The 72,089-nt window shown below is 44.8% G+C and overlaps 1 protein-coding gene, 1 non-coding gene and 1 pseudogene across 2 annotated transcripts; 1 reads left to right on the forward strand and 2 right to left on the reverse strand.

Moving 5' to 3' along the window:
* Positions 1 to 13,444: 13,444 nt before the first annotated feature.
* On the reverse strand, positions 13,445 to 13,553 carry LOC138998682 (U6 spliceosomal RNA). Its single transcript, XR_011469196.1, has one exon. It is a non-coding gene; the product is annotated as a U6 spliceosomal RNA (small nuclear RNA).
* Positions 13,554 to 17,960: 4,407 nt separating this feature from the next.
* LOC138998356 (glutaredoxin-1-like) lies at positions 17,961 to 18,547 on the reverse strand. Its single transcript, XM_070400433.1, has one exon. The coding sequence runs from the start codon at positions 18,530 to 18,532 to the stop codon at positions 18,194 to 18,196; it is 339 nt and encodes a 112-aa protein (XP_070256534.1). The 5' UTR covers positions 18,533 to 18,547; the 3' UTR covers positions 17,961 to 18,193.
* Positions 18,548 to 30,215: 11,668 nt separating this feature from the next.
* On the forward strand, positions 30,216 to 48,090 carry LOC138998461 (alpha-ketoglutarate-dependent dioxygenase alkB homolog 3 pseudogene; annotated as a pseudogene).
* Positions 48,091 to 72,089: the final 23,999 nt, after the last annotated feature.

Below are 72,089 nucleotides of genomic sequence, written 5' to 3' on the forward strand. Positions count from 1 at the left end.
TATTCGTTATCTGGGTCCCTATCTGGGCTGGACATGGGAAGCGAGAAGCAGCCATGGGGGCAGGAGACCTTCCTCAGAAGGGGCGAGTGTTCAAGCCCCTGCACAATTGGGGGGCGTGGTGAGGGTCTGTGCCCCACCTCTGTTGAACCCCAAGTTCTCTTCTGCTGGCCCCTCTGTGACTGTGCCTGTCTTAGGTTGTTCCTCCCTGAGGAATCTTACCCGTCTTTGACTAACCAGCCATGCTCCGGGGCCAAGCAGGGTGATGTGAGGTTCAGTTCTGTCTCCTTGGTAGCCTATGCCCTTGTGGCCTCCATGCCCAGCAACTGCCTTTGGATCCCCTCACCTGCTGGCGGGGTCCCGGCATTGATCACATATCTTGGGGAACCCAGGTTTCTTCTGCAGAGAGGGCCCAGCTCACTCCATTGGGTGAGAGACAGATCCATGGTACCAGCCACCGTGACCTCAGCATTAACAGAGAACTCAGGCAACAGCTGTGGGCAATTGGATTGTGAGAAGAGGGTCCCTCTTGACACAAGGGCAAGAGGGGCCAATATAGGACAAAGGAGAGTCCCGGGACAGGGCTTTCTCAGCCCAGGATGTCAGGCTCTTGGCACAAGACAACTCCATGTATGGGCATATACCAAACACCCCCAGTCATGGCAGAAAGGGAGGTGCCCTTTCCTGGAACAGTAGGGTAGGGAGATTCTAGAAAAGGCTGTGTTCAGGAGAGAAGGAGAAAGGCCAAAGAACCAGCAAATAGTAGTCAGATTAAGAAAAAAAGAAAAAGGACAGGAGATGTGGGGCAAAGCTGGAACATAAGGACAGACAAAAAGGAGGCACATATGATACTTCCAATGGACAGGTGGTTCCAGCTCAGGGCTGCACATCTGCTGCAGACGGGCACTGGTCAGGTGTGCTAACATGGCGTGACGGTCCCCAGGAGGGAGGCAGAGGCTGCTCCTTCTGGAAAGATATAAAACACAACCTCTTCCCCACATCATTACTAGATCTGGTAAAACTCTTGTCTGATTTGTGTATCCTTCTACCAGGCTGAGTCGGCAGAGGCTATTGTACAGGAGGCCCGATGCTTTTTGGCTGCTGTACAACCCTCTGCATCGTATTTTTAAAAATTTTAACATATAACATTCTTCTCCCCCTTTTTTGTTTTTATAGAAAAGGTTTACATTGATGGAATTCTGACCATATATAAACATACATACTCCTCTGTATTCACAACTTCCCACTTCAACCCCAAAAGCCACAGCTTCACATTTCTACCGTGAATTGGCTCCACCCCCGAGCCTCAGCACCTCAAAACAAAACCCCAATTTCGAGCCAAATTGTTAGTTTTACCTTTTGTGTCAAGAGCTAACTTTGATATGTTAAAAACTAAGTAAAATCCACTTACTCAATCCAAAACAGGCATTAAAAAGAAAAACCTCAAATGCTCTCTTGTATCCATTTTAAGAGTAGGATTGGTGCTTTCCACTATTACCTGAGTCCTGATCTATCACTCCAGGGAGAGCTTGCCAATCCTGCACTTTCCCAGGGTGGAAAGGCTGCAGTGGGGTTAAGGATAAGGCTCCTTGGGCCTACCTTCTCCCATGCCTTTACATTTACCTTTCCGGCACCTTTCCTTCCTCAGAAAAGCATGGACATGTTAAAAGATCAATACGGAGTCTTTTTTCTTCTAGACTCAGTATGGCACATCTTCTCAATCTAAGTTCTGTACTATCCACCTTCTTACCCTACTTATCCTCTATAGGGGGGTCTGCAGCACCCTACGGTGGAGTCCTATCCGTCCCGAGTGCGGGGGGGCTTACTAGGGGAATCCTGTTCGGCGCCAAATGCTGGGGTCCAGCCCCAGCGGTCCAGGGGTTCCCAAAGCGAAGAATGTTTTACACGGAGACAGCGTTCAGAACTCTCTAGCTTTCCTCAGTCTCTGTGGATCTTCCCTGTGCCTGGCTGAGGCCACAGAGAGAGAATCCCAAGGCAAGCTGAGCCTTTATTTTATAGTGAGCGGTAAACAAGGTAGTGGTTTCCATAGTTACACAGTAAGTTACACTGTTGTAAGTTTTACTTATTTTTGTTCTTGTAAGTTTCACTTGTTTTTGTTCTTGTTGCACTTCCCTCAGCCCATTAGCTTCCCGAGTAAGATCTAGGGAGCTTTATACAAGGTCAAGCCTAATTATGCTAAGAGGACTGTGCTCTCTAAGCTGGGAATTGTTTATGACTTTGCCCACAGGTCGGTCCGAGGCTTAACCCTATATCAGTTCCCCACAGGACCCTTTATATGAATGTAAATCCCTTTTATGGGAACTTACACCCTGCTAGATTCCTCATAAATTTGAGGTACCAGTGAGACTTGAAGGAACTGCATTGTACTTGCTCACATGCCCAGACCTATGACCCAAATGATGTCACCCTCTGTTTGTCGCTGAAGAGATTTCACCTCTAACACCTGGCTCACCTGAGGAGTGTACATCGGTCATCATCCCTGGCTGCTCAGGGGACTGTATTCTGTGTTCTTGCTTCTGCTTGAAGTAATTATGGTTCCTCCAAGCTCTTGGCAGTGTCTTCATTCATTTCTCTATGACTAGAAAATGGACCTGACCCAGGATTCATCCAGAGCACTCCTTTTCAGCTAAGAAGTGCTACCTCTTTCAGGATCATAGTGGTACTCACATTATGCTTTGATAAATTTGGGGGGATTCTTAGTCACCAACCCGCAAACCCCTTGCTCTCCTGTGCTTTGGTTTATGATCTTTTTTAAAAGGTGTTTTTACATTTGTACCTTTAATTTTGGTTTGATTCACGGCCACAGATGATTTGCAAACACAAATGTGATCTGTCAGCATGCAGAGATGAATAGATGTTGTGTTTATCCCAAAATTTATGGGGTTTGGAAGGGAGAGCATAATGGCAAGAAATCACTTTTTTTCCCAATATTGGCTTATTATTTACTGCAGCCCATGGCCTTGAAATAAAGAACACATGACTGTGCATTTAATCTGCAGCCTAGTGCCTTGATTATTGGTGAGGGCAAAGGTCACTCTGAAGGTCACTCTGCTTCTGTGACCAATATGAATCATGTTCTGTGTTCACAGTATGTATTGCATAAGATTCAGCAATGTTTAGAGAGCCTGCTCTCCATGTACTGCAAAGGAGCCATGTGCTAGGTAGGACGTATGGAATTTCATAGGCTGGTGTCATTTTTTGTAAGACTCTGAGGTGGAACCACAATTATGACAGAAACACTGTTTCAATAGTGAGTGGGAAAGCCTGCAGTAAATTAAATGATAGGCGCCTCTTCTGAACATAAAGCCACCAAGGTCTAGGGTCTGTGGTTTGTGTGACCTTTATGTTCAGACAGTCTCAGGACCTCCAGAACTGTTTCGTGTAGCTGACGTCATTGGCACATAAAATAACCTAATGCTATTGGGTATTCCCTGGCCCCTCTAGAGTGTTTATATAAGGTAGATGCTCAACAGGCAAGAAGTCAAAGCTAGAGGAAGAATAATCCTGCAATCTGTCCCAGGATGTATCTTTTGTAAGCAGTCAGCATTCCTGCTGAATTTCATGGCAATAGTTTTTTTTTAATATATACTTTTATGATTTTGGAGAGAAAGAGAGAGAGAGCAAAATATCAATGATGAGAGAGAATCATTGATCACTTGCCTACTGCACGCCCTGCTCTGGTGATCAAGCTGACAACCTGGGCATGTGACTTGATCAAGAATTGAACCTTGACTTCTTGGTTCATAGGTCAATGCTCGACCACTGGGCCACACCGGCTGGGCTGATGGCAATAGTCTTCACTGCTTGCCAATATTTGCTGTCACTGAGGCAAGGCTGGTCCTTCCAAGAAATGAGGAGAGGGATGGTCCTGTGTATATAGGGTTGCCATCTTAATTTTCTAACAACAGAGGGATATCTAGGATTTACATGAAACCACCTTTTAAGACTTTACTTAGGTATATGTATAACTGACGAGCAAGGGAATGCAGTTTTCTAATGTGTAGTATTTGGTAAGGTTGAACATGCAGATAAAGCTGAGAAACCATCACAGGTAAAATAGGCTTCTCTGTTACCCACATCCATGTTGGGGAAAAAGTAGGCTTACTGATGTGAGTATGCCAAAAGACACGGTTAATTCTCTTTTTCAAGTAACTATTTTATGTATTTTAAAATGTATTTTCTATTAAATTTTGAAGGGAAGGGAGAGGGAGAGAACAGCAATCATCTGCCTCCCGTGTGACCAATTATTGGGGATTCGGGAAGGCATGTGCCCTGACCTGGAAGCAAGCCACTGGCTTTCAGTGCACATGATCACAGCCAACAACATGAGGCACAAAAGGCCATGCAGAGTTTATATTTGTGTTGTTATTTATTAATCATTGTATTATTTCCATACCAACAACTCTAAACCTACTTTTGCCACACCCTGTATTTACCTCCAGTCCTTTAGTCATCTTTCTGCCTCCCAGCCCTCCATGCAGGCATCGATTTAACTTCCTGTACAGTAGAGTATTTTATATTTTTCATAATTGTATTGGCACTATAAGGTGCATTCTCTTTAACAAACACTGGTTTCCTTCATGCTACACAGATATTTTGAGATTCGACACTATTGTTTATGTAAATAGTTAATTTTTTTATTTCTAGGAAATAATGTATTCTGTGGATAACCACTTTAACTACTGAGCTGTGTATGGTTTCAGTTATTTGTGCGTTTGGGATTTTATAAATAAAACACCTGGGCCCTAACCGGTTTGCCTCAGTGGGTAGAGCGTTGGCCTGTGCAGGAGGCAGCTCATCAATGTTTCTTTCTCATCGATGTTTCTAACTCTATCCCTCTACTTTCCTTTCTGTGAAAAATCAATAAAATATACTAAAAACAAAAATTTTAAAAATAAATAAAAATAAATCGCTGGGAATGTTGTATTCCGTTCTTTCTACAGATGTATGTCTTAGGGATCAAACTGTTCCAGTGTCAGTGAATGTGTTACATTTTAACATATGGAGAACTGTGATCTAAAATGGTCAATCACTTGGCCTTCCCACCCACAGTAATGAAAATTCCATTTTTCTGAAACCCTGCCAGCACATGTGAAGGTTAATCTTTTTAAATATTAGCCCCATCAATGAGTATACTGTTAACTTGCTTTTGTTTTAATTCCATTTCCGTAAAAATGTTTGATGGCGATCATTTCTTCATGCATTTCTTTACACTGTCTTTATCTCCTTTGTTCAAATGTCTGCTCAGGATTTTTGTTTATTTTTAAAGTTAATTTATGAATCTAACCAATAGGAGGTCAGTGCAGCCTCTAAGACATATGTTTGAGTTTCACTCATTCCTCAATGACTCCACTGACTTCTTTGCCATGTGGAATTCTTGGTTTGGAATTCTATATACAAAATATTTTTTTCTCAATTTTTACTTTACATGTGATTTATATCCCACTTGTACCTTACACTTATAAGTTTAACCTGCATTGTTCACATTCTCTACTGGTGGTCTTTAAGTCTAAGCATTTAACAACACATTAAGTAAAGTCTAGGTTGTAGTATTTTACAAATTTGCTGGTATAAATACTCTCATCAACACCATAGTTTGGCACGTCAAACTGCCAGAATGATGCCATTGAGCATGGACATAAGATATTTCAGTATACCTCATTACAGTTTATTTTCAGCATACTGATACAGTAGCAATGAATATACTCAAAAACATTCATGAGATATTGGAAAGTGACAAGTTTTAAACATTTTTAAAAGTTTGATATAAGTATAATTGACTTAAAACAAATTTAAACTAAATAAGTATATACTTAAAATATGTTTTTATTAGAGGAAGGGAAAGAGATTGAGAATCATCAGTGATGTGAGAGAATCATTGATCAGCTGCCTCCTGAAGACCTACACTGGGTATCATGCCTGCAACCTGGATATTTGCCCTGACAGTAATCCAACTGTAACCTCCTGGTTCATAGCTTGATCCTGAACCACTGAGGAACACCAGCCAGATAAAACACATTTCTTTTTTTTTTTTCTTTTTTTTTTTTTAATTAAATCTTTATTGTTCAGATTATTACATTTGTTCCTCTTTTTTCCCCCCATAACTCCCCTCCTTCCAGCTCCCACCCCACCCTCCACCCTCACTCCCCACCCACTGTGTTCATCCATAGGTGCATGATTTTTGTCCAGTCACTTCCCGCATCTCCCACACCCCTTTTTCCCCCAAGAATAGTCAGTCTATTCCCTTTCTATGTCCCTGATTCTATTATAATCACCAGTTCATTCTGTACATCAGGTTATTTATTCACTTGATTCTTAGATTCATTTGTTGATAGATGCATGTTTGTTGTTCATAATTTGTATCTTTACCTTTTTCTTCTTCTTCCTCTTCTTAAAGGATACCTTTCAGCATTTCATATAATACTGGTTTGGCGGTGATGAACTCCTTTAGCTTTTCCTTATCTGTGAAGCTCTTTATCTGACCTTCAATTCTGAATGATAGCTTTGCTGGATAAAGTAATCTTGGTTGTAGGTTCTTGGTATTCAGCACTTTGAATATTTCTTGCCATTCCCTTCTGGCCTGCAAAGTTTCTGTTGAGAAATCAGCTGACAGTCGTATGGGTATTCCCTTGTAGGTAATTGAGCCTCTTTCTCTTGCTGCTTTTAAGATTTTCTCTTTGTCTTTTGCTCTTGGCATTTTAATGATGATGTGTCTTGGTGTGGTCCTCTTTGGATTCCTTTTGTTTGGGGTTCTCTGCGCTTCTTGGACCTGTAAGTCCATTTCTTTCACCAGGTGGGGGAAGTTTTCTGCCATTATTTCTTGAAATAGGTTTTCAATATCTTGCTGTCTCTCATCTTCTGGGACTCCAATGACTCTGATATTAGACCGCTTAAAGCTGTCCCAGAGGCTCCTTACACTATCTTCACACTTTCGGATTCTTTTTTCATTTTGCTTTTCCAATTGGGTGTTTTTTGTCGAATCTTTGGTTTGATTCTTGTACTCCTCTGGTCTGCTATTGGGTATAATATTCTTTATTTCAGTCCGTGTATGCTTACTTTCTAATTTCTTTATCGTAGCATTGAGGGTCTCATTAGTTTTCGTGAGGCTCTGTACAAATTTATGGCAAGCCCTCAAAATTGCGATTCTTAGCTCCATATCCTCCATTTCTGTCATGTTTTTTTGTCTCCGCATCTTTTATGCTTTCTTGGTGCACCCCCTTGTGGTCTCTGTGCGCAGTCTTGTTCTAGCCAAGCCTTAATTGTTGTAGTTAACACTAGAGGGATTTGACCCCCAGGCCGACTGGCTATAGGAATCAGCTGTAAAGAAAACGTCTGCCTTCTGGGGAGGCGCTAATCCAGCCTTTGCCTGAGGCAATCAGCAAATGGCTGTGCGCAGGCTTTGGGCGGGGCGGGATCAACAGGGCGGGCGGAGGGAGCAGTTATGGCCACGCTCAGTCCCGTTCCCAGAGGCTCTGCTTCTCAGAACCCCGGCAGCCGCTGCAAACCTCGGAGAGAAAGCTGCCCTCAGGTTCCAACTGATGCCGGATAATCCCGCTTCTCCCGTTTGAGTCTGGGTCCCTAGAGACTCGCCCGGATCTGGAGCCCAGAGTCTGAGACTCACTCCCGACCGAAAACGACAACCGCGCCCTCAGCCACCAGCCCGCTTTGCGCGCGCACCTCGGTACCTTTGTATTTTCCACACTGCGCCGCCTCTGAGCCTCGATTTGCTGTTCTCTTTCCTTCTAGTTGTAGAGTCTCTCTTCAGCCAGCCTTCCTGTGGTTCTGGGTGATGTCCGTTCAGTCTTTTAGTTGTATTTTTGAAATGGTTGTTTGCGGCAGCGGTCTCCGGTGTTTACCTACGCCGCCATCTTGGTCTCTCCTAAAACACATTTCTTAACATGCACTTTTATGTTTCCATACATGTCTGCATCCCTGAAACCAAATCCTCCTCCCCTTTTCAGTGCTTCCTAATTGGCACATGAAATTACTGATGCAAGGACATAATCTACCTTTGTAACAGCTTATTTCAAATATATCCATATAAAGAGAACACGAGACATACTGAATTTTAGTCACTATCTCTCATCACAGTGGTTATAGTATCTACCTATTCATAGATACATTAGTTATTTTACTTAAAACCCCTGGTAAGTATTTCCCTGGCCAGATAGTTCAGTTGACTCAATAATTCCAAGGTTGCAGATTCCATCCTCAGGGACGATGCAAGAATCAAACAATGAATATAAAGTTAGTGGAACAACAAATGGATGTCTCTCCCTATTCTTTCTCTAATCAATGTATTTGTGGGTTTTCCGCCCCGCCAAATGAGTCAACTAATGTGAACACCATCACAGACCAGGAACCCTGTGGTGAACCAGCCATAAGGGTTCTCATGAGGGCAGAGTTATGGGGGCGGGGAAAGAGGAACAAATGTAATAATCTGAACAATAAAGATTTAATTATTTAAAAAAAAGAGCTTCACAGATAAGAAAAAGCTAAAGGAGTTCATCACCACCAAACCAGCATTATATGAAATGCTGAAAGGTATTCTTTAAGAAGAGGAAGGAGAAAAAGGAACTCTTACCATTTTCCACAGCATGGATGGAACTAGAGAGTATTATGCTAAGTGAAATAAGCCAGTCAGAGAAGGATAAATACCACATGATCTCACTCATTTGTGGAATATAATGAACAACATAAACTGATGAACAAGGACTGATCCAGAGACGGAGAGGCATTGATTGGACTGTCAGGCCTTGGAGGGAAGGTAGGGGAGGGTGGGGGTGAGGGGGAAAGATCAACCAAAGGACTTACATGCAAGCATATAGGTCTAACCAATGGACACGGACAACAGGGAGCTGAGGGCATGAGCTGGGGGTGGGGGGTTAGGGGGTAACGTGGTTATAAGGACACATATGTAATATCTTAATCAATAAAAAATATATTAATAATTTTAAAAAATATATGTTGTATTGACTTCAGAGAGGAAGGGAGAGGGAGAGAGAGATATTAACATCAATGATGAGATAGAATTATTCATCATCTGCATCCTACATTCCCCCTACTGGGAATGGAGCCCACAACCAGGGCATGAGCCCTGACGGGGACTCCATGCATGACTTCCTCATGCATGATCAATGCTCAACCACTGAGCACACCTTTCAGGCAAGATGATATTATTTATTACATGTGCACCCTGATTTGTTTTCATTTATGGTGTATGCATTTCACTATATCTATAATCACTTTTCCCCCCATTTATTAAGATACTGTTTATTTCTCCCAGCTTTATTGAGAAATAATTGATATACACCACTGTAAAAGTTTAAGGCAGAGAGCACAATGGTTTGATTTGCATACATTGTGAAATGATTACCACATTGGGTTCAGATAACATCTCAGCTTTATTGAGAAATAATTGATATACACCACTGTAAAAGTTTAAGGCAAATCAAACAATGGTTTGATTTGCATACATTGTGAAATGATTACCACATTGGGTTCAGATAACATCCATCGAAGATGTGACAAACAAAAATTGAAATCTCTAATGTAATTTGAGGTGTTTTTTTTTTCTTCAAAGTCAAACCTACAATTGTTACTATTGCAAAAAAAGAGCTTGTACTTGGAACTAAGTGCAGGATGTGGTGTGTCTGCAGGCTGGGGCACTACTGCCCTGGCCTCTTGCACTTGACCCTTGTGCCTGTTCACATGCAGTTCCTTTCTCCCTCCAGAGTTCACATGAGGCTGGGGATGGATGTGCTGCCCCTACTGGACAAGCTCCCCAGTCCGTCTTCCCACCACTGAGTGGCAGGGCCCAGAGCCCACTGTATAAGGCTGTGGGGCCTATAAAGTTCGGACCTCACTTTTGTCTCGGCGGGTCTGGTGGTGACCTCAGCATCAGCGTGTGCAGAGCCTATCCTGGCCTCTCCGGTGTGCTCTGAGTCACTGTGTGGAGAGGATGAGCTTTGATGGACCCGTGGCCCACATCATGGACCAAAAAGAGCAAGATTTTATGGGGTACAGACAATGAAAAGACCTTCATGGCAGCCCTACGTCATTACCCTAATGATACAGGTTTTGATGGACAATTAGAAACTCCCTACTTGACCACAGAGTAAAGTATCAAACCTTTAGTGAGTGACACTCTGTCTCTCATCTTCGTTTAACCCCTTAAAAATGGGATGTGTTGATTTCACTCACCAGCATTACTTCTTCCATCTGGCAATCAGGTTGACAGGAAAATTGGAGCCATCTCTGAAAGGAGAGAGCATATGAAGACAGGGTATTATTTTTACCTAAATTTTAAGCACCACTCTGTCGAGTACAAAGAGAAAAATTATTTATTTTCCTGACCTTTAGCAGAGCATAGGTGTCTTTTCTGCAGTTGAGATCTGTAGATGATTAAAAGGCACGTGCTTCCAACGACAATGCTGCCTTTCTTGATCCTTGTCCTTGGGTGGCGTCACTCCTGGGCCCTGGGCCCAGGTCACAAACAAGACACCGAGAAGTGAATCTGCTCTGTCGACAAGACCCGGGCCCAGCGTTCCTGAAATGGCACTAAAGGCACATCCTTGTCACTTGGTGAATGTGGTTTAATGAAGCAGAGGGTCACTGTGGGAGGATTGCGCTGCCCATTTTGTGTTTTGTGAGATGCTTAAAAAGTTTGAAGCTCCTTTAAGAAACCAGGTGGTACAGTGAAGGAGCTGTTCCCCCGAGTGATCGCCTTAGAAGTGGCTGAGACACAGCAGCTGTACTAAAGGCTGTGGAAGCTCCGTGATGGGAGGAAAACTTAGCTGTGTAGGTCACTGGTCTGGATGGTGGCCCTCAATCCCACTGACCACCAGTTCCTGTGGGTAATTCCTTATACTCAGCCCTGACCCCAACTGGACCTGCTGGACCAGATTCTGTGGGGCAAAACAACCAAATCTGGGTCGCCCCTTTTGTTTTTTAACCTTTAAAAAATATAATTGTAGATTCACATTATTTGTAAGAGATAATGCAGAGGTGGCCCATGGAATCTGACCCGGTTTCCCTCAATAATATCTTATAAAAATCTCACAACCAGGATATTGACAGTGGCCCAACCACCCATGTAGGGCGAATAGACAACAGCTCTACCCGATTCTCCTGCACTCAGGACAGTGCCTTCTATTTTTTGTATACTTTTATCACAGTAATTTATACACAATGAAATTTACCATTTTAACTATTTCAGGGCGCAGTCCAATGGTGGTAAGTACATTCATATTGTTGTGCTGCCCTCACCACCATCATCTCCATCACTGTTCTCATCTTCTCCAACTGAAGCTCTGTCCCCACTAAACAACAACTCTGCATCCACTCCCCCAATAATGATACCCTCCATCTTACCTCTGTCTCTATGACTCTGATGGCTCTAGAGACATCATGTGAGTGGGATCTCACAGCATTTGTCCTTTTGTGATTGGCTTATTTCATTGAGCCACTCAGGGTCCATCCAGGTTGTAGCATGTGTCACAATGGCCTATTTTTCTAAATTGAATATATTGGGGTGAGATTGTTAATGAAATCATGTAGCTTTCAGGTACACAGTTCTATAATACATCATCTGAATGTTTAATTATGTCTCACCGCCCTCCCCCCTCCCCCCAGGTCAGGTCTCCTTCCATCACTATTTATCATTTCTAAACCCTCTTCTACCCACACCTCTCTCTCTCTGTAATCACCAAAATGCTGTCTGTGTCTATAAGTCTTTTCTTTGCTTAATCCCTTCGCCTTTTTCCCCTAGTCCCCCAACCTCCCTCCCCTCTGACAGTTGTCAGTCATTTTCTATATCTATGAGCCTGTGTCTATTTTGATTTTAGTTTATTTTGTTCATTAGGTTCCACATATAAGTGAAACCATAAGGAACTTGTATTTCTCTGACTGGCTTACTTCACTTCACTTAGCATAATACTCACCAGCTCCGTCCACACTGTTGTAAAAAGTAAGATTTTCTTCATTTTCTTTCTCTGTGTGTGGGTGAGTAGTATTCTGTTGTGATAATGTACCACAGCTCTTTCTCCACTCATCTGCTGCTGGGCCCTTGGGCTCCTGTGGAATCTTCACTATTGTAAGTAATGCTGCAGTGAACATAGCATTGCATATATCCTTTCCGATCAGTGTTTCAGGTTTCTGCAGATATATTCTCAGAAGTGGAAATGTTAGGTCATAAAGCAGTTCTATTTTTAATTTTTGAGGGAACTTCATACTGCTTTCCACAGTGGTTGCACCAATCTGCATTCTTATCAAGAGTATAAGAGAGTTCCCTTTTCTCCACATATTCACCAACACTTGATGTTTATTGATTTATTGATGATAACCATTCTGACAGTTGTGAGGTGATACCTCACTGTGATTTTAATTTCTATTTCTGTAATGATTAGTGGTGCTCAGCATCTTTTTATTCATGTAATAGTTATCTGCAGATCCTCTTCGGAAAAGTGTCTATTTAGGTTCTTTGCTCATTTTTAAATTGGATTGTTTAATTTTTTATGATGTTGAGTTTTGAAGTTCTTCATGAATTTTGGATATTTAGCCCTTATCAGATGGATCCTTGGCAAATATGTTCGCCCATTCAGTGGGCTGTCTTTTCATTTTGTTGATGGTTTCCTTTGCTGTGCAGCAATGTTATAGATTGATGTAGTCCCATTTGTTAAGTTTTTCTATGAAAATTTGTTGCCTTTATTTTCTTCTAGAATTTGTACATTTTCTATTCTCATTTTAAGTCTTTAATCCATTCTGAGTTTATTCTTCAATATGGTGTAAGAAGGTATTCTGCGTTCATTTATTTTTGTACATTTCTGTCTAATTTTCCCAACCACATTTATTGAGTGGCCTATCCTACAACATTGTATGTTCTTGTGTCCTTGGTCAAATATTAATTGACCATAAATTTATGGGTTTATTTTGGGGCTTTTTTTTTCCCCAGAAGGCCCAGGTCACCTGCACATGGATGACACAGAGGTCTCCCAAACCCTAGTCTCCCCTCAGCCAGCCCATGTCCCAACACCACAGCGCAAGTCCCGCCCATCTCCCCCCCACCCCCCCACCCCCGCCCCGCAGCCCGAGTCCCAACGTCGCCCTCACCCCCAGCCAAGTCCCGCCCATCTCCCTGTACCCCAGCCAAAGTCCCAGCCCAGTCCCGCCCGTCTTTCTCCCGGCCAGCCCAAGTCCAGCCTGTCTCCCTCCCCCACAGCCCAAGTCCAGCCTGTCTCCCTCCCCCCCAGCCCAATTCCCATGCGTCTCCCTCCCCCCAGTCCAAGTCCCGCCCATCTCCCTCCCCCCAGCCAAGTCCCGCCCATCTCCCTCCCCCCCAGCCCAAGTCCCGCCTGTCACCCTCCCCCCCAGCCCGAGTCCCACTGGTCTCCCTCCCCCTCCAGCCCATGTCCCGCCCCCCAGCCCAGGAAATATGGAATGCTTCATGAATTTGTGTGTCACCCTGCGCAGGGGCCATGCCTATCTCGTCTGTATCATTCCAACTTTAGTATATGTGCTGCTGCCGAGTCGAGCACTGGGCTTTTTATTCTGTTCCAAAGATCTTTATTTCTGTTTTATGCCAGTACCATACTGTATTTCTTACTATTGCCTTGTAGTATAGTTTGATATCAGGTAGCATGATTCCTCCAACTTTGTTCTTCTTTCTCATGATTACTGTGGCTATTGCTTTGGTTTTCTTTTATTTGTTTTTGGTGTGTGTGTGTGTGTGTGTGTGTGTGTGTGTGTGTGTATGTGTTTGTGTGTTGAGTTTTTTTTTTTGCTTCCATATAAATATTTCTGATATTTGTTGTCGCTCTCTGAAGTATGTCTTTGGACATTTTAAGGTTGTTAATTCTTCCTATCTTAGAACATCATATATGCTCTGACATATTTGTATCTCTTTCAACATCTTCCTTCCATCCTTCTTTCATTTTCTTCTTTCTTTCTTTCTCTTTCTTTCTTCCTTCCTTCCTTCCTTCCTTTCTTTCTTTCTTTCTTTCTTTCTTTCTTTCTTTCTTTCTTTCTTTCTTTCTTTCTTTCTTTCTTTCTTTCTTTCATTTTCTTTCTTTCTTTCTTTCTTTCTTTCTTTCTTTCTTTCTTTCTTTCTGCCTTCTTTTTTCTTTCTTTCTTTCTACATGATATTTATTATGTTGACATGTATTCACTCCATTCACCCTTTGCTGAGAGTTGTTACAATGAATAGGTGCTGTGTTTTGTTGACTGCTCTTTCTGCATCTATTGTTATAACCATGTGATTTTTATTCTTTATTTTGTTTATGCTGTATCATTTTGTTTATGTGCAGATACTGTACCAAAGTTGCATCCCTGGAATAAATCCCACTTCATCATGGTTGCGTAATCTTTTGAATATATTACTGGATCCAGTTTGCCAATATTTTGTTGAGGATTTTAGCATCTACATTCATCAGGGATATTGGCCTATCATTTTCTTTCTTTGTAAAGTCTTATTCTGATTTGGGAATTAGGATAATGCTGGACTCATAAAATGAGCTTGGGAGTCTTCCCTTGTCTTGAGTGTTTTGGATGAGTTTGAAGAGAACAGGTACTAGTTCTTCTCTGACTGTTTGATGAAATGCACTGTGAAACTATCCAGTCCATCACCTGCATTGGTTGAGAAGTTATTTTTTCTTTTAATCCTCACCAAGGATATATTTTCCAATGAATTTTATTTTTTAGAGAAGAGGGAGTAAGGGAGGGAATGGGGGAGGGAGGGGAAATAGAGAGAGAAACATCAATGTGAGACACACACATCAAATGGTTGTCTCACACACACACCCCTCAACAGAGGTCTGGGGTGAACCTGAAATCCAGGTATGTGCCCTTGACTGGGAATTATTCCCATGATGCTTTGGTGCATGGACCATAGCTCTAACCACTGACTCACAATCGCTGGTGCTTCATTGATCTCTTGTTTGTTTTTTACCGTTTTGTTTATTTCTCCTCTGATATTTATTATTTCCTTTATTCTTCTCACTTTGTGGTGTCTTTGTTTTTCTTTTGTACTAGTTTCTCTAAGTGTAAAGTTAGATGATGTATTTCAGATTTTTCTTGTTTCTTGAGGTAGGCCTGTAATGTTATGAATTTCCCTCTTGGGATTGCTTATGCTGTCCTCCATAGAGTTAGGATTGTTGTGCTCTCATTTCCATGTGTTTCAAGGTATTATTTCACTATTTCCTTGATCTCATTGTTAACCACTCATTGTTTAGTAACATGTTAATTAGCCTCCAAGACTTTCTCTGTTTTACAGTTTTTTCTTTCTTTTAAATCCTATAATTACTCATTTTTATTGTGGTCAAATAAATATGAGATTTAGAGTTTTAACCACAGTTAAGTATACATTAAGTATATTGACAGCAATTCTCACCACCATGTATCTCCAGATATATATATATATATTGCTTTTCATTGCTTTTATTTCTCTGTTAATAAATTTATCAGGGCAGGATGGTTTTAGGTGTGTACAATTCAGTAATAGATCACTTGTAGATCAGTTTTTTCTAATTCTAGTTTTATATAGTTATTATCAGAAAAGTTCCTTGATATGATTTCAATCTTCTTAAATTTACTGAGACTGTTTTTGTGCCCTAACATGTGGTCTATCTGGATAATGTTGAACGTCCACTTAAAAAGAATGTATATTCTATTGCTTCAGGGTGAAATGCTCTGAAGATACCAATTAAATCCATTTGATCTAGTGTGCTATTTAAGGCCACTCTTTCCTTCTTCATTTTCTGTGTGGAAGATCCAGCCATTGATGCCAAGGGCATGTTAAAATCCCCTACTATGACTCTCTTATTGTTGACCTCTCCATTTATGTACATCAGGATTTGATTTACACATTTACTTGCTCTTATGTTGTGGAAACACATATTTGCAAGGGTTAAATCCTCTTGTTGGATTGCTCTCTTTATCATTATGTGGTATCCTTCCTTATCGATCAATATAGCCTTTGTTGTTGTTTTTAAACAATTTCCATTGGTTTTTTACAGAGAGGAAGGGAGAGGGCCAGAGAGATAGAAACATCAGATCAGTTACCTTCTGCACAGCCCCCACTGGGATGTGCCTGCAACCAAGGTACATGCCCTTGACGGGAACCGAACCTGGGATCCTTCAGTCCACAGGCTGACGTTCTATCCAATGAGCCAAACCGGTTAGGGCTATAGCCTTTGTTTTAAAGTCTATTTTGTCAGTTATAGGTATTACCTCCCCAGCTTTTTTTTTTTCATTTGTATTTGCATGAAATATCTTTTGCCATCTCCTTGCTTTTTGTCTGTATATCTTTCATTCTGAGGTAGGTCTCTTGTTGACTGCATATATATGGTTCTTGTTTTCATATCGATTCAGCTGCCATGTCTTTTAATTGCAGCAGTTAAGCCACTTACATTTAAAGTGATTATTCATAGATATGTTTTATTCTTTTAACTCTGTTTCCCTTTGATTCCTTCTTGATAGTTCTTGTAATAATGGTTTGGTGGTAATACACCTCTTTTTCTGTTTCTTGTCTGGGAAGCTCTTTATTTCTCCATCAATTTTAAATGATAGCCTTGCTGAGTAAAGTAGTCTTGGTTGAAGGTCCGAGGCTTTTCATTACTTTGAATATTTTGTGCCAATCCCTACTGGCACGGTATGTTTCTGTAGAGAAACAAGCTGACAATCTTATGGGACCTCCCTTTTAGGTAACTGACCATCTTTATTTTGTTGCTTTTAAAATGTCCTGTCTTTTATCTTTGTCATTTTATTTATGATGTGTCTTGGTGTCGGGCCTTTTTGGGTTCATCTTGTTTGGGACTCTGGGCTTAGTGGACTTGTGTGTCTCTTCCTTCACCAGGTTAGGGAAGTGTTCGGTCATTATTTCTTTTAATAGACTGTAGTCCCTTAATCTTTCTTTTCTCCTTGTACTCCTATAAAGTGGATGTTGTTAATGTTTCCTGTTGTCCCAAAAGTCCCTTAAACAGTCCTCATTTTTAAAAGTTTTCTTTTTGATGCTTTTGTCTTCTCTGACCTTGTCTTCCAAGTCACTAATTTGATTCTCTGCTTCATCCAACTATTTATTTTCTGTAGTGTATTCTTCATTTCAGAGATTGTACTCTTTATTTCTGACGGGATCTTTTATATAGCTTAAATGTTCTTTTTCATGCCTACTACCAGTTTTCAAGTCCCACTGATTTCATCCATTCATCGCCTAACTTCTATTAACATCCTTACAAACATTTTTTTAAAACATGCTGTATCTGGAATATTGCTTGCCTTCACTTTGTTTAGCATTTTTTCTGGATGTTTCTCCTGTTCTTAAATTTGGGGCATATTTCTTTGCATTTTGGCTGCCTCTGTGTGTTTGTTTCTTTGTATTAGGATCCAGGTCTTGGTAGTGTGGCTTTGTGTAGTCGGTGTCCTATGGAACCCAGTGGCAAGGTCTTCTTGATCACCTGAGTTGAGTGCTCCAGGGATGTCCCGTGTGTTTTATGTGAACCTTCCTGTGGTAGTTGATTCTTGATGGCTATTGGCCCATGCATGTATTGAGTCGATGCTCAGGCTAGTTGGCTGGGACTACAGTGTACCCGCCTACAGTGTAGTCTATGAGCTGCTGACAGGTGTTGACCAGGTGGAGTGCAATTCATCTCAGCATGTTCTGGTGCCTGCCTAGATATCTCTTTGGATATGCCGCTTGTGAGGCTAATTGTATCCTGCTCTGATGTGCTCTGAAGCTGGCCACTGGGCGTGTTGGTCCTCTGGGACTCTGGTGCTGAGCGATGTCAGATGCTTTATGTGACTGGCCCAGGGTAGGAGTCCTGGCACACGAACGATAGTAAGAACCACGTGCAAAAGAGAAATAACTTTTTTGGGTCAATGAGGGAATCCTGAGCTATAACTTGTCATGGTCTATTCCATGGGCCAATCCGGAAGAAACCCGAGAAGTCCATCCACCATCTCAGACCTGTGGTTTGTGGCAAGTGGGTTCACTTTCAATAGAGTTGAAAGAAGAAAAGCCTGTTTTTGCTGAGAACTCTCCCATTTTTTGGTTTAGATATTTCAGAAGATTAAGTAATCAGTTGCTGGGTAAAGGTTGCCCCAGATCCATCCACCAGAAGTGCTGCCACCATTCACAATGCCATCCAACTCTCAAGGGAGACATCAGCCTGGGTCTGCTCTGTAATTACGGCGTTAGAGCTCCCATTTCTTTTAGCCGCACCATCAGTTCCCCACTTCTATCCATCTCTTGTAGTTCACTGCATCCACCTATACACTCTTTACCAATAAAGATTCGAGGTACCGTTCTGGCTCCTGTGAGCTGTTGGAAATAATCTTGAATCCTCTCTGTGTTCCTGGTGACGGTGATATCCACAATTACCAATGAATCTCTTTTGAAGGGGTACTGGCAGAGGAGCTCCTCGGCCCGATTGCAGAAGGGGCAGGTGGGCTTCATGAACAGCACCATCCTCCCAGGCTTGATGTGGCTGTCCACAAACTCCTCGGCCGTGCAGGTGGGCTGCATCCTGGCGGGGAGCCTCCTGGGCAGGTACCGCTCCGGAGTAAGAACGGAGGCCCAGTCAGCTAGCTGGCCCTCATTTAAAGGAACCTCCCTGGAGGAAGAGTTTTCATATTTTATTTTCAACATACTGATGCAGTAGCAACAAATAACCTTCAATAACATTCACAATAAAATATTAAAATAATTGGGAAATGGCAAGTTTTAAACATTCCTTTAAACTTTGATTTACATATAATTGATTTAAAATACATTAAAAATATTTTTATTGATTTCAGAGAGTCTAGGACAGTGGTCAGCAAACTCGTTAGTCATTAGTCAGACTCAGAGGTAAACAGACAGACAATTGAAGCAGGGAAACACTCAGGTACAGAGTACTCACAACCTATAGTGGGCACTCAGGTGCAGAGCTTATGGCCAGGCTCACAGGGACCCACACTGTAGACACCAGTAAAACCTTGATGGGAACACACACAGCAACACACAGTTAAGAAAACACAGGTGTGCTGAGCCACCTCAGTCAAGGGTTTGAAAGCCTGAGTGAGGGTGGCGAAAGGATGGAGAAATGACAAAGAGAATAAGCTGGGTCTAGGTCAGGGGTGGGCAAAGTTTTTGACTCGAGGTCCACAATGGGTTCTTAAACTGGACCGGAGGGCCAGAACAAAAGCATGGATGGAATGTTTGTGTGAACTAATATAAATTCAAAGTAAACATCATTATATAAAAGGGTACGGTCTTTTTTTTTTTCTTAGTTTTATTCATTTCAAACGGGCCAGATCTGGCCCGTGGGCCGTAGTTTGCCCACGGCTGGTCTAGGTGGGTCTTCCTGTGCCGGGCTGAGGCCACAGAGAGAGATCCAGAGGCATGCTGAGACTTTATTTTAAAGCCAGAGGTAAACAAGGTAGTGGTCACCATAGTTACAATGTTCTTGTGAGTTTCACTTGTTTTGGCAGCACTTGCTGCACCTCCCACAACCCATTAGCTTCCCAGATAACATCTAGGGAGGGCCATAACGTCAAGCCAAATTTTGCTAAGAGGACTGTGCCCTCTAAGTTGGGACTGTGCCCTCTAAGTTGGGGCTTTGCCAACAGGTCAGTCCAAGGCTTAACCCTATAGCCATGCCCTAATTCTCCCTCTTTTTTTATTTTTATTTTTTGTAAACAATTCTCATTTGATTTATTTTTTAGTATAGTTTTTATTGATTAAGATATTACATATGTGTTCTTATCCCCACGTCACCCCCTTCCCCACCCCACCCCCCCGCTCATGCCCTCACCCCTCTGTTGTCCGTGTCCATTGATTAGACCTATATGCCTGCATGTAAGTCCTTTGGTTGATCTTTCCCCCCTACCGCCACCCTCCCCTACCTTCCCTCTAAGGCCCAACAGTCCAATCAATGCCTCTCTGTCTCTGGATCAGTCCTTGTTCATCAGTTTATGTTGTTCACCATATTCCACCAATGAGTGAGATCATGTGGTATTTATCCTCCTCTGACTGGCTTATTTCACTTAGCATAATGCTCTCTAGTTCCATCCATGCTGTGGCAAATGGTAAGAGTTCCTTTTTCTTCTTCCTCTTCTTAAAGAATACCTTTCAGCATTTCATATAATGCTGGTTTGGTGGTGATGAACTCCTTTAGCTTTTTCTTATCTGTGAAGCTCTTTATCTGACCTTCAATTCTGAATGATAGCTTTGCTGGATAAAGTAATCTTGGTTGTAGGTTCTTGCTATTCATCACTTTGAATATTTCTTGCCACTCTCTTCTGGCCTGCATGGTTTCTGTTGAGAAATCAGCTGACAGTCATATGGGTACTTCCTTGTAGGTAACTGACTTTTTTTCTCTTACTGCTTTTAAGATTCTCTCTTTGTCTTTTGCTCTTGGCATTTTAATTATGATGTGTCTTGGTGTGGTCCTCTTTGGATTCCTTTTGTTTGGGGTTCTCTGCGCTTCCTGGACCTGTAAGTCTATTTCTTTCACCAGGGCTGCCCTAAGGGGCCGCGAGTCTCAGTGTCCCAGTAATTGCTGCAAGCATCTCTGAGGGAAAGCCACCCTCACGTTCCGAGTTCTGCCTACTGCCAGACAGTCCAGTTTCTCCCCGTATGAGCCCTGGGTCTCCAGAGACTTCCCGGTACCGGAGTTCAGAGCAGTCGGGAGCTTGTGACTCCCTCCTGATGCAAAAAGACAGCCAAATCCTCAGGTGCCCGCCCCTTTCCGAGCACGCCAGAGCCTCCCTACCTCTGCACATTACTTTTGCAGCTCCTCTAAGTCTCAGTGTGCTTTTCTCTTTCCTTCTAGTTGTAGAATTTCCACTGAGCCAGCCTTCCTGTTGTTCTGGATGATGTTCGTTCTGTCTTTTAGTTGTATTTTTGAAGTTGTTGTGGGAGGCAGCAATTTCCGGTGTTTACCTGTGCCACCATCTTGGTTTCCCCTCTTTTTTATTTTTAAGCTACTATGATGAAAATAAAACTTAAGCACCAAGAACAAAACTCTGGCTATTAAAACAATAACAAAACAATGCCAATGCAAAACCCAAACTACAGACATGTTAACATTTTAAAACTTAAACATAAAGCTCTGGCTATTAACAAAACAATGCTAATGTGTTAACATTTTTAAAACTAGTAAGAATAATGAAACAATGCCGGTGCAAAAGAGCAATAAGTGAGTTTCTGCTAAATGAAAGTTTCTTTTGCTGATTCACTCACAGTCCTTGGACTTGGCTGCACAAGACTTTGCAGAAGACTGGCAGCTAACCTATGCTAGCATAGCCAGAAACATGATTGAGGGAGTAGCTCCCACATCTTGTTTTCCTACCATCTGCTGGGCCTCAGTTGTTAACTTCTTCAGCTGACCCCATGTTGGCACCTCAGTCCCTTGTGTAGCCTTCGTCATCTTCCTTTTGTGTATTGCTGTCATTGGGGCAACTTTCAGTCTTGTGAGCGATGGGACAAGGAGCTTCTCTGGGTCCTTTGTGGTGACGAACTTAATGCTCTGGTACCCAAATTGGCTGTGCTGCTCCTCTGGAAAGATACAAACACAACCTCTTCCCCACATCATTACTAGATCTGATAAAACTCTTGTCTGGTTTTTGCATCCTTCCACCGGGCTACCCAGCAGAGCTATTTTACAGGAGGCCTGATGCCTTTCAGGCACTGTACAAACCTCTGCATTATAAAATATAGAACATTCTTCTCCCCCGTTCCCCCCTTTTATAAAAAAGGTTTATATTGATGGAATTCTGACCATTCATAAAGAATGTTATAGTTGATGGAATTCTGACCATTTATAAAAGGGTATACATTTTAGAGCTTGCTACTGCAATCTTCCTCATCCCTGGTAATGCTGTCAGGTGCTCCAAAATGTTAAATCAGAAGATATCACATGAAGACTCAATAAGACAGCTTATTTTAACTCAGTTAAATGGGGTAAGAACTCATTAGAAGAATAGGCTACTAAACAAGGTATGATGAAACCTGAAGAAATAGCTCTGGATTCCTAGATACATATAAACATACATACTCCTCTGTGTTTTCCTACTTTAACTTAAAAAGTTGCAAATTATGCAGCTTTACATTTTTATGGTGAATTGGTTCTACTTTTGAGCTTTAGCACTTCAAAATAAAACCTTAACTGAGTCAAACTGTTAGTTTTTCTTTTTGTGTCAAGACTTAACTTTGTTGTTTTAAAATTAAGTAAAATCCATTTACTCATTCCAAAACAGGCATTAAAAAGAAAAACCCCAAATGCTTTCTCATATCCATTTTAAGAGTAGGATTGCCCTAACCGGTTTTGCTCAGTGGATAGAGTATCGGCCTGCGGACTCAAGAGTCCCGGGTTCGATTCCAGTCAAGGGCATGTACCTTGGTTGCGAGCACATCTCCAGTGGAGAGTGTGCAGGAGGCAGCTGATCGATGTTTCTCTCTCATTGATGTTTCTAACTCTCTATTCTTCTTCCCTTCCTCTCTGTAAAAAAATCAATAAAACATATTTTTTAAAAAAGAGTAGGATAGGTGCTTTCTGCTATTACCTGAGTCCTGATCTAGCACCCCAGGGAGAACTTGCTAATCCTCCAATTCCAGGGGTGGCATGAGAAAGGTTTTCTGAGCTGGCTGGTAAAGGCTGCAGCGGGGTTAAGGATAAGACTTCTTGGGCCTACCTCTTCCCATGCCTCTACATTTACCTTTCCTTCCTCAGACAACCATGTGCAGGTTTTACTTAAAAATAGAAGAGCTGTTGATACCTCACAGAACAGCCCGTGTTTGGAGCATAGCCTTAAGCATGGATTCGTATAAATTCTTTTGCTAAGATCCTGAATTTCCCATGTTTTACACCTAGTTATATCACTAAACTTCGCTCCTTAGCTTCCTTCTTGTTTTCTGCATGTGCTTCGCTTCACTGGAGCATCCTTTCACCTGACAACTGCAGTTCCCCCGAACTCAGGCCCTGCATTGGGCGCCACATGAGCCGAGCCAGCCTAGCCAAGGGTTCGAGAGCCTGAGTGAGGGCGGTGAGGAATGAAGAGATGACAGACAGAGAGAGTAAGCTGGGTCTAGGTGAATCTTCCTGTGCTTGGCTGAGGCCACAAAGAGAGATCCAGAGGCAAGCTGAGCCTTTACTTTACAGCCAGAGGTAAACAAGGTAGTGGTCACCATAGTTACAATGTTCTTGTGAGTTTCACTTGTTTTGGAAGCACTTGCTGCACCTCCCACAACCCATTAGCTACCCAGGTAAGATCTAGGGAGCGTGGTAAGGTCAAGCCTAATTATGTGAAGAGGACTTTGCCCTCTAAGCTGGGACTTGTTTGTGGCTTTGCCAACAGGTTAGTCTGAGGCTTAACCCTATAGCTGCACCCTACAACCCTGTGAAAGGGTCGTTCGACCCTCAAAGGGGTCACGACCCACAGGTTGAGAACCACTGCTTTTAAAAAATATATATTTTATTGATTTTTTACATAGAGGAAAGTAGAGGAATAGAGAGAAACATCAATGGGAGAGAAACATTGATCAGCTGCCTCCTGCACACCCCCCACTGGGGATGGGCCTGTAACCAAGGTACATGCCCTTGACGGGAATCGAACCTGGGACTCTTGAGTCCACAGGCCAACACTCTATCCACTGAGCCAAACTGGTCAGGGCTGAGAACTGCTGCTTTAAGGGATCTCGCTCAACCTGCAACTGGGGCAGCAATGAGCAGCGATAGCTCATCCCAGGCTAACCCCCTGAACTGATGCTCAAGGCCTTCTTTTCTCTGATTTCCCAGTGAGCTAACAGCAGGCCCCTTATGCTCATTTATTTCCCACAATGTTTCTAGGAGCCAAAGGAGCCCAACCTCATCTCTCTGCTGTTCCTTGTTCTATCCTAAGCCCCAGTTTTTTCTTCATTATGCCCAGCTTTAATAAATATTCCCTCAAAATCTCTGAACTCGTGTTGTAAAATATTTTGTGCATGAAGTCAAGAACTCAAACACTATAATGCCAAGCTGAAGCAGGCCAGTTCCAGGCTGGTTCCTATTTCCTAAAAGTTATGCCTGGGACATCCTGTATAAAGACAGAACAAGGCATGATTTTGCTCACAAGACTTGGAAGAAAACCTGATGACCCACACTCACTTTGCCTCTGTTGAGTCAACTCAATCTTAACACTATCCATTTTTTAAATGTCTTTATTGACTTTTTGAGAGAAAGAGAGAGGAAGAAATATCAATGATGAGAGAGAGTCATTGACCAGCTGCCTCCAGCACTCCCTCTACTGGGATGGAACCCCCAACCTGGGCATGTGTGTTGACCTGGAATCAAACCAACGATATCTTGGTTCATGGGTCTACACCCAAACATGGAGACACACTTACTGTGCACACTAATCTTTTTTATTGTTCACTCTATTACAGATGTTCCCAATTTCCCCCTTTTTCTCCCTCTACCCTGCCCCCACTGCTTCTAGGCCCACACCACATTATTGTATATGTCCATGGGCTGTGCATATATGTATATACATTTAAAATATTTTTTATTGATTTTAGAGAGTGGAAGGGAAAGGGAGAGATGAAAAAATCAATGTGAGAGAAAATCACTGATTAGTTGCCTCCTGCACGACTCTAACCCCACACTGGGAATTAAGCCTGCAACACATGTATGTGCCCTGACTAGGAAAAGAACCAGCATCACATGACCTCATCATTTGTGGAATATAATGAACAGCATAAATTGATGAAAAAAATAGATTCGGAGACATAGAAGCCTCGAACAGATCAACACACTTCAGAGGGAAGGCAGGGAGTTGGAGGGGTGGGTTAGAGATCAACCAAAGGACTTGTGTGCATGCATATAAGCAGTACCAATGTACACAGACTCTAGGGAGGTTAGGGCATGTGCTTGGGAGTGGGAGTGGCCAGGGAGAAGCCAATGGAAGATGAAGGAGACAAATGTAGTAATATATGTAATATTTCAAACAATAAAGAATTTTTAAAAAGCTTCTACACTAATAAAAGAGAAACATGGTAATTGGCGTACAACCGCTACCCTTCCCATTGGCTAATTAGATAGATATGCAAATTAACCACCAGCCAAGATGGCGGCTAATTTGCATACTGGGGGCGGGCAGACAGTGCCAACCGCCAGCTCCCCTCCATCCAGGGCTGGCGGCAGAAGTCCCTGCCCTCACCCGGGCCTCCCCCAGGGAACCCGGGGCTGGCGGGTGGGACCGAACCCGCTCCACCCTCATCCGGGCCTCCCTCGGGGGACCCGGGGCTGGCGGGTGGGACCGAACCCGCTCCACCCTCATCCGGGCCTCCCGCGGGGGACCCGGGGCTGGCGGGTGGGACCGAACCCGCTCCGACCTCATCCGGGCCTCCCGCGGGGGACCTGGGGATGGCGGGTGGGACTGAACCCGCTCCACCCTCATTCGGGCCTCCCGCGGGGGACCTGGGGCTGGCGGGTGGGACCGAACCCGCTCCGCCCTCATGCGGACCTCCCGAGGGGGTCCCGGGGCTGGCGGGTGGGACCGAACCGGCTCTACCCTCATCCGGGCCTCCTGCGGGGGACCCGGGGCTGGCGGGTGGGACCGAACCTGCTCTACCCTCATCCGGGCCTCCCGCGGGGGACCTGGGGCTGGCAGGTGGGACCAGGGTGTTCCGCACCTGCTCCGCCCTCATCCGGGCCTCCTGCCGGGTCCTGGGGCTGGCGGTGGGGCCGCAGCTATCGGGTACCCACCCGGGTATCCGCTGTGCTACCGGCCAGGCGGCAGCAGTGATCTGCCCGCTGGCGCATCCCATGTGCTACCCAACTGGGGCGGGCAGGTCAGGGGCATGCCTGGCAGCCTCAGTCAGTGCCTCAAGCCCCAGCAGCAGCAGTGGCAGTGGCAATAGCAGTGGTGGCAGTGCCCCCGACCTGCCCGTTCAGGTTTGAGCGGCCCCAAGCGGGCAGTGCTTTCCATCAGCTGATGGTTGGCGAACACTCATGCAGGTGAAATCACCAGCGCCTGCTTTCCCACAGGCCTGAGCCCCTGAGGCCTGTGGGAAAGCAGGCGCCCTGAGCTGGTGATCCCAAAGGCCTGATAGCCGGGCAGTGGAGGCCATGTTGGGACTGGGGAGTGGTGAGCAGGCAGAACATGGCCCTGATTGGGCCAGTCGCTATGATGCCCACTGTAGCAGCACACTGCCTGATCAGGGGGCCAGCAGCCAACCTTGCAGCCCCTCCCCCCTGCAGGCCTTCCCCTGATCAGACTCTCCCATCCACATGGAGAGCAGGGTGCTCAGAGCCTGGACCCTTCCTGGCAGCCCCGAGTCCCTGGGGTTAAGAATTCTGATGGCCCTGCCCAGAGAGTAGAGGTGCCTGAGGGGCAGGGACAGGGACCACAGGCCTCCAGGGAGCACCGCAGAGTTGGCAATGAGAGGAGAGGGCCTGTGAAGGGTGAGAAGGTGAAGCCAGTGGACATCAGCCCAGAATCCAGCTCTTCCCCTCCAGAGGCAGCAGGACCTAAACCCCAAACCCCAGCCAAAATTGGAAGAGCCTGGGGGAGCTTCAGGAAACTCTACGAAAAGCTGCACATTGAGAATGAGAGATTTCGTGAGGCCCTGACCCAGACCATGCTGCGGCTGGAGCAGCTCAAGGTGGAGCTGGAATGCACCATGCAGAGGCAAGAGCACTTTGCAGAGAGGCGGGCCAGTGCAGGCGAGATTTGAGTGCAGGGCCCTGGAGTGCAAGGCCGCTGAGCTGGAAGAGGAGCTGAAGGGCCTGTCCAATCTCCGAGCTGACAACCAGCGCCTCAAGGATGAAAATGTGGCCCTGATCTGCGTCATCAGCAAATTGTCCAAGTGACCCCGGAGGACTTGCTCCTGCACCCGCATTTATACAGCTGCTTTTGCCACATGCACCCCTTCCCTGTGTGAACATGAGTGATAGGGCTGTCGAGGAGTCTCTGAGAAGCCATAACCTTCCTTGAGATCTCCAGGTTAGGAGGGGAGGACAGAGCTCCCAGGAGCCAAGGGGGCCATCTGAGGCCAGGTAGGGGGACCAAGGCTGCAGGCAGGACCAGAAAGGAACTGGGGACCAGGAAGTGCCAAGACCAGTAGCCAGGACCAGAGTGGTCACCCAGAGGTCCCCTCTCACGTGTGCTGCCACCAGTCACCCCTCCAGGCCCTGAGCAGGGATCCTAGAATGTGCCAAGCATCCCGCCGGCCTGGGCCAGGTGAGCATGTATATAGGGTCTGTGTGCAATAGGGAGGGATGTCTTCTATTTTTTGCTGCCCCCTCCCCATCGCTCTCCTGGGCAGGGGAAGAAGGTCTTTTTCAGACATAGCATAGGCACCACAAATTAAAATTGTGGAGTTGCCAAAAAAAAAAAAAAAGAGCAGGCCGGCTGGCCAAATACCCCCTCTCTTCCCACCCCCCCAACCCCCCCCGCCAGCCACATTCTTGACCAACCTGCCCCACCACAATAGGCCCACAGCCCCTCCCCGTGGCTATCTTCCCCTGATTGCACCCCCCCACCTCAAGAGGGGGCAGGGCTGGGCGGCCAATGTCCTGCAGCCCCTCCCCAGGTTGGCCCCACCCTTGATCCCCCCACTCCAATAGGGGGCAGGGCTGGCCAGCCAATCTCCTGCAGCCTCTCCCCTTGCCCAGCCCCACCCCAGATTGCCCCCCTACCCCCACCACAATCAGGGGCAGGGCTGGCTGCCCAACCACCCATGGCTCTTCCCCCAGGCCACTGGCCCTGATTGCCACCCCCCAACCCATTTGGGGGGGTGGTTGCCCAACCCACCAACCACAGCCCCTCCCCATGGCCAGCCCCACCCCCAATCGGCCCCCCAACCCCAATCAGGCTGGTGAGGGAGGGGCAGTTGGGAGCAATCAGGCTGGTGGCAGGGGGTAGTTGGGGGCAAACAGGCTGGCAGGGGAGGCAGTTGGGGGTGATCAGGCCAGCAGTTGGGGGTGATCAGGCTGGCAAACAGAGTGGTTAGGGGAAATTAGGCAGGCACGCAGGCAGGTAAGTGGTTAAGAGCCAGCGGTCCTGAGTTGCGAGAGGGATGTCCGGCTGCTGGTAAAGGATCGGGCCTAAACAGGCAGTCTGACATCCCCTAAGGAGTCCCAGATTGGAGAGGGTGCAGGCCAGGCTGAGGGGCCCCCTCCCCCCAGTGCACGAATTTCGTGCACCGGGCCTCTAGTATCTAATAAAAGAGAAACATGAAAATTGACCATACCTCCACTACACTCAGAAGCCACGCCAATCAGGAGTGAGTATGCAAATAAACCCAACCAAGATGGTGGTGTCCATAGAGCTGGAGTGAACAGGAGACTTGGGTTACCTCTGACAATGGAGGAAGCCAAGCTTCCCACCTGCCCTGGATGGCTGTGGGCTCCCCTCAAGGCTACAAAGTTTCAATTATAGAAGATAAATAAATCCCAGATACCTGCTTCCAGCCGCTGTGGCCTCCACTCAAGGAAGGTCTGGGAGCCTGGGTTGCCCGGGGCCATGGCCAGCCTGCAAACAGCCATCAGCCCCTTGCTCAGGCTGGCCAGGCATCCCAGTGGGGACCCTCAACCTCAAGGGGGTGTGGCCAACCTGCAAACAGCCATCAGCCCCTCCTCAATGCTGGCCAGGCACCCCAGTGGGACCCCCCATCCTGAATGGGGTATTGCCAGCCTGAAAAGAGCCCTCATCCCCTCACCCAGGCTGGCCAGGCACCCCAGTGGTCCCCCACCCCTGAAGGGGGTGTGGCCAGCCTGCAAACAGCCATCAGCCCATCAACAAGGCTGGCCACACCCTCATGGGGTAACGGTCCCGACTGGGAGACTTGGCCAGACTGCAAACAGACATCAGCCCCTTACCCAGGCTGGCCACAGTCCCTCCAGTGGGGACCCTCACCCTATGGGGGCATGGCCAGCCTGAAAACCACCACAGGCCCCTCGCAAAGGCTGCCCTACGCCCCAAGGGAATCCCCACCTTGATCTAGAACACCCTTCAGGGCAAACCAGCAGGACCCCGCCCATGCACCAGGCCTCTATCTGTACTAATAAAAAAGTAATATGCTAATTAGACTGGGAGACCTTCCAGGAAACCTTCCGGACATTCTTCTGGACAAAGCCCTGGTGGCAGGGCTGAGGTAGAGGCGGTTAGAGGCCAAGAGGGGAGGACACTTGTGGGTGATCAGGCTGGTAGGGGGGGCTTGGCCATTAGGGGGTAAGCAGACCAGTAGGGGGCCCAGTTGGGGGCAAGCAGACCATCAGTGGGGGTCAGTTGGAGGTGATCAGGACAGCGGTGGGGGGCAGTTTGAAGTGAGCAGGCCAGCAGGGGTGCAGTTGAGGGTGAGCAGGCCAGTGGCGAGGGAAAGTGGGGGCAAGCAAGCCAGCAGGGGGGCAGTTGGGGGTGATCAGGCTGGCGTGGGGGAATTTGGGGGCAAGCAGGCTAGTGGCGGGGGCAGTTGGGGGCAAGCAGACCGGCAAGCAGAGTGGTTAGGGGCAATCAGGCAGGCAGGCAGGAAGGTGAGCGGTTAGGAGCCAGCAGTCCTGGATTGCGAGAGGGATGTCCACCTGCCGGTTTAGGCATGATCCCTGTAAACTGGCAGTAGGACATCCTTCGAGGGTTCCAGATTAGAGAGGGTGTAGGCCGGGTTAAGGAACACCCCCTCCCCCTGCACAAATTTCATGCACCGGGCCACCAGCAAATAAACACACACACACACACACACACACACACACACACACAAAAGAACCATGGCCTCTTGATTCATAGCTTGAGGCTCAACCATTGAGGCCCACCAGCTGGGATATATTATTTCAATTTTTTTTAAGTACATGTATTTTTTATTGTTTTTAGTATGACAGATGTCTCCCAATTAGACCCTGTGTATACATTCTTTGTTAAATCCCTTGCATTCCTCCCCACCCTCTTCACCTTGGAGATGCCTCAGTCTATTCCAGTTAGCCAGGTCTCTGGTCTCATCTTGTCCCTCCCCAGATGTCACTTGCTCTGCCACAACACCTTTATTCCCCAAGTTATTGACGGGGATGCTAGTAGTCGCCTGGGCGGTGGAGAAAACTATATTACCCAGGAGGAAATGCGCCGGTGTAGGCGGAGCTAAAGCGCATTTTGGTGTCTGTACATCCGGTTAGGGCGGGACTTCCGCCTTCCTCCTCGCGGTGGCCATTTTACTTTTAGGTCTTTTTTCACAGACTCCCAGGCTTCAGGGCGCTGGTCGTGAGGAGGAGGAGACCTGGGAGGCAGCGCGCCTGCTGTGCGGGGTGTGTCTGAGGCTCCTTGAGCCCAACAGCCCGAGATGGGCGTCCGTGTGCCTCCCGGACTCCTCTCTGCGCGCAGCGTCCCCGCAGCCTGACCCCATTTCATTCTCCAGCCTTGGGGACCGGCCTCTCAGGTCCTGCCGCCCAGGTCCCAGCGCTCAGAATGGTGAGTCCCTCGTGGGTGACACATGGCTGATGGGGGAAGAGGGTGAAAGGCTGCAGGGCCGCCTTGTAAGGACGTGATGGTGCGACTGAGCAGGGAGGACTCGGGAACCCGGGCCTTTTGTGGGTGTAAAGACAACACAGAGAGGAGGGGAGGTTTTGCAGGAGGAGCTTTACTTTCACTCTCAGGACGCCGGGGCCATAGATGGTTGTGAAAACAGAGGGACATTTTCTGAGGCAGGATTCTAACTTTTCCTAACATTGCTCAGAGGAAGGACAGACTAGAAGACAGAGGAGAGCAGCTGTGGACATACTTTAAAGGTTAATGCACCTGAGCATGTGTCCTGACCAGGAATCCATCAGTGACCCGCAGGGTCATAGGTTAGCACTCAACCACTGATCCACACCAGCTGGGCTCTCCTAAGATTTTCAGGGATCCCACTCACCTGTAACCGGGGTAGCAACTAGCAGTGGCAGCTCATCCTGGGCTAACCCCCTGAATCTGCACTCAAGACCTCCTTTCTCTGAATGCCCAGTGAGCTAACAGCATCCTCAGTTTGGCTCATTTATTTCCCACAATGTTTCTAGAGAGTCAAAGGAGCCACACCTAATCTCTCTGCTGTGGCTTGTTCTATCATAAGGCCTAATTTTTCTTTCATGATCCCCAGCTTTAATTAATGTACCCTCAAAATCTTCTGAACTCATGTTGTGAAATCTTTTCTAACATGAAGTAATGAACTCAAAAACTGTAGACCAAGCTGAGGCAGACCCACTGCAGGCTGCTTCCTGTTCCCAAACACAGTTATGCCTGGGACATCTTCTATAAAGACAGATGAAGGCATGATTTTGCTCAGAGGACTGGGAACAAAATATGATGCCCTCATTCACCTCAGTGTTGTTGAGTCAAATCAATCTTAACACTCTTCTTTTTTTTATTGATTTTTTTTTTAGAGAGAGAGGGAGAAACATCAATGATGAGAGAGAATCATTGATCCGCTGCCTCATGTGTGCCTCCTGCAGGGATGGAGCCCCCAACCTGGTCATGTGCCGTGTCCTGGAATCGAACTAGAGATACCTTGGTTCATGGGTCCACACCCAACTACTAAGCCATGCCATGTGGGCAAACTATCTTTATTTTTATTGATTCTATTACAAATAGTCCCAATTTCCTCCATCCTCATCCCCCTTTGCTTACCTCTATGCTGCCCCCACCATTTCTTGGCCCTCACCACATTATTATCTATGTCCATGGACTATGCATATATGTATATACTTTTTTTAAAAATATATTTTATTGACTTTTTTACAGAGAGGAAGGGAGAGAGATAGAGAGTTAGAAACATCGAACAGCTGCCTCCTGCACATCTCCCACTGTGGATGTGCCGGCAATCAAGGCACATGCCCTTGACCAGAATCGAAACCGGGACCTTTCAGTCTGCAGGATGACGCTCTATCCACTGAGCCAAACCAGTTTTGGCTATATGTATATACTTTTAAAAATATATATTTTTTAATATTAGAAGAAAGGAGAGGGAGAGATAAATACATCAATGATGAGAGAGAATCACTGATTTGCTGCCTCCTACATGTCCTCATCCCCACCGAACTGAGAATTGAACCTACAACCCATGTATGTTCCCAGACGAGGAATAGATCCATGACCTCATGGATCATAGGTCAATGCTCAACCATTGAGTAACACCAGCTGGGCTATATTATTTAAAATAAAATATATTTTTGTGTCATTGATAGTATTACAGATGTCTCCCATTTTTGCCTGTGCCTATATTCCTTGGGGGATCTCTCCCAGTTCTCCCCAAAACCCTCTCCCTAGGAGATCTGCCCCTCTGTTCCAGCCACCAGGCCTCTAGTCCCATCTTGTCCTTCCCCAGGGCCACTTATTGAACCACATTACCTTTATTCACCAATATCATTGGCTGGGATGCTAGCCCTCCTCTTGGCTTTTGGGAAAACAACATTACCCAGGTGGAGTGTGCCAACATGGGTGGAGCTAAGGGGCAATTTTGGTGTCAGTGCATTTGCTTAGGGCAGGACTTAACCTTCCTCCTCCTGGCAGGCATTTTGACCCCTTCAATTTCTTCAAGGACTCACAGGCTTCAGCCCACTGGTCGTCAGTAGGAAGAGGCCTAGGAGGCAGCGTCCTTGCTGTACAGTGGTGTGTCTGAGACTTTCTGTGTACCAACAGGCTGGGATTGGAGCCTCCGTGTCTCCCAGACTCCTCTCTGCTCACAGCTTTATCTCAGCCTGACCCCATTTGACCCTCCAGCCTTGGGTACTGGCACCTCTCAGTTACTGCAGCCCAGGAAGCCACATCCAGAACAGTGAGTCTTTCCTGGGTGACACAGGGTGTGATGGGGGAAAGAGGGCCAGAGGCTACAGTACCAACTTCTAAGGACAAGGTGATGGGGCTGAGCTGGGAAGATCAGGAAAACCCAGGCCTGTTTTCAGTGTAAAGGGAACAAACAAAGAGATGAGGTGTGGTTTTGCACAAGTTTTACTTTCATTCTCAGAATGCTGGGGCCATAGAGGGTTTGAAAAAAGGAGGGACATTTTCTGAGGTAGGGTTCTAACTTTTCCTAAAATTGCTCAGAGGAAGAACAGACTAGAAGACAGAGGACAGCAGCTGTGGACAGGAAGGGGAAGTCCTGTAAATGATAAGGCAACTGGTAAGAGTGTGCACTGAGGACTGAGCTGAGAGATAATAGAGGCATCTGGAGGGCACCTGGCCTCTGGGCTGGGCAAGGGTACTGAGCATCCTGGGCCCATAGTTCCTGGGGGTGATTGCCAGGCTCTCAACAGACGATTTTCTTTCCAAGGATTCCTGCAGATGCAGAATGAATTAGGTGTACTGATTCGTGAAGATTATTTCAGGGCTTCACACTCTTGTGCTTTCTGCGAGAGCAGTGTCCTGGGACTGTCAGCTGCTCTTATAGCCCATGGACCTGGGTATAACAGACACTAATCCCATACTCCTAAGGCCACAACTAGGACTTCGTGAAGTGAACCTTCTTCCTGGAAACCAGTGTAATGAGTTGGAGGTCGTCCAGGGCAGTGGTCGTCAATGATTTGTCCGTGGACCACTGGTGGTCTATGAGGTCGGGAAACTTTGCTGACGGCTGGTTTATGGAAACTTTTGGAGCAGTGGTCCCCAACTGGTGGTACATGCACCATTGGTGCTCTGTGAGATCCAAAAGGTTGGTGGCTGCTTCTCCAGGGCATAGGTTCCAGCATGTGAAAAGGCTTTTTGTGCGAGTGAGCTGATTCAGGAACCAGTAGGTATCTTTATTAAATATATACAACCCAGGCATGTGACCTCACCAGTGCATGGGTCTCTACTCAACCAACTGACACACATGAGCCAGGGCTGTAGATTACTTTAATACAGTAAATCATGGTCAAGTTGGTAATGGTAGTAGTAGCTCAGAAGGGACAGTGTGAGCCTGAGAACTGGCTTTCCTGCTGGGGCCACTGTTTGTGGGAGGTGGGTGTCACAACACAGCAGAGGGAGAGAAGTTGTCACATAGAGTTTGGGTATAGGTAATCATTTTGCAGTGGTCAAGGCCTTTAAAAGATGAGTGGACCTGAGATTACCTGGAGGCTAAAGAATTATTCAACCACTAGAGGCCCGGTGCACAAAAATTTGTGCACTCAGGGGGCGGGGGGAAGGGGGTCCCCCAGCCCAGCCTGTGCCCTCTCGTAGTCTGGGACCCCTCGGGAGGTAACGACCTGCTGGCTTAGGCCTGCTCCCGGGTGGCAGAGGGCAGGCCCAATCCCTAGGTGCAGCCCCTGATCAGGCTCAGAGCAGGGCCGATTGGGGAGTTGGGGTGCCGCCCCATCATGCACAGAGCAGGGCAGATCAGGAGGTTGCGATGCCACCCTCAGTCACGCTCAGGGTAGGGCCGATTTGGGGGTTGGAGCACCGCCCCCTGTCACTCTCAAGGCAGGGTCGATGGGGAGGTTGCGGCGCCACCCCCTGTCACGCAGAGAGTAGGGCCGATCAGGGGGTTGGGGCGCTGTCCCCTGTCACTCACAGAGCAGGGCCCATCAGGGGGGTTGGGGCTCCGTACCCTGTCACACACACAGCTGGGCTGATCAGGGGTTGAGGAGCTCCCTCCTGTCACTCACAGAGTAGGGCCGATAGGGGAGTTGGGGCACCGCCCCCTGTCACACACAGAGCAGGGCGGATCAGGGGGTTGGGGCGCTGCACCCTGTCACACTCAGGGCAGGGCCAATGGGGAGGTTATGGCTCTACCCTGTCACACACAGAGCAAGGCCCGTGGGGGGGGCGCGGGGAGTTGGGGCGCCACACCCTGTCACACACAGAGCAGGGCCAATCAGGGGGTTGGTGCACTGCACCCTGTCAAACACAGAGCCACAGGGCAATCAGGGGTTTGGGGAGCTCCCCCCTATCAGGCACAGAGCAGGGCTGATCAGGGGGTTGGGGCTCCTTCCCCTGTCAGGAACAGAGCAGGGCAGATAGGGAGGTTGTGGCCCCGCCCCCTGTCACACACAGAGCCGCAGGGTGATCAGGGGGTTTGGGCGCTGCCCCCTGTCACGCTGATCCCAGTGCCGGGAGTCATATTACCCTTTTACTATATAGAGTAGAGGCCTAGTGCATGGGTGGGGGCTGGCTGGTTTGCCCTGAAGGGTGTCCTGGATCAGGGTGGGGGTCCCCACTGGGGTGCCTGGCCAGTCTGGGTGAGGGGCTGGGGGCTGTTTTCCCACTGGCGAGTGACTAAAGCTTCCAACCACTCCTTGTTTTCTTTTTTTTTTTTTTTATTCTGGGCCAGCTTTAGCACTGAGGCCTCGTTGCTGAAAACATGGATACAATGTTTCGGTCCAGCTGGCTTTCAGTCCGGCTGGTTTCTGGGGTTTTGTTTAGCTTCTTATTTGCAACATAGCACATAGTTGCTTAGAGTTGCAGCTGAGAGGCCAGCAAGTTAGGCGGGGAACGTTGGAATCCGCAGTCACTGGAGCAAGCAAGCCTCCCTGCTCGCTTCAGTGCATGGCTGCCGGCCGCCATCTTGGTTGTCAGTTAATTTGCATATACTCATTGATTAGCCAATGAAAAGGGTAGCAGTCGTACGCTAATTACCATGTTTCTCTTTTATTAGTGTAGATGATGAGTTCGAGCTGATACATATTAACTTCTCTAAACACTCACCAGGATTAACTGTGACCTTTGGTGTGACCTGGTGGTGGGAAATTGCAGTGAGTATTGTGGATTAGCTTAGAGCAGCGGTTCTCAACCTGTGGATCATGACCCCTTTGTTGGTCAAACAACCCTTTCACAGGGGTCGTCTAACTCCATCCTGCATATCAGATATTTACATTACGATTCATAACAGTAGCAACATTACAGTTACGAAGTAGCAACAAAAATAATTTTATGGCTGGGTCACAACCTGAGGATCTGTATTTAAAGGTCCAGAAGGTTGAGAACCATTGGCTTAGAGGCTTGAGTGTTCATCTGTGAAACTCACTGAGCATAATGCAGAGGGCCATCGGGGCTGGGACTTGAGTGAAGGTTCAGTGAGACATGTTGGCAAGCATTCTCTGGTCAACACATGCTGAGTAATAACAAAGAGGCCAAGGAGAGGACTATGGGGATGGGGGTGAGGGAATGCAGGTGTGAGCCAGTTTGATAAAGAGTGATGTGCACTTGAAAGGGGAATGTGAATTGATGGCCACAGGACCCTGATACTGACATAAGAGTGAATGAGGGAAGAGTCCATTTCTGGTGTTGTCTGGATGATCCAATAAGGTGAATTTTATGGTAATTGCCTGTCAAGTGGGATGTTTTGGAGCTCCACTTTAGTTACAGAGCTTAGGTGCCATTTCACTAACCACCTGCCTTTTGTTGTTGGGGATGACACCCTGGTTAATACAACCCAGTCTTCAAAATCTCCACTGGCATGGGTAAGGGGTAAGAGATTATGAAGATGGTGAATTATAATTTGGGGGAAAAAGGTGATAGGAAACAATGTTTCCTTGCCACAGCAAATTTGCCTTACCTTTGCAGTTGTGCTTCTGGGAATGAAGCTGTGTGAGAGAAGTGTTGTTTCAAAGAACTCTGTGCAACAGGTTGTGCAAAGTTATGGCCTCAGCACCTTGTGATTGGGTTTAAGAGGGTGAAGTGTGATGCAATGTTTTTGGTGTCTTTCAGAAACAATCTGGGGATATTGCCTGACAAGACCAGTATCAAATCACTCACACTATCTTTATCGCCAGCATCTCTCTTTAACATGTGGTTTCGACACTCAGTCTGTTGATAAAAGTCAGTGAGGTGTACACGGGAGGTCCGGAGCTCAGGTATCTTTTATCTGCTCAAATGCTTTTATTATAGTGGGAAGATAAAATGTCAGTAGGAATATAAGAAAACAGTGGCTTTCATGGAATTAAGGCCTGGTATTTTCTCTTATGTGTAGAGTGGACAGAGCAGATGGATGTGGAGGGTGTTCAATATGACAGACTTAGAATCTTAGGAGTGAATCTGATCTTGGGCTGTACTGTCCCCATGATAACAGGATATGAACTTTGAGGACGTTGCCATTGTCTTCTCTCAGGAGGAGTGGGAGCTCCTTGATGAGGCTCAGGGACTTCTCTACTGTGATGTGATGCTGGAAGTGTTTGCACTTGTGTCATCTGTAGGTAAGATTTCCACTTACTCCCAGTGTCATGAGGTGATGACCTCTGTTCCTTTATTCCTCAGGCATAGTTTTCTCTCTCCTGCAGCGACAAAATGGCCTCTGCTAATTTTCCCCACTGCCTTGTCAAATGTGCTGTGGCTGCCAGGAATGAGCTGGGTGGAGAGTCCTGAGTAAAGGACTCCACGAACATCCCTAACACCTGTTACATCAAAAAGTATAGGAAACAGAAAGTCAGGAATCTTCTAGTGAGTTTAATCGGTCCCAGCTTGCACTTACTCTTCATGGGAGGCTGACAGTGTCCATACGCATGGCTTCAACTTCTGCCCGCTTTCTCTACGTAAAGGTCCATTATGCCATGTTATGGTCTTTACTTACATGAACCATGGCCTGCTCTTGTGAGACATTCAGTCAGTTGTTTCTTATATACTCTTCCCTGAATATGATAGCAAGCTGTGTTGCTCTGGCCCAGAGCTGACTGCTCACCTCTTCATCACCTGTTCCTTTGCACTGGTGCCTCTGCAGTATTTTGCAACATTAACTTGCACCTGTGTTATGAGGTGCACATACGTGCTAATTAGTCCTTGAAACCAGCTACTCCTTTATTGAATTTTACGTGGAGTAAGACCTAACCAATCTCTTTACAGCTCATCCCCGTCCCCAGCAGACAAGCCATGCTGAATGCTGTTAGTTGAAGTATTAGCTGGAGATCCATATTCTCACCCATGTGGTGCTTGCCATGTTTGTGTCTTATTTCTGCTGAGGCCTCCCTATTTTGTGATCTTCATTAGCCCAGGAAGTTACAAGAGCCTCTTATTAACCCTTCCTGCACATCTCTTATTTTCTGACAATTGCATGGATCCAAAGTGTGATGTGTAATACACTTTTGTAATGGGACTTCCCCTGTCACCACTGTCAACATTCATTTCCTCACCATTTCTCACTTTTCAGGTTGTTGGCATAAAATCTACGGTGATGAGGCCTGTTCTGATCAGAGTGTAGGAGAGTCACAGGTCAGAGCTGAGACAGCTCCAGCCACCCAGAAGATCCCTCTGTGTAAATGGTGTTTCTTTGTGTTAAAAGGTATTTTGGACCTGACTGGGTTACATGCAGCAGACTTTGAGCAGAAGGCCTTTTTTAGTGACACATGTGTTGGAGACTCCTGTTCCTGTGCAAACCCTCACCAGCAACAGAGGAATGAATGTGGTCAGGGGCCCTGGAAACAAGCTATGGAGAAGGCCTCCTTTGTGAGTAGGTCCAACTTCTTATCGTTGGTGCCTTCCACCAGCAGGGAGGTTGGGGAAGACTTGCAGTACAACTCAGAGCTTCTCCGGCACCAGGCCACTCTCAACACTGAGGACCTACACTGTGACATTGCGGTTTCACAGCAATTTCTTGATGGAAATAGTCTTCACCAATGGGGTGAATGTGAAAACGCTGCCAAACACAACCTGAAAGTTGTTCAACATCAGGGTGTGTGTTCTGGGGAACTGATTTATGAGTGTAACAAATGTAGGAAAGTGTTTAGACAACACTTAAACGTCATTCAAAATAAGAAAGTCCACACTGGAGAAAAGCGGTATGAGTGTAGTGAATGCAGGAAGTTCTTCAGAGAAAGACCTGCACTCATTAAACACCTGAGAGTTCACACTGGAGAGAAGCCATATGAGTATAGACGTTATGAGAAATCCTTCAGTAATAAGTCTGCCCTCGAACTACACAACAGAGTTCACATAGAAGAAAAGCCATATAAATGCAGAGAATGTGGGATATCTTTTCATCAATGGACTCACCTCAATCTACATCTTAGAATTCACACTGGAGAGAACATGTATGAGTGTACTGAATGTGGGAAAACTTTTACTTTAAAATCTCGTTTTATTAAACATCTGGGAGTTCACACTGGAGAGAAGCCATATAAGTGTACTGAATGTGGGAAATCTTTTAGCCGAAAATCTCACCTTATTAGACACCTACGAGTTCACACTGGAGAGAAGCCATATAAGTGTACTGAATGTGGGAAGTTTTTTAGCCGAAAATATCACCTTATTAGACACCTACGAGTTCACAGTGGCAACAAGCCATATGAATGCTCTGATTGTGGAAAGTCCTTCAATGGTAACTCCACCCTCAAACAACACCAGAGAGTTCACACTGGAGAAAAGCCCTATAAGTGTACAGAATGTGGGATGTCATTTCGAAAAAGGGCTCACCTCATTGTACACCAGAGAGTTCACACTGGAGAAAAACCATATGAGTGTAGACAATGTGGGGTGTCCTTTCGTCAAAGGACTAACCTCACTGTACACCTCAGAGTTCACACTGGAGAGAAGCCATATGGATGTACTGAATGTGGGAAGTCTTTTAGCCATAAATCCAACCTTACAAGGCACCTGAGAGTTAACAGTGGCAACAGCCATATAAGTGCTGTGAGTGTGGGAAGTCCCTCAGTGATAAGTCTATCCTCAAACAACACCAGATTATTCACACTGGAGAAAAGCTGTATGAGTGTAGTGAATGCAGGAATTTCTTCAGAGAAAGGTCTGCACTCATTAAACACCTGAGACTTCACACTGGAGAGAAGCCATATGAGTATAGACATTGTGAAAAATCCTTCAGCAATAAGTCTGCCCTCAAACTACACAACAGAGTTCACACAGGAGTAAAGCCATATAAATGCAGAGAATGTGGGATATCTTTTCATCAATGGACTCACCTCAATCTACATCTTAGAATTCACACTGGAGAGAACATGTATGAGTGTACCGAATGTGGGAAAACTTTTACTTTAAAATCTCGTTTTTTTAAACATCTGGGAGTTCACACTGGAGAGAAGCCATATGAGTGTACTGAATGTGGGAAGTCTTTTAGCCGAAAATCTCACCTTATTAGACACCTACGAGTTCACACTGGAGAGAAGCCATATAAGTGTACTGAATGTGGGAAGTCTTTTAGCCGAAAATATCACTTTATTAGACACCTACGCGTTCACAGTGGCAACAAGCCAATATGAATGCTCTGACTGTGGAAAGTCCTTCAATGGTAACTCCACCCTCAAACAACACCAGAGAGTTCACACTGGAGAAAAGCCCTATAAGTGTACAGGATGTGGGGTGTCATTTCGAAAAAGGGCTCACCTCATTGTACACCAGAGAGTTCACACTGGAGAAAAACCATATGAGTGTAGACAATGTGGGGTGTCCTTTTGTCAAAGGGCTGACCTCACTGTACACCTCAGAGTTCACACTAGAGAGAAGCCATATGGATGTACTGAATGTGGGAAGTCTTTTAGCCATAAATCCAACCTTACAAGGCACCTGAAAGTTCACAGTGGCGACAAGCCATATGAGTACTGGGAGTGTGGGAAGTCCTTCAGTGATAAATCTATCCTCAAACAACACCAGGGTGTTCACACTGGAGAAAAGCTGTATAAGTCTAGGGAATGTGGGATGTCCTTCCCTTGAAGGGCTCAGCTCACTAGACAGCACAGAGTTCACACTGGAGAAAAGTATTAAATGTGCAGGGAATTTTTTTTTCTCACTTAGTATAACAACACTGAAGGCGAGTCTTTGAGACCTATTTTTCTGAATTTAAACCCCTTTTAATGGAACATGCACTCTGATATATTTCTCATCGGTTTCAAGTACAAGTGAGGCTTTAAGGAGCTGCACTATACTTGCTAACATGCCCAGACCTACTACCTGATTGGTGCCACAGTGAGCATGTGTGGCTGAAGATATTTCACCTCTACCACCTGGCTCACCTGAAGAGTGTGCATCAGTCCCAGCCTCTGTGTGCTCAGGGGAAATGTATTCTGTGTTTTCACTTGTGCTTGAGAACATTATGATTACTTCAAGCTCTTGACAGGATCTTCCTTCCTTTCTGACTAGGGAATGCATTTGACTCAGGGTTTGTCCAGACCACCCATCCTCAGCTAAGCAGTGCTACCACTTTCAGGGACATTGTGGGTCTCACATTATGCTTTTATGAATTGTTTTACTTTATAATTCACAAACCTGCAAATTGCTTACTGTCCTCTGTTCTGGTTTATGATCTTTAGTAAAGATGTTTTTTCTTTCATAACTTTATTTTTTTAATTTCACTGTCTGGATGATTTGATACAAAAGTTGTGATCTATTATCATGGCAAGATGAACAAATATGGTGGGCTCCCAAACTTTCTGTGCTTTGGAAAGCTATAATAATGTCAGAAAAGTCATTCTTTGTCCAAAAATGGCTTATTTTATACCACTGACCAAGGCAAAGAAATAAAGTTTGCATAACTCTGTGGTTCTAGTTTGCAGCCTGGTGCCTCTAATGTTGGTGAGGTCAGTGTTCCCCCAGAGGAAGAGTCCTTTTTTGTGCTTCTGTCATTGTTCTCACATTATCCTATGATGAGTTGTTTTATGTCCTAATTCACCACCCTACAAACTGCTTGTTGTCCTCTTTTCTGGCTTATGATCTTTTAGTAAAGGTGTTTTTTGCTTTTGTACCTTTAATTTTGAGGGTTATATTCACTGCCTGGGATGATTTGAAAGGATAGTTGTCATCTGTGAGCATGGAGAGGGGAACAATATGGTGGGGTCCCAAACTCTATGCACGTTGGAAGGCACATAATAATGGCAAAAATCCCTCTTTGGCCAATATTGCTTTATTTTTTATTGCTGACCAAGGCCTTTAAGGAAAATCTGCATGACTTTTTGGTTCTAATTTTGTAGCCTGGTGCCGGTATTATTGGTGAGGTCAGTGATCACCGAGAAGAAGAGTCTTCGGTTGTGCTCCTGTGAACAATATGAATTATATTCTCTGTTCATAGTATGTCTTATGTACTGCAAAGGAGCCCTGAGCCATGTTGTGTGAAATATCACAGGCTGGTTTCATTTGTTTTAACACTGTGAAGTGCAACTAATATTGGGATAAACACTGTTTTCATAGTGAGTGGAGGAGACATCAGTATATAGGATGAAAATTGCCTCTTCTGAACATTATTCACAAATGACCCAGTCCTGTAGCTTCTTTGTTCTTTTTGTAGCTGAAGTGATTGGTTGCGAAAAGAATCTCATGTTTTTGGGGATTCCCTGGGCCCCTCTATGGTGTTCACCTCAAGGTTATCACAACAGGCAAAAACTCAAAGCTAAAGGAAGGGTAATCGTATAATTAGTCCCAGGTTGTGTGTCTTGTGACAGTTCAGCATTTCTGATCATTGTGATGGCAATAGCCTTCCCTTCTGGACAGTATTTTCTGCCACAGAGGCAACAATGATTCTCTCAAGAAATGAGGAGAGAGATGGTCGTGTCTATATAGAGTTGCCATCTTAATTTTCTAACAACAAAGGGATGGCTATGTTTTTATTTGGAACCACAATTAAGGCTTTACTTGCTAGGTGTACAGGGTAATAATGGTGGATTTTGTAATCAAAGAAAAGATGATAATTTCAAGAGAAATATCAAAAATGCTTTATTCAAAGTAATGTTCATCACTAGCTGCACATTTCCTCCATCTTTCAGGTAATTTGTGTATACTGTCCCAATAGAACTTTTTCTGTTTTGAGGCAAACCATTCAGAGACCCAATTTTCCATTTCTTCCTACGTGTTGAAGTGCTGCTCAGAAAGTGCGAGTGCCAGCGAGCGCAACAAGTGGTCATCTGAAGGAGCAAGGTCTGGTGTATATGGTGGTTGGGTTAATACTTTCCAGGCAAGATCTTTTAATGTGTCTTTAACTGGTTTTAAAGTGTGTGATGATTCATTATCATAAAGCAAAATTACATTGTCGTGTTTTCTGGCACAGTCTGATCATTTTGTAATCAAAGCGTGGTTCATATTATTTGTTGTTGGTAGCAATCAGTATTAACGGTTTCACCTGGTTTTAGAGGCTTATAATATACCCCATCTTCCTGATCCCACCAATTCTTTCCAAAGTGATTTAGTCTTGCAGTCGATGTTGATGGTTGACTTAGATCAACCCATGATTTTGTGCATTTGGGATTCTCAAAATGAATCCACTTTTCATCGCCAGTCACAATTCGATGCAAAAAAAATACTTTCTTTTGTGCTGTTGAAGCAACATTTTACTGATGACTTTTCGGGATTCCATTTGTCTTTCTTTCAGTTAATGTGGCACACATTTTCCTTCCCTTAAAATCTTTCCCATTGGTTGTAAACAATCAGAAATTGTTTGCTGAGCAATGTTTAATCTTTCTGCAAGTTGTTTGTGTTTGACACACATCTTCATCCAATAATGCTCGTCATTTTTGGTCTTCAAACTTTTTCGGTTGACCTGGACGTTCTTTGTCTTTCACATTGAAATCATCACTTTTGCCAAAACCGGTTTGGCTCAGTGGATAGAGCGTCGGCCTGCGGACTCAAGGGTCCCAGGTTCGATTCTGGTCAAGAGCATGTACCTGGGTTGCGGGCACATCCCCATTGGGGGATGTGCAGGAGGCAGTTGATCAATGTTTCTGACTCTCTATCTCTCTCCCTTCTTCTCTGTAAAAAATCAATAAAATATATTTTTTAAAAAAAAGAAATCATCACTTTTAAAGCATGTACACCAGCATTCACAAATATCTTGAGGTGGAGCATGTTCACCATAAGCTTCCTGAAGTATACAATAACTTTTTCTTCAAAATAAAGTAATGAATTAAAACTTTCCGCAAATGCTCTTTTTTTTGCACAAAATTCGACATTTTTAAGTGTGAAAATATCTATGATGTTATCACCTTCAACAGATTTGACATGAAAGTTTGAAGTTTGTTGTCAATACAACAAAATGGCATGCATATATATCAACATATATGCAACTCCATCTATTGAAAAAAAATTGCATTATGAAGTGGTACACCTAGTATGTATATGTATAATGGCCATGCAACCAAAAGGAAGTTTCTAATGTGTACTATTTAGTGAGGCTGAACATATGGATAAAGCTCAGAAACTGTCAAATGTAAAATATGCTTCTCTGGTACCCATACCCATGGTGGGGCAAAAGTATGCTTCCAGTTGTGCGTATGCAAACCCCAAAATTTATTTTCTCATTTTAACTGACTATATATATATATATATATATATATCCTATATAATAATAGACAAACATGGTAATTAGCCGTACCTCCACTACCCTTCTCATTGGCTAATCAGGGCAATATGCAAATTAACTCCCAACCAAGATGGCGGCCGGCAGCCAGGCAGCTTGAAGTGAACGGGAGGCTTGCTTGCTTCAGTGACGGAGGAAGCCAACGTTCCCCACCTGCCACTGCCTGCCTCTGAGCTTGCTCTCTAAGAAACAATGTTACAAATATAGAAGCTAAACAAAACCCCAGTAACCTGCTTTCAGCCATTGGGGCCTCAGAGCTGGAGTTGAAATAGTGTAGAACTGAAACAAACCAGATGCCTGCTTTCAGCCAGCAGGACCGCAACAGTGTTACAATTATAGAACCCAAACAAACCCAGTACGTGCTTTCAGCAGCGGAAGCCTCAGAGCTGGAGCCAAGCCTCAGAGCTAAAGCTGGCCAAGAATTGAAAAAAAAGAAAAAAGGGAGAGGTTGGGAGCTTCAGTCACCTGCCAGCCTGAAAACGGCCCTCAGCCAAACTGGCCGGGCACCCCAGTGGGGACCCCCACTCCAAAGGGGGTGTGACCAGATGCAAACAGCCATCATCCCCTCACCCAGGCTAGCCAGGCACCCAAGCGGGACCCCCACGCTGATCCAGGACACCCTTCAGAGCAAACCAACCAGCCCACATCCGTGCACCAGGCCTCTATCCTATATAGTAAAAGGGTAACATACCTCCCAGCACCGGGATCATTGGAGCCGTAAGGCCTCCTGGCCCCTGGAGCAGCGTGACAGGGGGCAGCGCCCAAACCCCCTGATCACCCTGCGGCTTTGTGTGTGACGGTGCGGGGCCACAACCTCCCTATTCCCCCTGCTCTGTTCGTGATGGGAAGGCGCCCAACCCCCTGATCAGCCCTGCTCTGTGCCTGATAGGGGGGAGCTCCCCGTCCCCCTGATCACCCTGTGGCTCTGTGTGTGACTGGGTGCGGCACCCCAACCCCCTGATCAGCCCTGCTCTGTGTGTGACAGGGTGTGGCGCCCCAACTCCCCCACCACACACTGGCCCTGCTCCGTGTGTGATGGGGTAGAGCCATAACCTCCCCATCAGACCTGCCCTGAGTGTGACAATGGCAGCGCCCCAACCCCCTGATTGGCCTTGCTCTGTGGGAGATAGAGGGCGGTGCCCCAACCCCCTGATCTGCCCTGCTCTGTGTGTGACGGGGCGGTGCCCCAACTCCCCTATCGGCCCTATTCTGAGTGTGACTAGGGGTGGCATTGCCACCTCCCGATTCACCCTGTTCTGTGCATGACAGGGGGTAGTGCCCCAACTCCCCAATCGGCCCTGCTCTGAGCCCGACCAGGGGCTGCACTTAGGGATTGGGCCTGCCCTCTGCCACCCGGGAGCAGGCCTAAGCCAGCAGGTCGTTATCTCCTGAGGGGTCCCAGACTGCGAGAGGGCACAGGCCGGGCTGAGGGGCCCCCTCTCCCTCCTGAGTGCACAAATTTTTGTGCACCGGGCCTCTAGTTTGCGTGTGTGTGTGTGTGTGTGTGTGTGTGTGTGTGTGTGTGTGTATACACACACACACATATATGGCTAATATGCAAAGTATCCTTTTGGGAGTTTGATCGATCCCTATGACATGTGCTGGCCATCAGAGGGTGGTGCAGAATGAAGGGAGACCCTGGCCAATAGTTGGCAGCTGAGGAAGGAAGGCCCAGATTGGCCCTGATCACAGGCCAGGCCTAGGGACCCTTCTCGTGCATGAATTTCATCAACCAGGCCTTTAGTTTTATATATTTTAAAATGTATTTTTATTGATTTTTAGAGAGAAGGGCAGAGAGAGAGAAACATCAATCTCCTGCCTCCTGCACACCCACTAATGCAGATCCAAGCAGGCATGTGCCCTGAACTGGAATCAAACCAATGACCTTTCAGTGAGCGTGATCATGCCCAATAATATAAGACACAGTAGCCATAAGAGTTTATACTTTAATTAATTGTTAACTGTTGTATTATTTTCAATAATAACAATTCTAAAACTAGTTTTACACACCCTGTATTTACCTCTTGCCCTTTTATACTCTTCTGGATTCTCTAGCCTCCATACAGCCATTGATTTACTTCCTTTTATAATAGATTAGTTTATATTTTTCATAATTTTATAGGCACTATAAGTTGTATAATTTTTAACAAACTATGACTTCTTGCTACACAGGTATTTTTAGATTCAACAGTAATGTTGATGTAAATAGTTAATTTTTATTGCTAATAATGTATTCTATGGAAAACCACTTTATCAATTGATCTGTCAATTGTCTCAGTTATTTCCAAATTTGGGGTTTTATAAATAAAACTGCTGGGAATATTGCATTCAGTTCTTCCTACAGGTATATGTTTTATTTATGTAACTGTTGCAGTGTCGGTGAATGTGTTATATTTTAAGATATGCAGATCTGTGGTCCGAGAAGCAGGTCCGGACTGAGCGTTGTTTCCAGGGCGGAGCGCGCCCGGAGCCGGCAGGTGCAGCCTGTGGGTTCACCGGTGGGCGCCTGGGCCGGTGGGGCGGGGACCGCCTCTGAGGCCCTTTCCCCGGCGGCCTCCGGGACCTCGCCGAGCCTCCTGGAAGAGAAGGGTCTATCAGACAAAGTTGCTAACCCTTGTTGAGGGCCGGGTGTTCACCCGCGAAGACGTTTAATCTGCATCTCAGTCGTGAGGGAGAGATTGGCGTCCTGTTCACAGAGGAGGAAACAGGCCCCCAAAGGTAACCATTGTGCGGTTCATCAGCAATGAAATCTTCTGAAAGCTAAGAGCAGAAGCCTTTTTGGTCAACATGGAGGACAAGAGACGGCGAGCCCGCGTGCAGGGAGCCTGGGCTGGCTCAGCCAAGAGCCAGGCCATTGCTCAGCCAGCTACCACTGCTAAGAGCCATCTCCGCCAGAGCCCTGGTCAGACCTGGACGAACAAGGAGCATCATTTGTCAGACAAACAATTTGTATTTAAAGAACCCCAGCAGGTGGTGCGCACAGCCCCTGAGCCGCGAGTGATTGACAAAGAGGGTGTATATGAAATTAGCCAGTCACCCACAGGCATATCTCGGGTGTGTTTGTATCCTGGCTTTGTTGACTTAAGAGAAGCCGACTGGGTATTGGAGCAGCTTTGTCGGGAAGTTCCCTGGAAACAGAGGACCGGCATCAGAGAGGATGTAACTTACCAGCAACCAAGACTCACAGCATGGTATGGAGAACTTCCTTACACTTACTCCAGAATCACTATGGAACCAATTCCTCACTGGCACCCTGTGCTGCGCACACTTAAGAACCAAATTGAGGAGAACACGGGCCACACCTTCAACTCCTTGCTCTGCAACCTTTACCGCAACGAGAAGGACAGTGTGGACTGGCACAGCGATGATGAACCCTCACGAGGGAGGTGCCCGGTCATTGCTTCTCTCAGTTTTGGTGCCACGCGCACTTTTGAGATGAGAAAGAAGCCCCCGCCAGAAGAGAATGGAGACTACACATATGTGGAAAGAGTGAAGATACCCTTGGATCACGGGACCTTGCTAATCATGGAAGGAGCTACGCAAGCTGACTGGCAGCATCGGGTGCCCAAAGAGTACCACTCTAGAGCACAGAGAATAAACCTGACCTTTCGGACAGTCTATCCAGACACGAGAGGGGCGCACCAGTCATGTGAAATCTTTGAGAGAGAAGCCGTGCTGAAACTGAGCAACCCTTCCACCATGAAGAAACTTCTAGAGGCTGGTCCAGCTGATCTCCCCGGATGGCTGTTTGGAAGACAAGGGGTGGACTGACTTCCCAGCTCAGAGCCCTGTTAACTACCAGCCAGCAGTTCACATCCATAAAATGTTTACTATGGGAAGAGTAATCCCTAATCACATCTTGAAAGCACATATTTTGTTTAGGCAAATTAAAAACCCCTACGGCTGTGCTCACGGATGATTCTGTCTATAAACAGTTTTTCTGCTGCCCTCTCTTGCTCCATTTGAAAAAAATGTGAATGGCCTTTGCGCTGGTGTAAATGCAAAAAATAAAATAAAATAAAATAAATAAAATGGTCATTCCCTTTGCCTTCCCAGACACACAGAGTAATGAAATTTCCAGGTTTTACATTAGCTGTCAGCACATGTGATGGTTATTTTTTTTAAATAGTAGGCCAGGCAATGAATATATTGTTAACTTTTTTTTGTTCTAATAACATTTCCCTAAGAATTTTTGATGGTGAGCATTTCTTCTTGCATAGTTTACACTGTCTTTATCTCCTTTGTTAAAATGTCTGCTCAGGATCCTTTGCCTACTTTTTAAGTTAATTTATTATTCTCACCAATAGGAGGACAGTGCAGCATCTAAGACATGTGTTTGAGTTTCAGTCCTTCCTCAAGTACTCAAGTGACTTCTTTGCCTTATGGAAACATTAGATTTCAAATCTAGAAAAAAAAATTGTTTTTCTCAACTTTTTTTTTTTTAATATATTTTATTGATTTTCACAGAGAGGAAGGAAGAGAGATAGAGAGTTAGAAACATCGATGAGAGAGACATCGATCAGCTGCCTCCTGCACATCTCCCACTGGGGATGTGCCCGCAACCCAGGTACATGCCCTTGACCGGAATCGAACCTGGGACCTTTCAGTCCGAAGGCCGACGCTCTATCCACTGAGCCAAACCGGTTTCGGCTTTTCTCAACTTTTATCCTATGGACAATTAAAAGCCACTCATACCATACACTTAAAAGTTTAATCTGCATTATTAACATTCTCCACCAGTGTTCTTTAAGTCTAAACATATAATAACACATTAAGTGAAGTCTAGGTGTGTAGTATTTCTCAATTTCCCTGGTGTAAATACTCTCATCATCACCAGGTTCAAACTGCCAAAAATGATGACATGGAACATAGACATGATAAGATATTTCAGTAATACATCGTTATATTTTATTTTCAGCATACTGATACAGTAGCAATATGTGTGCTCAAGAAAATTTATAATGAAACAATTGAATTATTGGAAAGTGGCAAGTATTAAATATTTTTAAAAGTTTGATATAAGTGTAGTTGATTTAAAGCACACATTTTAACAATGTATATATTAAAAATATGTTTTTACTGATTTCAGAGAAGAAGGGAGAGAGATAGAAAAATCAATGATGAGAGATAATCATTGACCAGCTGCCTCCTGCATGCTCCTACACTGTGTATCAAGCCTGCAATCCTGGCTTATGCTCTGATCAGAATCTAACCTTGACTTCTTGGTGCATAGGTTGTACTCAACCACTAAATAATATTGGCCAGGCGAAAACACACTTTTTCACAAACTTATGTTTCCATTCATGCCTTCATCCCTGAAACCAAATCCTCCCCTTTTCAGTGCTTCCTAATTGGCATATGACATTACTGCTGCAAGGACATAATCTACCTTTGTAATAGCGTATTTCAAATATATCCATATAAAGAAAACACTTACAAAACTTCATGAATTTTAGTGTAGTCTTCCATCACTATCTCTCGTCCCAGTGGTTCTGGTATCTATCTCTTCTCAGATACGTTAATTATTTTACTTAAAACCCCTGGTAAGTTTTATTTCTGGCCAGAGCACTCAGTTGATTAAAGCATCTTCTTAATAACGCCAAGGTTGCAGGTCCCATCCTCAGTCAGGGCCCATGGAAGAATCAAGTAATGAATGTATAAAATTAGTGAAACAACAAATGGGAGTTTTTCTCTCCGTATTCTTCTCTCTCACTCTAATCAATATATTTGTGTGTGTTTTCACCAAATGAGTCAACACATGTGAACACCATCACAGACCAGGCAGTGACCATGTGGTGATCCAGCCATAAGGGTTCTCATGAGGGCAGAGCTCACAGTGAGGGAGAGAACAGGAGGGGAGGGGCCCTACTGTCAGTGTGGAGGGTGGGGAACTGAGCTGAGCTGCACAGTTACCCACAGGTAATTATGACATCTGAGCTCCCTGAGACTAACCCCTAGGGGGCTGGGGAAAGCTCTGGGCCTGGACATGGGCCTTGTGGTCTCAGCACCATCCAGCCAGGGGTTGAGACTGGGCGATTTTGGTTTCAGGTGGTTGAGGAGCCCAGATCCCTCCCAGGTGCTCCGGAGCAGCTCCTGATACTTGAGGCCCTCAAATCAGTCCACCTACATCTGAGCATCCCCCACACACCCCTGAGCCCCACAGGCATTGTTTGAATCTATTTTTGCATTTCTGGGTTATTTTCTACTTTTATTCCATTAAAAATACCACCACCTAAATAGTCCTGGATTCTCCAGGAAATGGTGCTGTGTATTTTCAATGGTGAGGCCATTCTGCAGTACAAGCATTTCCAGAAGGGGAGGCTTGGTCTCAACATGATACCACACTGGGGGATGCATTCCAGGTGGCCTCCACCCTCCATACGTTTTGCCTGTGCAGGCAGACCCTTGCACCTGAAGTGAGGTGATGGCCCCTGCACTGTTAGGGACAATATACTATGGGATGTGAAGTTGAGGAGGCAGAGCGGGTAGGCCTGGGACAGGATTAGTGATAGGGTTTCCTGCCAGCCTGTGGGGGAGGGTACATTGTGTGGGTGTCCTGTGGCACTGTCTGGGTGGCTCCAACTGTGTGTGTGTGTGTGTGTGTGTGTCCGTGTCCCTCAGGGTATTTCCCATGTCTACAGTGTGGGTCTGTGTAAACCTAGACATAAGCCCAGAACCTGAGTGCCCAACAGAGGCTGGGAGTGTTCTGCACCTGTGTGTTTCTGTGCTTGGGTTATCTGTATGTTTCTCTCTCAGTCTGTGCACCCACACAATGGGCAAGTACATAGCAATCTCCGTAGAGGCATTTTTGAGGCACCCTCCTCTACATCAATATGTTCCTCTTCCCCACTCCTAGGTGAGCCCCGTCTTCTCCCAGGAATCTGGTGTCCCTCTGGAGGTCCCATCTCATGTCTCAAGGATGGATTAAGCATAGGATGAGTTCAGAGAATCCCAGGCTGTGGGAAGGTAGGGAAGTAAGGAAGACTCTGATGACAGACAGGAGATATAGAGTGTGGATTTGGAACATTTGTGAAGGACACTAGTCTTTGTGAAGGAGTTGGAGGATCCAGGACCCTTGTGAATGAATATGCGGATGAGTTCATGTGGGGAAAAGCTGAGGGGGAAGACTTCTAGGCTCATAAGTCCCCACTGGTAATGAGGAACTGGACATCCCAGGAGAGGGGTGTCCCTTGCCATGTCAAAGCTAGGCTGACAACTAATACAGGAAGCTGCCTGGGGCTCCATGGAGCATCACTCTTGGACTTCTGGGCTCTGGTCATCTACTGGGTTTGCATGGCCCACCAACACTGGGGCCAACAGGGAGAATTAGGACCAGTGTGGAGAACCATCCAGCGACCCTTTAGCACAGGTTCATACACAGAACAAATGGAAAGCACAGGATCGCCATTGATGTTAACATCAGAATTTTTCACCATCATCCTCACTGGGAGCACTCACCAGGGCAATGCACAAGATAAGAAGTCTTGGAAGCAGGTACTGATGTTAATTGAAGAGAACAGGGATGCTGGGATGCTCACAGTCCTGTGCCCTTCCCAGTAAACATTCTTAACATGTGGGTCTTCACCTTGACCATAGTAGGGGAATCCTGGCAGCCAGGGATATTCCCAAAGTCACACTGAGAATTGGTGTTGAGTTTGCTGCCCGTGGCATCTTACCATACTCCTTTTTGGAAGTTGATTCCTTTGAATACAGAAAGAGATGGTTTGGGGCAGCTTGGGTAGAAAATCCATCCAGATGAGGAGAAACGGAACCATCCTGACTGGTTACCACTGTCATTTCCTACCAGTCCCCACTCCTCTCCTTTGCCCTTGCACAGCCCAAAAGATGTTAGCACCATATGGTCACCTTAATGACTGCCATCAAGTATACCAGTTTCTGCTGCTGACCCCATGAGGTTGGCTGCAGCTCTGTGATGTGCTTTAACCAATGAAATGTGGTGGGAGTGAAGCCTGTCACCACTAACAGAAAACTCTGGATGCACTGAGACTGGCCACCCTCTCTGCCCATCTCTGATAATGTCAACAGGTATCTAGATGGTGGCTCCTCCTTTATGCCAGTCCCAGGAGAACCAGGGTGCACATGTGGTATCAACAGGAAAGATGCCTTCTTTATGCCAGTAAAGCTTTGGGACTGCAGCAGCTGGCCCATCCCAATGGTTATGAAGTACCAACTCTACTCTCTAAGAGGCAGCAGAGCCTAACATTAGAAGCCAGACCTCAGTTGTTGGAGACACATGGGTTTGACTTCTAACCTGGCCTTTTATTTACTCTACAATCAGGCAATCTATCTTGAGTCTCTGATCCTGGATTTCCTCTCTATAAGACAGATGTTTAAACCATCTCAGGTTGGGGAGAGGATTAATCCATGTAAAGCATTGAATCCAGGTCCTGGTACCTGTAGTAAACATTAAAACTCTTGGCTCCATAGCTTCAAAATGTGTATTGTCTAAAAACATTCTAAGAATGTATGGAATGTCAAAGTTTTGTCTTTTTTATCTTTTCAAATTTTGTTTTTAAATAAATAGGATAGGATTATGTATATTCTCTCATAGCTTGCATTTTCTTATACTAATGTGATATCTTAATAATAAAATAGAAAGTCACCCTAACCGGTTTGGCTCAGTGGATAGAGCGTCAGCCTGCGGACTGAAAGGTCCCAGGTTCGATTCCGGTCAAGGGCATGTACCTTGGTTGTGGCCATGTCCCCAGTGGAGGGCGTGCAGGAGGCAGCTGATTGATGTTTCTCTCTCATCGATGTTTCTAACTCTCTATCCCTCTTACTTCCTCTCTGTAAAAAATCAATAAAATATATTTTTTAAAAAAATTAAAATAAAATAGAAAGTCGACCTCAATCGGTTGAGCATGATCCCATTCACAGAAAGGTTTCCAGTTCGACTCCCAGTGATGACACAAGTAAGTGGAGCATGCAAGCTCAGTCCTCAGTGTGGGGCTTGCAGAGGCCACGTGATCCGTATTTCCCTTACTCTTTCACTTCATCTCTCTTTAAAAATCAATTAAAATATTACTTATATAAATCCATTGGTATTTGTTGGCTTCAGGAATAGTTGCAGTAATACTCTTACCTCAAGGAGCATTCTGAGCTTCACAGAATCTGAAATAATATCTCCAAACAAAAACTTTTATATAGGGTGTCCCAAAATTCATGCAAGAAGTAATTTTTATAGAAAACACAGGTTTATCATTAAAAATTGTAAATATTTTATTGATTCTAAAGGATATTGTATAGTCTTATGTATGGAATAGCACATCCGGTAAATGGCCTCCATGGCTTTGCTAGCACATACACAAAGCCGTGGTCTTCATTGGTCTTCATTGTCCCTGCTCCTGGGCCATCATTGGTACTTGGTAATGCTTATCAAATTGAAGGGATTGAAATCAAAGGGCAACAGATATTAGAATCTGATTCAATAAACCAAGTAAAATTTGGCTTTTATTTTTTGTTGTTGTTAATGCTCACGCAAAATTCAATTCTTGCCTGAATTTTGGGACACTCTACAACACTCCCCTAACTCCTGCCACCAGCCACTGAAGCCTAACATGCTCAGTTCCCAGCATTACTCAGGCAGCCAAACAACAATATTCCCAGTTGTCAATGAGTGACTATGAGAGATGTTAGCTTGACACACAGATAGAGCAGGGGTCCAATGCAAAACAAAGGCAGGTGAACTTATCCAGGGGCAGACACAGCAGTTTGAGCAAGCCTAATGACAGGAACCAACTGTGCAGAAATAATAAAATGTTTCTGGACTCACAGTGGGAGGCATGGGAAAGTAGGGAGGTTCTGCAACAAAAACAGTGATCTGAGCCATAGAAACAGGGAAAGTTCAAGTTCCTTGCTGGGAAATAATAATAGAGGGAATCCATCAGTTGATGGGAAGGATAGATAGAGAGCAGGCTTGTAGCAAATATATACCCTTAGACTAGAAAGCTTCATGGGTTACCTATTATTGGGGCATCCTCCCCATGTGGAGAGTCTGAATGCTTCAATGAATTTATCACACTTTTGCTGCAATCTTATGGTCTGTGATTTCATTCTTTGGCTTTGCAAAACAAGACTGCAGGAAAAATCCCGGCTCACCATTCCGTTATAAACTGAGAACTGAATTCCACCTGCGAAGCTCAAACAGTATATTACACAAAAGGCAATGCACCTAATGATGACTAGATTTAGCCAATGAAAGCCTGGGGAGGGACATATTATCCAGGTGCACATGGTTAGGACAAGTTGACAGCTTTGGTCTGTTCACAGAGACAGAGGCTTCAGAGCACCAGGCCTCCCTTAAGTCCAGGCATCAGAGGCAGTGTCACCCTGTGCAATGGTGTGTGTGAGGCTTGTGAGCACAAACAGGCAGGGAATGGGGCCTCGGTGCCCTGCAGACTCCTGTCTGCTCACTGAGATTGGCTCCGCCTCACCTGATGTAACCCTCCAGCCTGGGGTGTGGGAACCTCTCAGGTCCTGTAGCCCAGGTCACAGCATCCAGAACAGTGAGTCGATTGTGGATGACAAGGTGTGATGGGGGAGGAGGGTGACAGGTTGCAATGCCACCTTGTAAGGACATGGTAGTGTGTCTGAGTGAGGAGGATTTGGGAATCCAGGCCTTGTTTTGTGACTAAAGGCAACAAAGAAGATGAGGCAAAGTTTTGCATGAAGAATTGTGCTGTCATTCTCAGGAAACTGGGTCCATGGATGGTCCTGAACAAAAGAGGGACATTGTGTGAGGTAGGTTTCTAAACTTTTCCCAAAGCAGCTCCGGAGAAGGACAACTAGAAGAGAGAGGTCAGCAGTTGGGGCCAGGATGGAGAAATCCTGTAAAAGATGAGGTACCTGTCAGGAGTGTGCACTGAGGATTGAGTCCTGAAGTAATGTGGTCATCTCAAGGACATGTATCCCCGTTGGCTGGGCAAGGGTACTGAGCAGCCTGAGCCCATGGATTCTGGCAGTGATGGCCAGGCTCTCAGCGAATCTTTTTTCCCACAGATTTCTACATAAATGCTTAGGAGTACTGGATTATGAGTTGATTTCAGGGCCTCACACCCTTATGACCTCTAAAATAGCGGTGTCCTAGGACTGTCTTACAGCTTTCCCAGTCCTTGGAACTGGGGACACTGGAACGTGTTATTAATCTTTCTTGCACACCACTTACTTTCAGACAATTGCATGAACACAGTGTATTGTGTGGAACACACTTTTTTATTAGATCATCCTCATCACACCACAGTCAATATTCATTTCCTTATCAATCTCTGTTTTTAGTTTGTTTGTTTTTTTAAATATATTTTATTGATTTTTTACAGAGAGGAAGGGAGAGAGATAGAGAGTTAGAAACATTGATGAGAGAGAAACATCGATCAGCTGCCTCCTGCACATCTCCCATTGGGGATGTGCCTGCAACCCAGGTACATGCCCCTGACCAGAATTGAACCTGGGACCCTTCTGTCCGCAGGCCCACGCTCTCTCAACTGAGCCAAACCGGTTTCGGCTGTTTTTAGTTTTTTGTCAGAAAATGCAAGATAAGGTGGCACCTTCTGAGCAGAGTGTATCTGTGGGAGGACAGTCACTGGTCAGGGCTTCTAAGACAACTCCCGCAAGCCAGAAAGCCCATCTGTGTAAGTATTGTTTCTCAGTGTTAAAATATATCCTGCACCTGAATTAGTTAGAAACAGCATACACTGTGTAGGAAGCATTCTTCAGGGATTCATGTGACAAAGACTTCTCTTTGAGTGCAAATTCCCACCAGCAACAGAGGGATGCTAGTGAAGAGAAGCCCTGGAAAGAGGATGTTGGCAGAGCTCCATTTGAGTTCCAGATCAGCTTCTCCTTACCTTGGGTGCCTTCAACCCACATAAGGAGACTTAGGAATACTTTTCAGCCATCACATATCATCCCCAGGACCAGGCAGCTCTTAACACGGAGGATTCACACTGTGGCAGTGAGATTTCACAAGAATTTATTGCTGGAAATAGTACTCACCAGAGTGGTAATTGTGAAAATAGCTCCAGTCACACCAGAAAGTTGTTCAAAAGCAGGGTGTCTGCTCTGGAGAAATGAATAATGAGTTTAAAAAATGTGGAAAAAGTTTTTAGAAGAATCTTTAACCTAATTAGAAATTTTAGAGAATTTACACAGAATAAAAGACCTGTAAGTGAACTGGTTGTAAGAATTTTTTTAGTGAAAACACTGCTCTCATTAAACACTGGAGAATTCACAATGGGGAAGAGCCATATGAATATATTGATTGGGGGAAGGCCTTCAGTCAAGGTCTACCCTCATTCAACATGACACCATTCACACTGAAAAAAAAGAAGTATGTGTGTAGTTAGTGTGGGAATTCCTTCTGCTGAAAGTCTGATTTCACTGAACACCGGAGTTCACCATAGAGAAAACCCATATGAATGTAGAGAATGTGAGATGTCCTGTCATCAAAAGGTTCTGGTCATTAACTACCACACATTTCAGCTTGGGGAGAAGCCTTATGCATGTAGTTGTGGGAAGTCCTTTAATCAAAGGTCTACCCTCATACAATACCAGAAAATTCACAGTAAAGAAAAGAAGTATGATTTTAGTAAATGGGGGAAATATTTCAGCCAAAGGTCTGACCTCAATGATCACCAATGAGTTCACACTAAAGAAAGCAATATGAATGTACTGATTGTGAGAATTCCTTCAGTCTTAGCTCTATCCTGATTCAACATCAAAGAACTCACACTGGAGAAAAGCTGTATGAGTATAGAGAATGCGGGATGTCCTTTCATCAAAGCTCTCACCTCACTAAACACTACAGAGTTCACAATGGAGAAAAGCTAAATGACTGTAGTGGTTGTGGGAAGTCTTGCAATCAGAAGTCTCACTTCTCTGGACATCTCAGAGTTCCCACTGGAGACAAAGCGTTTCAATAGTGTGTTGTGGGAAGTCTTTTACATGCTATATTGACCCTTAGAGAGTCAATCCTGTACCCAACTGCTGTCCTCTCTCTTCTAGTTGTTATTCTCCTGAGCTGCTTTGGTAAAAGTTTAGAAACCTACCTCACACAATGTCCCTCTTTTGTTCAGGACCACAGAAGCATTCACACTAGAGAAAATTTATGTGAGTGTAGTGATTATGGCAAGTCCTTTAAACAAGAATGTAAGTTCATGGAACACCACAGAGGTCACACTGGGGAAAGATCTCATGAGTGTGTGAATGTAGAAAACCTTTTAGCCACAAACCTTCCCTGCTCATACACCTGAGACTTCACACTGGAGAAAATCTGAAATGTCCAAGCAATGCTTTATTCTTCTCACTTAGAATAATAACACAGAAGGAGATTCATTGTGGAACATTTACCTGAATTTAAATTCCTTTTAATGGAACATACACTCTGCTAGATTCATCATAAGTTTCAGATGCAAGTGAGGCTTGAAGGAGCTGCATTGCACTTGCTAACATGCACAGACCTACTATCCTATTGATGTCACAGCGAGTATTAGTGGCTGAAGAGATTTTACCTCTAACACATGGCTCACCTGAAGCATGTTCATCAGTTCACAACCACAGTGTGTTCAGGGGAAATGAATTCTGTGTTCTCACTTGTTCTTGAGAAAATTATGATTACTCTGAACTCTTGGCAGTATATTCATTCCTTTATCTCTGATTAGGGAGTGCAAATGATGCAGGCTTCATCCAGAACACTCATCCTCAGCTAAAAAAGTGTTCCCCCTGTCAGGGACATTATGGTTCTCACACTAAACTGTGATGAATTGTTTCAGGTTCTAATTCACCAACTTAGAAACCACTTGCTGTCCTCTGTTCTGGTTTATAATATTTCAGTAAAGGTGTTTTTCCTTTTGTACCTTTAATTTGGGGGCTTATAGTCACTGCCTGGGATGACTAGAAAGAAAGTTATGAACTGTCAGCATGGAGAGGTGAACAGATATGGTGGAGACCCAAACTTTCTGTGCTTTGGAAGGCACACAATAATGGCAGAAAATCACTATTTCTCCAATATTGCCTTTTTTTGAATTGCTGCCCAAGGCCATGGAAAATTGTCTGCATCACTTTTTGGTTCTAATTTGCAGCCTCTGGCCTCTATTAATGGTGAAGTCAATGGTCATCCTAAAAAGGAGGCCTTCGTTGTGTTTCTGTGGACAATATTCTGGTCATAGTATGTATTACATAATTTTCAACAATGGTTTGGGAATTCTTCCCCACATACTGCCAAGACAGCATGTGCTGTGACGTATGAAATTTCATATCATGGTGTCTTTTTTTGTATGACTTCGAGGTTTAAATGGAACCACTACTAGGACATAAACACTGTAGCCATAGTGAGTGGGAAAGATTGCATTAGATGAAAAGTGCCTCTTATGAATGTATTCCACATATGATCAATGGTTTTTGGCTTTGTGATCTTTGCATACAGTAATTCTCAGGGCTTCCAAAATGTTCCTGTGGTTGAAGTCACTCGCAGAAAAAATAAACTCACAGAGTTTTGGATTCCCCTGGACCATTCACCTCAAGGTTTCCTGATCAGGCAAGATCTCAAAGCTAGAGGAAGGATAATCCTGTATTCTCTCCAAGGATGTGTCCTTTGTAACCAGTCAACATCCTCATTGATTCTAATGTCAATAGTCTTCACTGCTTGCAATATTTGCTGTCAATGAGGCAAGGCTGGTCCCACCAGGAAATTAGGAGAGAGATGGTAGGGCCCATATAGTGTTGCTATTTTAATTTTCTAGCAAGACAGAGATATCTGGGTCTTCATTTGGAAGCACTTTTTAAGGCTTTACTTAGATATATTTATAACTGACATGCAACAAAATGCACTTTTCTAATGTGTACTATTTGTTGAGCTTGGACAAACAGATCAAACTTTAAAACCATCATATGTGAAATAAATTTATCTCTCACCCATATACAGGTTAGGGCAAAAGCAGTTACAGAAGTGAGTATATAAAACAAAGAGCTTACTCTCTATGTTAAATAAATATTTTATATATTTAAAAATATATTCATTGACTTTCTAGAGAGAGAGAGAGAGAGAGAGAGAGAGAAATGATGACATGAGAAACATCAAATAGCTGCCTCCTGTACACCACCTACAGGGCTTCCAGCCAATTATGTTCCCTGTTCTCGAATGGAAGCAGTGACCTTTCAGGGCAAGGGATGGTGCCCAACCAACTGAAGGACAATGGCCAGGGAAGAATGTATACTTGTATTATTTTTTATTTATTATTGAATTAATTTCCATACAACTCTAAAGCTACGTTACCACACCCTATATTTACCTCCTGCCTTTTATAATCTGTCTTCTGCCTTCCCCATCCCTAAATGCATTCATTCATTTTCCTTCCTTTACAAGATTAGTTCATATTTTCCATAATATTGTAAACACTATAAGGTGTCTGTTCTTTAACAAATATTGGTCTCTTTCATGCTACACAGTTATTTTGAGATTGAACACTAATGCTTATGTGAAATCCTATTTTTTATTGCTGAGTAATATTGTGCTCTGTGTATAAAAACTTTATCTATTGATCTGTCTATGGTTTTTGTTATTTCCAGGTTTAGGGTATTATAAAGAAATTTTCTGGAAATATTGTGTTTACTTCTTTATATAAATGTATGTTTTACGTATCTAATTGTTATGGTGTAGGTGAGTGTTTTGCTTTTGAAGATATGCAAAACTTTAATCTAAAATAGTCATTCCCAGGAATAACCAAGATGGCAGCATAGGTAAACACTGGAGACTGCTGCCGCAAACAACCACTTCAAAAATACAACTAAAAGATGGAACAGACATCACCCAGAACCACAGGAAAGCTGGCTGAGGAGAGACTCTTCAACTAGAAGGAAAGAGAACAGCATACCGAAGCTCAGAAGAGGCACAGTGTGGAAAATATAAAGGTACCGAGGTGCGCGCACAAAGCGGCCTGGTGGCTGAGGGCGCGGTTGTTGTTTTCAATCAGGAGGGAGTCTAAGACTCTGGGCGCCAGATCCGGGCGAGTCTGACAGACTCAGACGGGAGAAGCGGGATTGTCCGGCATCAGTTGGAATCTGAGGGCAGCCTTCTCTCCGAGGTTTGCAGTGGTGGCCAGGGTTCTGAGAAGCAGAGCCTCTAGGACCGGGACTGAGAGCAGCCATAACTGCTCCCTCCACCCGCCCTGTTGATCCCGCCTCGCCCAAGCCCTGCGCAGAGCCATTTGCTGGATCGCCTCAGGCAAAGGCTAGATTAGCACCTCCCCAGAGGACAGAAGTTTTCCACACAGCTGATTCTCACAGCCAGTCAGCCTGGTGGTCAAATCCCTCTAGTATTAACTACAACAATCAGGGCTTAACTACAACAAGACTGCGCACAAAGACTACTAGGGGGTGTACCAAGAAAGCGTAAAAAATGCGGAGACAAAGAAACAGGACAAAACTATCAAGGGAGGATATTTAGTTCAGAACCACACTTTTGAGGTCTCTCAAGAGGCTTCTAGAGTCTGTCGATAAACTTGATGAGATGTACAGGAAATCTAATGAGACCCTCGATGGTGTGATAAAGGACCATCTAGAAAGTAAGCATACACTGACTGAAATAAAGAATATTATACAGACTCCCAACAGCAGACCAGAGGAGGGCAAGAATCAAGTCAAAGATTTGAAATGCAAAGAAGCGAGAAACACCCAACCAGAAAAGCAAAATGAAAAAAGAACCCAAAAATACAAAGATAGTGTAAGGAGCCTCTGGGACAGCTTCAAACGTACCAACATGAGAATTATAGGGGTACCAGAAGATGAGAGAGAGCAAGATATTGAAAACCTATTTGAAGAAATAATGACAGAAAACTTCCCCCACCTGGTGAAAGAAATAGACTTACAGGTCCAGGAAGCGCAGAGAACCCCAAACAAAAGGAATCCAAAGAGGACCACACCAAGACACATCATCATTAAAATGCCAAGAGCAAAAGACAAAGAGAGAATCTTAAAAGCAGCAAGAGAAAGAAACTCACCCGCCCTGTTGATCCCGCCTCGCCCAAGCCCTGTGCAGAGCCATTTGCTGGATCGCAATGTTGAATATTTTTAAACTGTAGGCCAAAAATCAATATAGTGTTAACGTGTTTTAAATCCATTTCCATAATAAATTTTTATGGTGAGCATTTCTTTATGCATTTATTTACACTGTCTTTATCTATTTTGATGAAAGTTTTGGTCAGTTACCTACAAGGGAATACCCATATGACTGCTGCTGATTTCTCAACAGAAACTTTGCAGGCCAGAAGGGAGTGGCAAGAAATATTCAAAGTGATGAATGCCAAGAACCTACAACCAAGATTACTTTATCCAGCAAAGCTATCATTCAGAATTGAAGGTCAGATAAAAAGCTTCACAGATAAGGAAAAGCTAAAGGAGTTCATCACCACTAAACCAGTATTATACGAAATGCTGAAAGGTATCCTGTAAGAAGAGGAAGAAGAAAAAGGTAAAGATACAAATAGTGAACAACAAACATGCATCTATCAACAAGTGAATCTAAGAATCAAGTGAATAAATAATCTGATGTACAGAATGAACTGGTGATTATAATGAATCAGGGACATAGAAAGGGAATGAACAGACTATTCTTGGGGGGGGGCGGGAAAGGGAATGGGAGATGTGGGAAGAGACTGGACAAAAATCGTGCACCTATGGATGAGGACAGTGGGTGGGGAGTGAGGGCGGAGGGTGGGGCGGGAACTGGGAGGAGGGGAGTTATGGGGGGGGGAAAAAGAGGAACAAATGTAATCTGAACAATAAAGATTTAAAAAAATAATAAATAAATAAATATATATTTAAATATATAAATAAATAAAATAAAATAAAATAGTCATTCCCTTTGCCTTCCCAGTTACACACACAATAATGAAATCTAATGTTTTTTTTAATCCCTATAAACACATGCAATGTTGAATATTTTTAAACTGTAGGCCAAAAATCAATATAGTGTTAACTTGTTTTAAATCCATTTCCATAATAAATTTTTATGGTGAGCATTTCTTTATGCATTTATTTACACTGTCTTTATCTATTTTGATGAAAGTTTTGGTCAGAAACTTTTGCAATTTTTAAAATGAATTTAGGATTTAACCAATAGAGGACAATTTAGCGTTAAGAAATCTGTGTTCGCCAAAACTGGTTTGGCTCAGTGGATAGAGCGTCGGCCTGCGGACTGAAAGGTCCCAGGTTCGATTCCGGTCAAGGGCATGTACCTGGGTTGTGGGCACATCCCCAGTGGGAGATGTGCAGGAGGCAACTGATCGATGTTTCTCTCTCATCGATGTTTCTAACTATCTCTCTCCCTTCCTCTCTGTAAAAAATCAATAAAATATATTTTAAAAAAAAGAAATCTGTGTTCACTGCACTCATTCCTTAAAGACACAACTGATTTCATTGGCAATTGGAATTATATGTTTTGAATACTGGAAGCAAAATTGTTTTTCTCAACTTTTATCTTATGCACAATTTAACGATGTGCTACTGAAATATCCTAGCCGGCCCACTTGCATGATACACTTTTAAGTTAAATCTACATTGCTAAAATTCTCCACCATTTTTTTCAAGTCAAAGCATTCTATAGTAAATTAAGTGAAGTGAAGTTGTGTACTATTTGTCAATTTTCCTGGTGGCAAATACTCTCACCATGATCAGTTTCAAAATGTGAAAATGTTGGCACTGAACAAGGGCCTGCTAGGATATTTCAGTAGCACATCGTTATAATTTTTTCCAACATGCTGATGCAGTAGGTACAAATATACTGAAGTACATTCATGATAAAATAGTAAATTAATGGCAAGCGCAACTTTTAATCATTTTTTAAAACTTTGATGTAAGTATAATTGATTTAAAATATACATTCAAAAATATATTTTTATTGACTTCAGTGAGGAAGGGAGGGGGGATAGAGAGAAACATGAATGATGAGAGAGAATCACTGATAGGCTGCCACCTCCAGGCACCACAATATGAATCCAGCCCAGCACCTGAGCATTTGTCCTGAACACGAATCGAACAGTGACCTGCAGGGTCATAGGTTAGCATTCAACCACTGAACCACGCTTGTCCAGCTCTCCTAAGATTTTCAGGGATCCCACTCAACCTGCAACCAGGGTAGCAATGAGCAGTGGCAGCTCATTCTGGCCTACCCCCCTGAATCTGCGCTCAAGGCCTCCTTTACAGTGAATGCCCAGTGAGTTAACAGCAGTTAACTCACTTTTCTAGAGAGTTAAAGGAGCCTGGTTTAATCTCTCTGCTGTTCCCTGTTCTATCATAAGGCCTACATTTTTTCATTATCCCCAGATCCAATTACTGTACTCTCAAAATCTTCTGAACTCGTGTTGTGAAATATTTTCTAACATGAAGTAATGAACTCAAACACGACAGACCAAGCTGAGGCAGATCCGCTCCAGGCTGCTTCCTGTTCCTGAGCACAGTTGTGTCTGGGACATCATCTATAAAGACCAACTAGACATGATTTTGCTTAGAAGACTTAGGAGAAAAATGTAATGGTCCTCATTCACATTGGTGTTGTTGAGTCAAATCAATTTTAACACGTTACTTTTTTATTGATTTTTTTAGAGAGAGTGGGAGATGGAGAAACATCAATGGTGAGAGAGAATCATTGATCAGCTCTCTCCTGCATGCCCCCTACAAGGATGGAGCTCCCCAACCTAGGCATGTGCCCTGACCTGGAACAACCAATGAAACCTTGATTCATGGGTCCATGCCCAACCACTGAGCGATGCCATGTGGCAAACTATGTTTTTTTATTGTTGACTCTATTACAAATAGACCCAATTTCACCATCCTCATCACCCTTTGCTTCCTCTACCCTGCCCCCAAGGTGTCTAGGCACTCAGCACATTATTGCCTATGACCATGGACTATGCATATATGGATATACTTTTAAAGATATTTTTTAATTTATTTTGGAGAGAGGAAGAAAGGGGGAGAGATAAATACATCAATGATGAGAGAGAATCACTAATTAGCTGCCAGCTGTGCATCCCCACTGACCCCCAATTGAGAATTGAACTTAAAATCCATGTATGTTCCCTAATCTGGAATAGAACCGTGACCTCATGGATCAGAGGTCAATGTTCACTCAGGGAGCAATACCAGCTGAGCTATATTATTTTTTTAAAAAAATTAATTCATATTTTTGATCATTGCTAGTATTACAGATGTCTCCTATTTTTTTGCTTGTGCATATATTCTTTGGGGGATCTCTCCCAGTTCTCTCCACACACCACACAGCTCTTCTGGGAGATCTGCCAGTCTGTTCCAGTTACCAGTTTCTGGGTCCATATTTTCCTTCTCCAGGGCCACTTGCTGAACCACATCACCTTTATTCACCAATGTCATTGGCTAGGATGCTAGTCCTCTCCTTGGTGTTGAGAAAACTACATTACCCAGAAAGGACTACGCCCCCCCATGGGCGGAGCTAAAGGGCAATTTTGGATTCAGCTCATTTGGTTAGGGCGGGACTTCCGCCTTCCTCCTCCTGGCGGGCATTTTGACCCCTTCAGTTTCTTCAAGGACTCACAGGCTTCAGCCCACTGCTGGTGAGGAGGAGGAGGCCTAGGAGGCAGCGTCCTTGCTGTGCTTGGTGTGTCTGAGGCTGGCTGAGCACCAACAGGCTGGGAGTGCGGCTTCCGTGCCTCCCAGACTTCTCTCCGCTCTGACCCCATTTAACACCCCAGCCTTGGGGACCAGTGCCTCTCTGGTCCTGCCACCCAGGTTGCAGCGTTCAGAACAGTAAGTCACTCCGGGGTGACACGTGGTTGATGGGGGAAGAGGGTGAAAGGCTGCAATACCACCTTGTAAGGACATGGTGGTGGGGCCGAGCCTGGAGGATTAGAAAAACCCGGGACTCCTTTGGGTCCAAAGGCAACAAAGAGATAAAGTGTGGTTTTGCAGGAGGAGTTTTTCTTTCATTCTCAGGAAGCTTGGAGCATAGATGGTTGTGAAAAAAAAAAGGACATTTTCTGAGGTAGGGTTCTAACTTTTCCTAAATTTGCTCAGTGGTGTCCTGGGACTGTCAGCCACTCTTGTAGCCCTTGTACCTGGGTACTTTGAACAGATACTAAGCCCAGAATCCTAAGGCCATGACAGACACTTCATGATGTGGACCTTGTTTATGCAGCCAGTGTAAGAGTGGGAGGTCCTCCCTGGCATAGGTTCCAGAATGTGGAAAGGCTTGGAGTGAAGAGTGAGATGATTCAGGAACTGGCAGATATGTTTTTGGGATAAAAAAAAGAAAAGTGTAGAAGTGGGGGGAGAGGGAGAGAGACGGAGAAACAGCGATGAGCCAGAAACAAGGATTGGTGGCCACCTGCACAACCACTACTCTGGATCCAGCCCACAACCCAGGCATGTGACCTCACCAGTGCATGAGTCTATGCTCAACCAACTGAGACACATCAGCCAGGACTGTAGATCACTTAAATACAGGGGATCATGGTCCGGTTGGTAATGGTAGTAGTAGCTCAGAAGGGACATTGTGAGCCTGGGGACTGGCTTTCTGCTGGGGCCACTGTTTGTGCGAGGTGGGTTTCACAAAAAGTAAAGGACAGAAATTGTCATATAGATTTCGGGGAGAGATAATCATTTTGCAGTGGCCAGGGCCTTTAAAAGATGAGTGGACTTGAGATTAATTGGAGGCTGAAGAGTAATTCACAGAGATGACATAGGTTGGTACATACTCACTTCTCTAAACACTCACCAGGATTTTGTTGTGACTCTTGATGTGGCCTGGCTGTGGGGAGTTGCAGTCAGCCTTGTGGAGTAGCTCAGAGGCTTGAGTGGTCCCCTGTGAGACTCACTGGGCATAGTGGAGAGGGCCATTGGGGATGGGACTTGAGTGAAGGTTAAGTAGAGAGATGTTGTCTGTGACTAGTGAAGTGACATCAAGTGCGGCACCAGGGGAAGTGGGCTTTGGATATCTCAGATCAGATTGTGGTTATTCAGAGGTTAGATTGAAGGAAAAAAACAGTCATGGAGAGAGGCCTTCATAGCAGGACTCAAGCCTGCCTTTATGAGGTGGTCGATCAGAATCTGGGCAGTACTTGAACCTGTTTGAATTTGGCAAACATTGCCTGGACCACACATGCTGAGTAATAAGTAAGAGGGCGAGGAAATGACTATGGGGGCTGTGACATAGGAGTGCAGGTGTGAGAGGTGTGGTAGAAAGTGGGATGTGCACTTGAGGAGGGAGTGTGACTTCATGGTCAGAGCACCCTGACATTGACATAAGAATGAATGAAGAGCCATGGCTGGTTTGGCTTATTGGATAGAGGGTCACTCTGCGGACTGAAGGGACCCAGGTATGATTCTGGCCAAGGGCACATGCCTGGGTTGCGTGCTCGATCCCCAGTAGGGGGCGTGCAGGAGGCAGCCAATCAATGATTCTCTCTCATCATTGATATTTCTATCTCTCCCTCTCCCTTCCTCTCTAAAGTCAATGAAATATATTTTTTAAAAAAACAAGAATGAATGAAGGGAGAGTTCATTTCTTGTGGAGTCTGGAAGATAAAATAAGGGTAATTGTTGGGTAATTGCCTAAAAAGGGGTGTTTTTAGTGCTACCTGCCAGGTTCAGGGCTTAGATGACATTTACGTACCCTCCTGCCTTTTGTTGGGGGTGACACACTGATTGTTAGGAATGAGATAGCATACATCAGTGGCAGCCAGGCTCGAAAATCTCCACAGGTATGGGTAAGGGAGAAGGCTAAGAGAGAAATGGATTATGGAGGTGGTAACCTTTAATTTTGGAAAATAAGATAATTAGGAAACAACCCGTCCTCACCATGGCAAATTTGTGTTACCTTTGAAGTTGTGCCTCTGGGAATGAAGCTGTATGAGAGAAGTGTTGTTCAAAGAACTATGTGCAGCAGGTAGTACAAAGCTATGGCCTCAGCACCCTAGGATTGTGGTTGTAGGGATGAAGTGTGGTGTGATCTTCTTGGTATCTTTGAGAAACAATCTGAGCGACTACAAAGGTATTGCCTGACAAGACCATATCAAATCACTCACACTCCGTTTCTGGCCAACATCTCTTCGTACCCTATATTCTTGACGCCCACTCTAGTGTCAAGAGGAAGTGTGGCATACGTGTGAATCCCAGAGCTCAGTTATCTTCTATCTGTTTTATTGTGGGAAGACAAAATATCAGTAGAAATATAAGATGACAGTGACTTTCATGTGATGAAGGCCTGGTATCTTCTCTGCTGTGTGCAGTGGAGGGGGAAGACTGATATGGAGGGTGGGACTCTGACAGATTTGGAATCTTAGGACAGAATCTGATCCTGGGCTGTATGGCCCCCATTATGAGAGTGTTATCAACTTTGAGCATGTGGCCATTGCCTTCTCTTAGGAGGAATGGGGACTCCTTGATGAGCCTCAGAGACTTCTCTATTGCAATGTGATGCTGGAAGTTTTTGCATTTGTATCATCTGTAGGTAAGACCTTCACATTCTCCCAATGTCCTGAGATGATGTCCTCTCTTCCTTTATTCCTCTGATGTAGGTTTCGCTCTTCTAGAGCCAGACCATGGGCTGTGCTAATTTCCCCCACTGTCCTGTCAAATGTGCTGTGGCTGCCATGGGTTAGGTCTGTGGAAAGCCCTGAGCGAAGGACTCCACAAACATTGCCTCAGACTATGCAGGATGTGTCTGGGAGTCAGGAATCTTACAGATAACTCAATGCATCCCATCTGCTATTTCTCTCCCTAGCAGGGTGACTATGTCCAAATCCATGGCTTCCATTTCTACCTCCTTCCTCTAGCCCAGTCGTGGGCTAACTATGGCCCACGGTCCGGATCCGGCCCGTTCGAAATGAATAAAACTAAAAAAAAAAGACCATATCCTTTTATGTAATGATGTTTACGTTGAATTTATATTAGTTCACACAAACACTCCATCCATGCTTTTGTTCCTGCCCTCCGGTCCAGTTTAAGAACGCATTGTGGCCCTCTAGTCAAAAAGTTTGCCCACCCCTGCTCTAGCCAAATGTTCTTGGTGACTGCCTGTGCCAGGTTATGGTCTTTACTTACATGAACCTTGAACTGTTCTTACAAGATCACACTTCAGTTGTTTGTAATATTATCTTCTGTAAATACAATTGCAAGCCAAATTGCTCTAGGCCAGTGCTGACTGCCCATCTCTGTCATCTTTTCTTAATACTTGGAATATTTCTGTTGTACGTATTTGTAGAGAAGAGTGTGCAGGATGAGCCCTGATTTTTTTTACAGGATGAACATGCAGGATAGTCTCAGAAGAGGCCTGGCCCTGTTGAGTTGCAACTGTGGGCTAGATATGATGTAAGGGTGGTGTTTAGATGATACCAAGCACCTGCTCATTTCCATCATTGTTTAGGTGCAAGTACCATGGGCAACAGCACATTTCTACCTTTTCTTTGCCAACTTGACACTCTGCTAACTTGTCATTTCACCTGTGACTTCCTGGCATTTGACTACCTTCAACTGTGTGGCCTTTTTGCATCACCTGTTCCTCTACATTGCGCCATCTTTAGTATTCTCGAACATCGACCTGTACATGTGTTATGAGATGCACATATAAGCTTAAATAGTTCTTGAAAACCAGCTACTAGTTTATTGAATACTAGAAGCTCCGTGCCTGAAATTTGTGCATGAGTAGGGTCGCTAGGCCTGGCCAGCGAAGAGGGCCAATCAGATTCCCTGCCTCCCCACCTCCTCCATCCCTTCCCACAGGCACCCTGCCACCTCATGGTTCCCCTTGCCTCCTCACCCTCTCCTTCCCTCCTCCCTCCCTCCCTCAGCACCCTGCTGCTGCCATTCATCACCCACGATGTTCCACACTGCCGCCTGGTGGTCAGTGCACGTCATGGCACGCGATCGTTCTCCTGGTCGAACTTCTGAGGGGACACTTCGTATATATATAAATTTATAAATTTATGTAAATAAATTTATATAAATAAAAAATATATATAATTTCTTGGAATGAGACATAACTATATTTCAGCACAGCTTTCCACATCACCAGCAGACAATCCATGCTGAACACTCTTAGCAGAAGAATGAGCTGACGATCCTGCTTTTCTTCCACGTGCTGCTTGCCGCGTGTGTCATATTTTGTTTGAGGTCTTCCTTGTTTTGTAGCCCAGACCTTCATCGCAGTATCTTATAATCCAGACCTTCATCCCAGACCTTCATCAGTAGCCCAGACCTTCATCGCAGTATCTTATAATCCTTCCTACAGATCTTTCATTGTCAGTCAATTGCACAGAACCAACGTGTTTAGTGCCACACACTTTTGTAATGGGACTTCCACCTGTCACTGCAGTCAGCATTCAGTTCCTCACCATTTATTTTTATTTTCACGTTGTTGGCATAAAACGGATGAGGAAGCGAATTCTGAGCAGAGTGTGTATGTTCCAAGAGAGTCACAGGTCTGGACTTTTAAGAGAGCTCCTGCAACCCAGAAGACCCATCCTTTTCTCAGTCTTAAAAGATATTTTGCACCTGACAGAGTTACAGGCAGCATACTTCGAGCAGAAAGCCTTCATTAGTGATACATGTGTGAGAATCTTCTGTTTCAGTGTGAACCCACACCAGCAACAGAGATGCCAGTTGACAGAAGCCCTAGAAAGAAGACATGGACAGGGTCTCATTTGTTTCCCAGTGCAACTTTTACTTAATACGGGTGCCTTCAACCACTAGGCATGTTGGGAAAGACTTGCCAGCCATCTCAGGCATTCTCCAGCACCAGGCCACTTTTATTTTATTTTATTTTTTTAAATATATTTTTATTGATTTTTTTACAGAGAGGAAGGGAGAGGGATAGAGAGTTAGAAACATCGATCAGCTGCCTGCTGCACACCTCCCACTGGTGATGTTCCCGCAACCGAGGTACATGCCCTTGACCGGAATCGAGCCTGGGACCTTTCAGTCCGCAGGCCGACGCTCGATCCACTGAGCCAAACTGGTCAGGGCTAGGCCACTTTGAACACTGGGGAGCCACACAGTGGTAGTGACATTTCACAGGAATTTCTCAGTGGAAGAAGTCATGACGAGTGGGGTGAATGTGAAAAAGCTGCCAGCCACAACCAGAAAGTTATTCAACATCAGGGTGTCTGCTCCAAAGAAGTGATTTATAAGTGTAAAAAATATGGGAAAGCTTTTAGATAAATCTTTAATCCCATTCATCATAGAGGAGTTTACACTGTAGAAAAGCCATACAAGTGTAGTGATGGTGGGATGTCCATCATCCTGAGGTCCAATCTCATTCAACAACACAAAGTCCACACTGGAGAAAAGCTGAATGAGTGTCGTGATTGCAGGAAGCCCTTCAATCAAAGCAGCACCATCACTCCACACCGGAGAGTTCACACTGGTGAAAAACCTTATGAGTGTAGTGCATGTGGGAAATCTTTTACTCACAATAATCACGTCCTTACCCACAGGAGAGTTCACACTGGAGAAAAGCCCTGAGAGTGTAGTGATTGTGGAATGTCCTTTAGGCAACACAGTAACTTCACTCAATGCCAGAAAGTTCACAGTGCTGCAAAACCTTATGAGAGTAGTGAATGTGGGAAATGTTTTACCTGCATTAATCACCTCCTTATCCATAAGAGAATTCACACTGGAAAAAAGCTATATGCGTGTGCTGGTTATGGGAAGTTTGTAATCTTTATTAGTATCCCTGGTGTAAATACTCTCATTGTTATGCGGTTCAAACAGCCAAAATGATGGCTCTGAACATGGACATGATAAGATATTTCAGTAGCACATCATTATATTTTATTTCCAATATGCTGATACAGTGTGTTCAAATATGTTCAAAAATTTTCACAATAAAACAGTAAAATTATTGGGAAGCATCAAGTTTAAACCTTTTTTTTAAATTATATCTTTATTGTTCAGATTATTACATTTGTTCCTCTTTTTTCCCCCATAACTCCCCTCCTCCCACTTCCCACCCCACCCTCCGCCCTCACTCCCACCCACTGTCCTCATCCATAGGTGCACGTTTTTTGTCCAGTCTCTTCCCGCATCTCCCACACCCCTTTCCCCCCCAAGAATAGTCTGTTCATCCCTTCCTATGTCCCTGATTCTATTATAATCACCAGTTCATTCTGTACATCAGATTATTTATTCACTTGATTCTTAGATTCACTTGTTGATAGATGCGTATTTGTTGTTCATAATTTGTATCTTTACCTTTTTCTTCTTCTTCCTCTTCTTAAAGGATACCTTTCAGCATTTCATATAATACTGGTTTGGTGGTGACGAACTCCTTTAGTTTTTCTTTATCTGTGAAGCTCTTTATCTGACCTTCAATTCTGAATGATAACTTTGCTGGATAAAGTAATCTTGGTTGTAGGTTCTTGGTATTCATCACTTTGAATATTTCTTGCCACTCCCTTCTGGCCTGCAAAGTTTCTGTTGAGAAATCAGGTGACAGTCGTATGGGTCCTCCCTTGTAGGTAACTGAGTTTCTTTCTCTTGCTGCTTTTAAGATTCTCTCTTTGTCTTTTGCTCTTGGCATTTTAATTATGATATGTCTTGGTGTGGTCCTCTTTGGATTCCTTTTGTTTGGGGTTCTCTGAGCTTCCTGGACCTCTAAGTCTATTTCTTTCACCAGGTGGGGGAAGTTTTCTGTCATTATTTCTTCAAATGGGTTTTCAATATCTTGCTGTCTCTCATCTTCTGGCACCCCTATAATTCGGATGTTGGTATGCTTGAAGCTGTCCCAGACGCTTCTTACACTATCTTCATATTTTTGGATTCTTTTTTCATTTTGCTTTTCTGGTTAGGTGTTTTTTGCTTCTTCGCATTTCAAATCTTTGACTTGATTCTTGCGCTCCTCTGGCCTGCTGTTGGGTGTCTGTAT

Source organism: Myotis yumanensis, unplaced genomic scaffold (genome assembly GCF_028538775.1).
Source record: "Myotis yumanensis isolate MYYU_CA2020_CCGP unplaced genomic scaffold, mMyoYum1.0.hap1 SCAF_20, whole genome shotgun sequence".
Lineage (NCBI taxonomy): Eukaryota > Metazoa > Chordata > Mammalia > Chiroptera > Vespertilionidae > Myotis > Myotis yumanensis.

Bases quoted from the DNA above. Each gene is read 5' to 3' on its own strand.
- LOC138998356 (XM_070400433.1), bottom strand. From the start codon at position 18,532: ATGCAGCCCACCTGCACGGCCGAGGAGTTTGTGGACAGCCACATCAAG.